General features: G+C 33.6%; 3 protein-coding genes, 1 long non-coding RNA gene and 1 other non-coding gene across 8 annotated transcripts; 2 read left to right on the forward strand and 3 right to left on the reverse strand.

The window, feature by feature from the left end:
* Positions 1-19,500: 19,500 nt before the first annotated feature.
* On the reverse strand, positions 19,501-22,611 carry LOC121174184 (protein MAIN-LIKE 1-like). Its single transcript, XM_041012886.1, has 4 exons — positions 22,564-22,611; positions 20,988-21,088; positions 20,227-20,887; positions 19,501-20,123 (listed from the first exon to the last, which is right to left on the reverse strand). Exons 1-4 carry the CDS (start codon positions 22,609-22,611, stop codon positions 20,121-20,123), a joined length of 813 nt encoding a protein of 270 aa, XP_040868820.1. The 3' UTR covers positions 19,501-20,120.
* A 475-nt stretch (positions 22,612-23,086) lies between these two features.
* LOC100499860 (uncharacterized) lies at positions 23,087-27,656 on the forward strand. 3 transcript variants are annotated; one of them, XM_006574282.4, is made up of 5 exons: positions 23,087-23,219; positions 23,290-23,370; positions 24,510-24,667; positions 26,735-26,823; positions 27,360-27,656. In XM_006574282.4, the coding sequence occupies exons 2-5, from the start codon at positions 23,292-23,294 to the stop codon at positions 27,469-27,471; spliced, it is 438 nt and encodes a 145-aa protein (XP_006574345.1). In that variant the 5' UTR covers positions 23,087-23,219; positions 23,290-23,291; the 3' UTR covers positions 27,472-27,656.
* A 2,233-nt stretch (positions 27,657-29,889) lies between these two features.
* On the reverse strand, positions 29,890-32,903 carry LOC100802183 (uncharacterized). Of its 2 annotated transcripts, XM_041007241.1 has the most exons (4): positions 32,734-32,903; positions 32,220-32,264; positions 31,186-32,124; positions 29,890-30,372 (listed from the first exon to the last, which is right to left on the reverse strand). In XM_041007241.1, exons 1-4 carry the CDS (start codon positions 32,737-32,739, stop codon positions 30,067-30,069), a joined length of 1,296 nt encoding a protein of 431 aa, XP_040863175.1. In that variant the 5' UTR covers positions 32,740-32,903; the 3' UTR covers positions 29,890-30,066. The 2 variants fall into 2 exon arrangements, with proteins under 2 accessions (XP_040863175.1, XP_003519016.1); XM_003518968.5 differs by lacking the exon at positions 32,220-32,264 and having other exon boundaries at positions 32,734-32,902.
* A 7,216-nt stretch (positions 32,904-40,119) lies between these two features.
* LOC113000942 (small nucleolar RNA R71) lies at positions 40,120-40,226 on the reverse strand. Its single transcript, XR_003266244.1, has one exon. It is a non-coding gene; the product is annotated as a small nucleolar RNA R71 (small nucleolar RNA).
* Positions 40,227-55,494: 15,268 nt separating this feature from the next.
* On the forward strand, positions 55,495-58,908 carry LOC102664869 (uncharacterized). Its single transcript, XR_413168.4, has 2 exons — positions 55,495-55,707; positions 55,924-58,908. It is a non-coding gene; the product is annotated as an uncharacterized lncRNA (long non-coding RNA).
* The last annotated feature ends 13,181 nt before the right edge of the window (positions 58,909-72,089 follow it).

Genomic DNA, 72,089 nt, shown 5'->3' on the forward strand with positions numbered 1-72,089 from the left:
ATAGGCATTATGGTGTGCTCTGGAATTGTTGTAAAAGAATTATGTTCCCTATGTACCCTAATTCTGCACAAGACAGGCTTTAAATAGGCTCTGAATCCATGACATTGCGCTTAGCGCCACCCTCATGCTTAGTGCGAGTAAAGGGATTTGAGCTTAGCGTCAGTCATGCTTAGGTTTATGTAAAATTACATGCTTATCACCAAGTTTCAGTGCAGGCCAGATCCAATGCAAAGTTGGCCCCTAATTACTATGGCCCATTTCCAGTAGAAGACAAGATCGGTGTTGTTGCATACAAGCTAAAATTGCCTCTTGGATCAATGGTTCATAATGTCTTCCATGTTTCTCAGTTAAAGAAGTTTAATGGTACTACTACTGCTGGGAACTTTAGTCCTTCACCTTTATTGGATACTTCTCAAAAGGAACCTGCAGCTATCATAGACAAAATGACAGTCAAGAGAGGAAATCGTGTTGTAACCAAAGTTTTGGTTCAATGGAAACATCAACTACCTGAAGATGCAACTTGGGAATTCTTTTATGACTTGAAGCAGAAGTTTCCTCACTTTAATCCTTGAGGACAAGGATTCTTTTGGGTGGGAGGAATTGATGCAGGCTTAGGAAGGTAGTTAGTTAGTTAGACTCGATTCTGTTAACTTTTGTTAGTTGGAAATTAGTTAGGCAGTTAGTGGTTAGAAGCTCTAAGTAGCAATTGGCGGTTATGAAACATTTTGAACAGAATCTGTAATCAACCTCCTTCTTGTAATTTCTTCCTCTAATAATGAAAAGCATGACCACCATGCTCATCGGAATTCATTCGTTTCATTGAGTTCCCTTGTCTGTCCAAGAACTTCGAATCCTATAGCTGATTTCCTAGTTTTGCTGTATCAATCTAGCCTTATCCTTGTTCCTTCAAAATTCATTCCTCAACTCTCTCTATCTGATTCTTCAATAATCATGCATTTCTTATACAGTAGTATTCATCTTCGGGATCATTGATCACTCATTTGCTTAGAAAGCATTTCTACAGCAACCGATTTGATTTCCTGCTGCTAATAACTCTCTAATTATTCTCCAATTGCTGCCACTAATTATTGGTATCTCTCTTATTTGTTTTCTTCAATTTTTGGTTTTAGTGAAATATGTTTATTTATAGATAACGCATGCTGTGAGATTTTGGGTTTTGAGTTTCCTACTTTTTCATACACTTTTGCTCCGATTTGGTTATAATTAGAACAATTTCTGCTAACTGACTTGTATAGATGAGCAATTTGGAAGGAATATTGCTGCTATATGTTGAAATATGTGTTTTTCTTTTATGGAATTTGTTTATTCGGAATTTTGTGTTGCTAGACCTAGGTTTGTGGAACTTCAATTTTTTTGCTGGTTGTGTGTTTTGAGTGCTTTGTTGTAGGGATAAGTGGTAGAAATTCCATAAAGAGCATGTTTGGATCTAAGGCTAGAAGTACTTTTAAGAGTTTATTTACTGAAAAATGGTCTATATTTCTAGTAGAAAAGATGTCAAAAGTACTTATGGCTTGTATCCAAACAGACCCAAAGTGTGTTTCTTTTGATTTGGTGTTTCAGTTTTTGATCTTAGTGGAATTGGAACGAGCATTGGTTCAATATATGTACGGGTGTAGGGGAAAGAGTTGTGGTTTATAAACATTCGTTGTGAATTCTTAAATCTATATCCATTTTTTTAAAATCCTTATAATATTTAAGTGGATATAAATTGAATATGATCACATCTATATCCACTTAAATGGATTGAATCTTAAATTCAAATTGTTTTTTAAAAAATAAGAATATCAATTTAAAATTCAATCTATTTAAGTAAATATGGATTGAATTTGAATTGAATTCTTAAAAACTAAATCCATACCCACCCCAATATAAGAAACAAATGCGTACTTGATTTGTGTAACTGTATATTTCATTTTTTTTAAATTGAAAATATTCATCTCACTTTACACATAGACAAATTCAACTTTCCCACTTTCTTTAAACATTTTCTTTTTCTTTCTTTCTTTAATTGTGCCTTTGATTCATCTCACGAATTCCTCATACCTCCGTTTAATTCCTTTTAATTTCCTCCGTTTTATCTGCACCTTTGCATAATCTCATTCCCTTCATCTTGCCTCTGATTATTGAAGTGGCCTATTAGTTGTATAATTATTTGTAGCCAACTTGATCCTCAATATAATTTGCATACTTAAACATACTATGTCACCTATATGTAAGAAATTATCTTACCCCTTACTGATTTTATATTTTTCAACCTCTCTTTTCTATAACATTTAATGTTGCAGGAATATGAATAGAAAAAAAAGTTTTGTTCATTTTTTAATGTAGCAAGAACCAATTTTGTTTATTTTTTCGAATGATTAACACATTCAATTTTTGTTTTATCAAGGTTCCATGTAGTTTCAGATTCTTAATTTGTTTAGCCTTTAGATGTAAGTTTTGTTTACACTTGTATGGTACAACTTTTTTTATTTGTTTGTGTTTACGTTTTATTTTTTTTCTAATATTTTATGTGCATTTCAGGTTTATCCCAACTTCATAGCTTCAAAAGGATTCTTTAAGCCACTGAATTTGTTAGATCTTGTATTACTTTGATTTTAAGAAATTTATTTATTTATTTTATCTTATTTCTCTCTTCTTCCCTTTTCTCCTTCATCTTAAAACAGTTATTTTCCCGTCAAGAAATATTGGTTTCATTGAGGAGGGTAAACTACCCACCACTTTGGATTGTCACCTAAAGGTAAAACACTAAGTGTTCTATCATATTTTCATTTTTCTTCCCTTTTTAACTTTTTTTTTATTTCCATTTTATATTATTCTCTCAAATCTTATTCTTCCCTTCAATCCACTACAAAACTCCTTATTAACCCTCTTCTATTTATCTTTTTGATTATATTCTCCATTAATTTCTTTTTTTACATTAATTTATGAAAATTGTCTTTCTTTAACTTGTGATATAAAAATATGGATAATTTAAATACTCAACAATCAACAGAATAACCACAAAGAGAAACATGGAAGAAAACTATAAGAAACAGAGGACAAAGAATGACCCTGAAACACAGACAAATGAATTATCTAGAAAATGAACAAATTATAGAGAAAGTAGAAAGTAGAAGCAACACAATTAACATTACAAATAACATATGTACAATGAGATTGACATCTATTTGCCAACTCCTTGGGTCAATAAATTATTAAAAATCTGTTACAGATATCAAAATATTTAAAATTGGAATTTTATATTTTTGTTACTTTTAAGTGTCCATTTCAGGTATGCTGAATGAATTAATGATTAATTATATGCAATTTTCTTTTTTAAATAACACTTCATATTTTTTTCTTTGATTCAAATAGTGAATTTTTATACAATTGTTTTAAAAAATTATTTGATTGATTTACATTTAAATTTAAATAGTTAATTATAATTTTAGTGAAAACGATTTTGTCTCATCTTTACATAGTTTGATCTTATAATTTGTGTTTATTGAAAGTAGAAAATAATCATATCATTGTGGAATGAAAATAATACATGTAATGCAAAATTAAATGAAATAAGATAAAAATTATTTACAATTTCAAAGGTTTGTTTCTTTTAAAAAAAATAATAAAAACACAAAGTTTTGCTCAAAAGATAAAAGTTGATTCAATCATGTAATGTCTTTCTACAAAATTCCTCTTCTAAGATGTCAAAACTGATTATGTTTCACTCCTCACACCTTTTTCTTTATAATAAGTTAATTACTTTCAATTTATAGTTCTCTCTCATATAGAATTCTCTCTCCCTCTCTCCATTTATTAACATATTAACTCTTATTAGTATTGAATTTAAAACGAATTTTAAGTTATCGTAATTGAATTTAATGTGACTATATATTAATAATTTATTAGCATTACTAAACTAAAGTGAATATATCATAAATACCTTACCACAACATTAAATTAAAAAATAAAAAACCTTCAATCAAGAATACATATAATCCCTAAAAAAAATCAACAAAATGACATGTACAAAAATAAAATAAAAAAATTCATTGATTTGTAGGCTTGCTTTTTTATACTTTAAGAAGAAAATAACATATTACATAGTGGTGGGGATGTCTCCTCCACCTCTACGAACCTATAAATTACTCCTAAACCTAAAATCCTCTTGAAAGCTGAGATTTTTGACTTCCTTGCTCTGTTTTGCGTCTTTGTTCTGCTCTCTACGTTCTAATCCATGCTCCCTTTTCTTTCACTTCAAGCTTTAAAAAGGATTTTCTGTCCTCAAAGGCGCGCTTAGTGCAAGTTAGTGAATATCCGCTGAGCGAGCTGGACGCACTTTGCGCAGGAAGAGACAAACGCCTCGTTGAGCGAGCTGATGACGCGCTGAGTGCACAGATGCTTCTCAGATTCTCCCAACTCGCTAAGCGAGCTAAGTGCCTCGCTTAGCGCATGACTCTCGCTAAGCGCACAAGCCTCGCTTAGCGAGATACCAGCTGCTAGCCTTCACAAATTTCATCCTTTTTACCTGAAATTGAAGTTGAAACACATTAAATTCACATTGTTGGGCATTTCTACTGAACAAAATTAAGCTAAACCTAAAAATATGTACAAACCTACAAAAAGAACCATAAATTGGGGAAAAGACAAACATTTTATAACACTTTTCTATACAAAAGTTAGTCATAAATGACGACTAACAGTAATCAATTACAAAGTTAGTTTCTAAAGAGTTGTAACTCTTCATACTTGAAATTTGAATTTTTGTGTCTGGTAATCGATTACACAAATGATGTAATCGATTACAAGTTTTTAAAATTTAAATTCAAATTTCTAAAGGTTGTTACAAACAGTTTAAACTTCTGGTAATCGATTACATACCTTGTGTAATCGATTACAGGCTTTTAAATTCAAAATCGAAATTTGCAAATTGTTTCAAAAATCAATTTAGCCACTGGTAATCGATTACATCATCTGGTAATCGATTACCAGAGAGGAAATATCATATTTTTGAAAAGATAATTGTTCTTAAAAAACTTTTGTAAAATATTTCCTTTAGCCAAACCTGTGCAACATCAATTAAGGAATTCTTTCTAAGATCCTAACTAAGTACATCGTTCTTCTTGCATTTCTGAATTCTTGACTTGAATCGCGCTTATCTTTGGCATCATCAAAACTTCATATCATATATGCTTCTACAATCTCCCCCTTTTTGATGATGACAATAATCTAAAATCAAGATAAATGATATACCATTGATAATGTGTGCTCACAACCCTTACTCCCCCTTAAGATTGGAATTTATGCCTAAGTTCATGATAAATTCTACCCTTAAGTTCTCTCCACCTTTGGCAACATCAAAAAGCCAAAAAACGTCTAGAGAAAGGAACTAAGACACCAGTAAAATCATAGCATAATTTATCCATAAACTGATTCAATCCATAGAATAAACCAAACAAGTCTTAATCATCCAAATCAAAGTTGAAAAGAACCAAACACAAACCAAGACATAATGGTAAACATCCAAGACAACCATAACAAAAGTACTAAGCAATAAAAGCCAAAATACATGGCGAAAGAAATAACAATAAAGCTTAAGGAAATAGAACATAAGAAAGATAACTAAGAGTCGGTCAGGGGATCGAAGCAACGCTTGATGAAGCTCATATCATCTTCAAGCCTAGTGATACGAGTATCCATCGCATCAAAACGCTCACCCACAAATGCTCAAAGATCGTGGAGCTCTATGAGGACTTCAGTCAACAAAGAAGAAGAAGCATACCTTTGTGGTGGAGGAGATAGGATACGTTCATCAGGAATAGGCGATGGCAAGTCTTGTTTGAGAACCCACTGACCATCAACATCCTTTCGGTAACCAAAGGAGGTAACAGCACCGGCACCAATGGAGAAAGACCTTTTAACCTTGACATATGGTTCATCATCCAAAGGAACATTGAAATGATGAAGAAAAAAAGTAACAAGGTGGGGATATGGGAGAGGTGCATTGGCCCGTAATGCCTTATGCATCCGGTACTGAACTAGATGGGCCAAGTCGATCTGATGACCTGTTTGAAGGGCCCAGCAAGTAATCTGTCGGTCATGTCAACCTGGTCATTGCAGACCATTCTGTGAGCATCATGACTTGAATAATCAAATTTCCAATCATCCACAAGAGTGCCCTCAAAAGGAACACCTTGACTGTGCATTTTAGTCAATGAATAAAACAAGGACTGATAAACAACAATGGGAATATTATGCACCTCAGAATAAAAAACACCATCCTGAATTTTCAAATTATTATAGAAAACTTTAACTAATTCAGGAAAGTAGGGAAGTTTGAGAGACATGAAATCAACCAAAGCAGAGTTTTGAAACACTTGGTAACAATCAAATGTTTCTCCATAAAAAATTCAAGGTCAAGGTACTTAGGGTCTAGAATGACTTTATTACAGAATTGAGAGTAGTACCCCTAATGCTGATCATCGGAGGAAGATCCCTTTTATTTCTTTGATGATTCAGCCATTTGAAGTTGTTTTAGCTGATTTTAATTGGTGGATTTTGAAGAGAATTGAAAAAGATGAAGATTGGGCTTCGTTTGAAGCGATTTGGTTAAGAAATGAGAAATATATGAGGATTTAAAGATTTGGGGAGGGTTTGCGCCGTCACACGAAAGTAAGGAATGAGGGTTCTAAAGAAAACGCAGATATTTATAGTCAGGGACGCTTTGTAATCGATTACATACCCTTGTAATCAATTACAAGAGTATCCTATAACTACTTGAGCCTACTAGTAATCGATTACAACCTTGCTATTCTAAGGTAATCGATTACAGGGAATAGTAATTGATTACTAGACCCTTAAACAAGGCTTTTTCAAATAAAACTAACTATTCTTAAGTCATATACATACTTAACTATGATAATCAAGCACAATCAAATACATTCAATCAACAAGCACAATTAAATACATTCAATCAACAATCATCAAGCACAAACAAATCTACTCAATTAACAATCATCAAGCACAAACAAGTCTAATCAATCTAACACTCAATTAGCTACACACAATAAATTATATTACTAATAGAAATTCAAACAAAGGTAATAAAAAACAATTATTAAATGAAAAACAACAATTAATAAGACTATCAATAACACAAACAACTACAATCAAAGACAAACATTTGAACATAAGGAAGATATAACTCAATTTGAGTTACCTATTTGTCTAGATCATTGATATCTAAAAAACCTAATTCTCTCCTAATTGCAAAGAATGTTTCTTTAGGGAGAGGTTTTGTAAAGATATCAGCTAACTGATTCTTTGTATCAACGAATTCTAGTACACAATCTCCCTTTTGAACATGATCTCTCAAGAAATGATGTCTTATCTCTATATGTTTGGTTCTTGAGTGCTGAACAGGATTCTTAGATAGATTTATAGTACTTGTATTATCACATCTTATAGGAATATGATCAAGAAATATTCCATAGTCAAAATGTTTTTATTTCATCCAAAGTATTTGAGCACAACAACTGCCAGCAAAAATATATTCTGCCTCAGCAGTGGATAAAACAACACTATTATGTTTCTTACTATGCCAAGAAACTAGAGCAGATCCAATGAAATGACAAGTTTCACTTGTGCTCTTTCTATCAGTTTTAGAACTGGCAAAATCAGAATCAGAATATCCTATTAAATTGCATGTGGAATTTTTAGGATACCATAATCCTATATTTATAGTGCCTAATAGATATCTTATAATTCTCTTAACTGCACTAAGATGTGATTCTTTGGGATTTGATTAAAATCTAGCACACATACACACACTAAACATTATATCAAGTCTGCTAGCAGATAAATAAAGAAGTGATTCGATCATACCTTGATATTTCTTAATGTCTATTGACTGAACGATTTCATCTTTATCCAAATAGCAAGCAGTACTTATTGGTGTAGCCATATGCTTAGCATTCTCCATCCCAAATCTGTAAATCAAGTCTTTGCAATATTTTGATTGATTGACAAATATTCCATTCTTGGTTTGCTTGATTTGCAACCTAAGAAAGAAATTTAGTTCTCCCATCATTGACATTTCAAATTCACTTTGCATGTCTTGAGAGAATTTTTTGCATAAAGAGTCATTAGTAGATCCAAAGATAATATCATCAACATAGATTTAAACTAATAATATATCATTTAATTTCTTCTTAATAAAGAGAGTAGTATCTACTTTACTTCTAGAAAATTCCTTTTCTAAAAGGAACTTACTCAGACGTTCATATCAAGCCCTAGGGGCTTGTTTTAAGACATATAAAGCCTTTTTCAATTTAAAAACATGACTAGGCTTATCTAAGTTTTCAAAACCAGGGGGTTGATCTACATATACTTCCTCTTGGATAAAGCCATTCAAAAAGGAACTCTTTATATCCATTTGATATAGTTTAAAATCCATTATGGATGCAAAGGCTAATAACATTCTTATGGCTTCTAATCTAGCAACTAGAGCATATGTTTCCTCATAGTTTATCCCCTTTTTCCTGATTGTATCCTTTGGCTACTAATCTAGCCTTATTTCTAATAACTATGCCATTTTCATCTAACTTGTTTCTGAATACCCATTTTGTTCCTATAACTGGGTAATTTTCAGGTTTCTCAACTAATTCCCAAACATTATTTCTTTCAAATTGGTTCAACGCTTCCTGTATAGCTATTATCCAATGGTCATCAACTATGGCTTCTTTCAAATTTTTAGGTTCAATCATAAAAACAAAAGTCATATTATTGCAAATATCGTTAAGAGAATGTCTTGTGGTTACCCCTTTTGATATATCACCAATGATGTTGTCAAAAGGATGATATCTAGAAGCTCTCTATTCTCTTGGAAGATCAGCATTTGCTTTAATTTCATCAATGTGAAAATCTTCATTATTTCCATCTCCTTTGCCTTTGTGATCTTCTCCATAAATATGCATTTCTTCTAATGATTCTATTTTTCCAACTCCAAGAATTCTACCTTTATTGTTGTCGCCATAAGTCACATGTCCGTTTTTCTTGGGAGAAATATGAGTGAATTTCGATGCATCTCCCGTCATGTGTTTAAAGCATCTGCTATCTATGTACCAACTCTTCTTCAAGGAAACCTATATGAACATGTTTATGACATAGGTACCCAAACTTTCATGGGTCCTTGTGTGTTAGTTTTAATAAAAGATCCTTTTGGGACCCATATCATTTTAATATTATTGCTATTTTTCTTAAAATAACATGTAGATGTACCATGTCCTTTCTTTCCACAATAAAAAACATGTTAAGAAAGGATAACTATATTTTTGTGTGGATGCAAAGAAATTTTTATAAAATTTTTGTTGTTTATCAAGTTTATATCCTAATCATGCTTTATCAAAAACACACCTTTGCTTTCCTAATATAATATCTAGATTATTTTTGTCAATAGAAAATTTGGCAAGAGAAATTTTTAAATCTTTGATTTCTTCTATATATTTCTTACAACAATTAGATGAATTAGATACTTCTATATTATCGTGTATAGTAGAAGAATGAATTGTATCATTTGATCTTAAAGTTATAACTTCAGTCTTAAGATTTTCTAATTCTTCATTTAATTTCAAAACTTCTTTTTCTAAATTTGAAATTGTTTTCTTAGAAGATGAAATCAGTTTTTCAAGTTTAACTAATTCTTTATGTAAATCAGTAAATGCTTCTTGTAATTCATCAAATGAGATGGATAAGTTATTATCAAAAGATGTTACCTCTTCATCGCTTTCATAATTTTGGCCATCAGACTCAGGTTTACAACTTCGTTTTCTGAATCTTCAGATGAGTCCATATCATTATCATCCCATGTAATGTAGGCCTTCTTAGCCTTCTTTTCATTAAAGACTTTCTTTTCAGATTTCTCTATTCTTTTCTTGAAAATTGGGCAATCAACCCTCAGATGTCCAGGTTGATTGCATTCATAACATTTTGGAGTAGACGATGAATCTTCTGCCCTTTTCTTTGATTTAAAATTTGATCTTCTCTGATTTCCTTTGACTCGTAGAAATTTGTTGAATCTTTTTACAAATAGACTAAGATCATCATCTTCGTCTATTTCAATCGAATCCTCCTTATCACTTCCTTCTTGGGTTGAAGATGAAGCTTTAAGAGCAATTCCTTTCTTTTTCTTATCATCCTCCTCATGTTGATTCAATCTCATCAATTCCATTTCATGTTCCTGTAACTTTCCAAACAAATTAGCAAGAGACATGTTAGATAGATCTCGTGATTCAGTAATGGTTGTTACCTTGGGTTGTCATTCTCTGCTTAAGCATCTCAAAACTTTATTGATAAGATCTTCATTTGGAAATGTTTTTCCTAAAGATGCAAGATGATTAATTATGTGTGTAAACCTCTTTTGCATGTCTTGTTTGGTTTCATTTGGATTCATTCTAAATAATTCATATTCATGAGTCAAAGTATTTATCCTAGATCTTTTCACATCTGTTGTTCCTTCATGGGTTACCTGTAAGGTATCCCACATATCTTTTGCATTTTTACAATTTGATATCCTAAAGTATTCATCCATTCCTAAAGCATATGTAATTATATTTTTGGCTTTTAAATTGTATTGAACTAATTTTCTTTCCTCCTCACTCCACTGTTCCCTAGGTTTTTCTATGGTTGTATTTCCTGCCACCATAGTGGGAATGTAAGGCCCAATTTCTATGGCTTCCCAGATATTTAGATCTATAGCCTCTATAAAAATTTGCATGCAGGTTTTCCAATAATGGTAACCCACGCCATTAAAAATAGAAGGCATATTTATAGAATTCCCTTCAGGAAATAAATAGTTAGATGAGGCCATATTCATGAAGTTTCTAAACTTTATACAAGAATGAAGCTTTGACCCCACTTGTTGGACAAGTGACCTCAGTATCTTAAGAAGGGGGGTTGAATTAAGATACAAAACTTTCCCTAATTAAAATTTTAACTTTCTTTCGGATTAACAATGCACCCTTAATATGAATTACTCAAAGAACAATTCAAAATAAACTTCTTTAAAGCAAAAGATAAACTGCAATAAATAAAAGAAGTTTAAGAGAAGAGAGAATGCAAACTCAGTTTTTATACTGGTTTGGCCACGCCCTGTGCCTACGTCCAGTCCCCAAGCAACCCGTTTGAGATTTCCATTATCTTGTAAAAATCCTTTTACAAAGTCTGAACCACACAAGGACATCTTTCCCTTATATTTAGAAATCTTTACAACTTAAGAGACCCTCGGTCTCTTAAACAGATCTCTTTGAATAATAAGAAGAAGAATTTTCTCTCTTTAAGAGAATGACATTACAATTGAAGATCGATCAAGATTCCTTATTGAATTTGTAAGTGTTTTGGTCAAGGAATATTTTGAGAGTGATAAGACAATTTGGTTTTGAGAGGATAAGACAATGTTATTCAGAAAAACTCTAAGGAATTTCGTATCCCAAGTCACCTATTTATAGGTCTTTAATGGTCATTCAAAAACTTCTTGAACAGTTGTGACTCTTGAGAGTTATTTTCGAAAATTTCTTACTAGTAATCGATTACATAAATGTGGTAATCGATTACACAGTTAGTTTCTGAAGAGTTGTGACTCTTCAAACTTGAAATTTGAATTTTTGTGTCTAGTAATCGATTACACAAATGATGTAATCGATTACAAGCTTTTAAAATTTAAATTCAAATTTCTAAAAGCTGTTACAAACAGTTTAAACTTCTGGTAATCGATTACGTACCTTGTGTAATCGATTACAGGCTTTTAAATTCAAATTCAAAATTTGCAAATTTGTTTAGAAATCAATTTAACCACTGGTAATCGATTACCAGAGACGAAATATCATATTTTTGAAAATATGATTGTTCTTAAAAAACTTTTGTAAAATATTTCCTTTAGTCCTGTGCAGCATCAATTAAGGAATTTTTTCTAAGATCCTAACTAAGTACATCATTCTTCTTGCATTTCTAAATTCTTGACTTGAATCGTGTTCATCTTTGGCATCATCAAAACTTCATATCATATATATTTCTACACATAATTTCATTAAAAAAAATAAGTGTAATATTTTTTAAAATAAAATAACATAAAACTGATTCACAATTTCACATGTTTATCTTTTTTTAAAATAACAAAAACTTAAGATGGATTTTAAAAGTGAAATAGATTAACTGATAAAAAATATTAAAACTGAGTTAAAAATTATTAATTATAAGAAATTTTTTTGCATGCATCGAGGCAATAAATAGTGGTAACCCAATAGGTGAATACCAATACCAACATATAACATGGGATATTATTATTGCAGTTGCACGTTTATTGTTGAGGGAGAAAAGTTTAACAAATATATATAGGAAACCAAATATTTGAGGGAGAAAATATTAGTGGCTACATACTTAAAAAATAAATTAGTGGGTAGTTTAGTGATAACATTGAGATAGTTTTGGCAATTACTCTGACAAAGTAATATATTTTATCTAATATCTATTGACATATCTGTTAATATATAATTATTAAAATTGAAACTAAATAATTGATAATGTATTAGAAATTTAAAATAATAATAAAATTACTTTTATAAATTATAAAATGTGAATTTAAAACTCACACAAGACATAAGATACAATAACAAAATAATAAAATTAATATACAATTCAATACATAATAGATAAATTACAAAAATATATTAAGTTTAGTATATAAAAATACAACAATGAAATAGAAATGCGAACACATGGACGCGATAATGTCTGTGTTTCCGCTACTGAATTATAATGACAATAAATTGAAATACAATTTTTTTTAAAATTATTTTTAATATATAATATTCATGTTATCTATTAAGGTAAGTCAAACATTTCATAGAAATTTGATTTTATAAAGTGCATGAGATGAGATGCAGGAGATTCAGGAAAGTGGGATGAGACTTCATTTTATATATAATTATAATTAATTATTAATTTTTAAAAAGAAAAATTATAAACAAAAGTTAAATACTAAAACATGTTATGCCTTGAATATACGACTTCACATTGAGATTTTATTTTCTTAATTTTAACTTTTTATTTATATTTTCTTCTTTTTAAAAATTATTAATAATCATAATTATAATTATAGTTTGATTTTAATTTTAAAATTTTGATATGTTGTATCAAACTGAACATATCTTTCTTTTTTGATACCCTGAATATTAATATTACAGAAATATTTATAAATCCTAATTAAAATTGTACTCTAAAAATTAAAATTATAAACCTAACATAAAAAAAGTTGCACAATTGCTAAAAGCCAACATGTTTTTCTTTTTTTTGCATTAATAAATTTATTATTTAAAATTAAATACTCTACAGTTTTACTCCACCAAATTATATTTTCTGAATTCTTATTATAATTATAATATTGTATATATTTCACTTTCAATGCAATTTAGCAAAAATAAATAGGAAGAAGAATATAAAAAAAGAATATAAATTTAATTTTATCTTACATTTTTATTTTTTATTTATTTTATTTTATTAGTTGTAAAATTTTGTTGTCCAAGCTTGTGCCTTGGTAAGAATTTTTGTCCATAAACACCCAAAAAAATATTAATATATGTGCTTAAGACAAGAGTGTTGTTAGGTGCACCCAGCATTTTTGCTGGTGCACCCAACAATTTTTTAAATGGCAAAAATGTCCCTAGCTTCTTTCTTCATTATAAACGTTTTTTTTTTTAGAAATGCAAGGTACGCCATTTGTGTTGCTTCTGTTTCTCTCGTTTTCTGTTTTGGTGCGGCATTGTCTCCGATTCGTCAATTCGTTGTGAACGATTAGGTGCGGTGAAGGTGAAGCTATCGATGTTGAGCGTTGCGGTGGTCGTCGCTAGCATACGAGATATGCAGATGGTGGTGCCTTTGTCGGGGACGTACGGATCAGTTACGGATCAACTTGATCCGTAATAGATTTACGGATCAACTTGATTCGACAGTTGTTATGAGACATGTATGGATCAAGTTGATCCGTAAGTCACCTACGGATCAACTTGATCCGTAAAAGACTTACGAATCAATTTGATGGATTGCTTTGTAGGTGTTTGACGGCCGAGAGGATGTTTTGCGGTGGGCTCAATCCGTTGCTCATGAAAACAGATTTGTGGTGGTGATTGTAAGGTCAGACACAAACACAGGTAGTAGAGGAAGGACTTCATTTGTGTTAATTGGCTGTGAAATGAGTGGCGAGTATAGGTGTAGGAAAAAAGAATTTATCAGAGACACTGGGACTAAGAAATGTGGTTGTCCCTTCAAGCTTCGTTGCAAGCCAGTGGTTGGAGGAGAAGGCTGGATGATGAAGTTGATTTGTGGAGTGCATAATCATGAATTGGCCAACTCATTAGTTGGACATCCATATGTAGGGCGATTGACTGAAGCTGAAAAAACAATTATTACTGATATGACGAAGTCCATGGGGAAACCAAGAAATATTCTGCTAACTCTGAAGGAAAACAATGCTAATAGTTGTACGATCATTAAACAGATATACAATGCAATAAATGCATTTCGTTCTTCCATAAGATGAAGCGATATTGAAATGAAACATTTGATGAAGCTTCTTGAACGTGATCAATATATTCATTGGCACAGAATAAAGGATGAAGATGTGGTTCGTGATATCTTTTGGTGTCACCCTGATGCAGTGAAGTTAGTCAACGCATATAATTTGGTGTTTTTGATAGATAGCACCAACAAAACAAACCGGTACAAACTCCCACTGCTCGATTTTGTTGGGGTGACACCGACTGGGATGACATTCTCTACCGATTTTGCATATGTGGAGCGTGAACGCGTTAATAATGTGGTATGGGCTTTACAACGCTTCTGATGCCTTTTTTTAAAGTGTGATGCCCTCCCTGGAGTTATTGTCACTAACAAAGACCAAGAATTGATGAATTCAGTGAAGGTTGTATTCCCTGATTATACAAATTTGTTGTGCAACTTTCACATAAATAAGAATGTGAAGGCCAAATGTAAATCACTAATTGGGCAAAAAAAATGCTTGGGATTATGTCATGGATTGCTGGGGATGTCTGACTGATTGTCCTTCAGAACAACAGTTTGATGAATGCCTGAAGAAGTTAGAAATGGCTTGCTCACCTTGGCCAATGTTTGTTGACTATGTCAAGGAAACATGAATAATACCACACAAGGAAAAATTTGTTTCTGCCTGGACTAATAAGGTGATGCACTTAGGAAACACAACAACAAACATGTATGAAATTGTTCAACTATTTCTATTAACGTTGATGAATTGATGGAATTGTATTATTGTATATGTTTATTGTTATTTGTGTACTTGAAATGTAGGGTTGAATCTGCTCACTCGTCTTTAAAAAGATTGTTACAAAATAGCCTTGGAGACTTATGCAATGTGTGGGATGCCATGAACAACATTATTACGTTGCAGCACACGGAGATTAAAGCATCATTTGAAACAAGTACACATGTCGTTGGACATGTCTTCAAAAAAACCTTATACATGAGGCTTCTTGGAATGACTTCAAGGTATGCTTTAAATCAGATTGCTGCTGAATTAGAGCGTGTTGACTATGCTGACAAGAATCCTTCAAGATGTGGTTGTGTGGTGAGAACCACGCTTGGTCTTCCTTGTGCTTGAGCTATCCAAATATGTTGGTGGTTGCATCCCACTGGATTCAATCCATATGTTTTGGAGGAGACTAAGTTTTTCAAACCAAGGGTTATCTGAGCCCGAAGTGAGCATCAAGGCAGAAATAGAAACAATATCCAAAAGATTCGAAGAACTTGATGTTTGTGGCAAGTTTACTCTAAAGACTAAACTTTGGGAAATTGCATACCCTGATCAGAATTCGATGTGTCCTCCTCCAGCAAAGGTTAACACAAAGGGGGCACCGAAGAAACCTATGAGCAGGAACCCAAGGTCAAAAAAGCGTGATTCATCTTACTAGGAGTATGTAGATGCCTTTGAATCTACGTAAAATAGCAATTCGTTGGTGAGGCGTATTGCATCATCCTCTGAGCAACCAAATCGAAGAACAATGATGCCCATGTTGGATCAGTTTTAGCCATTTATGCATGACTTCATTGATAAGATTGTTGATGTCAAAGCTGATGGTAATTGTGGATATCAATCGGTTGCCAATTTATTAGGTATGGGTGAAGACTCTTGGTTGGTGGTCAGGTACCATTTCTTAAAGAACTTGGGAAATTCTCAGAAGACTATACCCGGCTCTTTGATGGCACAGAGAGATTTGAGGAATTAAGGATGTCACTACATGTTGATGGGTTAACCAAGGTATGTAAGTTATGTTTTTGCTTTTTAATACTTAACTTTACAATTAAGTTTGACATGTATATTTGTTTCATTTAGGTGACTACGGATAAGTGGATGGATATAATGGACATGGAATATGTCATTGCATCAAGATATAATGTAATCGTTGTATCCTTGTCTAAACAACAAAGCATGACATTATTTCCTCTTAGAAGTCAACCGCTGGCAAATTCTTCATTGCATCGTATAATTTGTATCGGTCATGTGTATGACAATCATTTTGTTGAAATACATTGTAGATATGAAATGTTTTTTTTTATATTTATGTAATGAGTTTTGTAGGATTGAGTTAACACTTTTTTCGCATGTACAACAGGTTTATTTAAAAGAATGTTGTCCTTTACCGCCTGTAGCATTGTTATGGTCTACCAATTGTCATCCTCGGGCGAAGCAGTGACCAACTCCATATATAAGCAAAATGCAGCATTACAAGAGCTTCGTGATGTTCAAGAGAGACTATGTTGACATAAATGATGATTGAACATGTAATTTATAATGACTGATCATTTTGAATTGGATTTTCACATTACATTATGTGTCTTTGTGTATTTGTTACGTCCACAACAAAATTATTACTTAATTCTAAAAAAGCATGTTAGATATATCGTTGTCTGAGATGACAACACATTGTGAAAAAGCATGTATGATAAATTGTTACCTGAGTTAACATAAAGGGTGTGACAGGATCTTGCATAGCATGACTACACATGCAAATCTAATGCAAGATAAAGTGTGTCACGTCATGGGTGTAGTTGACAACACATACAGAAAGCATGTGCACGCGTATTTTTAATTTTTTAAAAATGCAGCACTGATATTAAAACTCATCTATATATATGACACCACCTAACACTATAAAAAACCACAAGTTTCAGTTGTAACCCAACTCTTACAAAAAACTATGGCATTCTTGGGAGAGACAAGCAATCAGAGAATTGTGAACTCCACATTAGGTTTTATTTTTCCAAATGGATCCATTGTTCACAATGACAATGGTGTTTGTTTTCAAGCTTCCACTCCAGTTCCCATTTGAGTACCTAGCAGTTGTAATTTTCAAACGTTAAAAACCAGAATACACAATACCCTTAAGCTAACCGACAATCAATTTTTGGATGAAATTTATTACCGGGAGTCTTTCACATATGTAGGTAATCAATTTTGGTTTCAATGTATGCAACTGAAAAATGATGTTGATTTTAACACAATGTTAATGTGTAATCATCAATTTTCGTTTGTTAGTCCGATTGAGTTATTATGTACCATTGCTAGAACACCAAATGATATTTTAAACTTACTTCAAGTCACTATGACCCCTACTCATGATGCCCTGCTATATTACAATGGGAGGTGGAACATGTCACGCCAAAATGAGTTTGTTGGTTACTCGTTCACAGGAAAAAATCCCAAAAAGTTTGACATTCATTCCAAATGTACAATGGATGAACTGAAAGATTTAATCAAGCAAGTTGTGCCTCATGGGATTCCCCCTTATGGTATTCATGAAACACAAACGGTAAGACGATTGTTTTTTCGGAAACCAAGTCACCATGAGTATTTAGAAAAAGTTATCAAATTCGAAATAATTGAACTCAAAACCAATGATGATGTGATGAAGGTGTTAATTGAGTCTAACTACTAAAAAAAGATTGGGCCAATAGAAAATTTTAGCTGTTTTCAATAAACCTGTAATGAAAATGGAAGACGAGTTGTCCTTGTCACAAAACTAGCATGATTTAGTTGTAGTATTTGATGCAAATTTAATTTCGTTCGACTATGTTGAAGTTAATGTACTATTTGAATTCATGTATTGCAAATCGTTCTTTTTTGTTTTTCTGGAAATGGAAGACGACTTGTCGTTCTCTATTAAATTTTATTTCTACTACTTTTACTTTCTTGTCGGTGTTGCAAATTTATTTTAAATAAAAAAAACAACTACAACAAATGAAAAATAACAATTAATTGTAAAGATTACAATTAGACAAATTATTTAAACTCGAGTAGTTCATTTTTTAAAAGAAACTACTATAAAATTAAAATTTAATTAAAATATATTTTGTCATAAATTAAAAATAATTTAATGATTAAAAATATTTAACAAAGTATATTTAACTCTAATGCAAAATATGGAAATCAAGAAAATAAATAAATTATATGAATCAATTATTAATTTAATATAATATATAATGTTTCACCTATTGAACGTGGTGACTTCAGGTTTCTAGGGTAAAATGAATGTTCTAAGTTTTGATTTAATATATAGAGTTGCTATGTGCAAAGCTATGTTATTTTACATATACTTTAACTGTTGAATAAATTGCTTTTGAAGGATTTAATATACTTATGTCAATGTTTTAGCCTTTTCTTTAACCATAATACACAATCATTGATGTGAATGTGAGGTTAACATATTCGACAATATTAGCGTAATATTCCGTGTTATGTACGGGTGTTGAATTTATAATTTATAAAATTTTTATATTATTAATATATTTTATAATCTATTTTTAAAATTTTATATATGTTAGTATATATATATATATATATATATATATATTTTACATTATAAGTTTGTATTTAATTTTTTTTCTAAAAAAATGAAATATGAAATTATGCCTATAGGTAGGCTTGTATATTTTTATAAAAATAAAAAATAATTACAATTTGCTTAATTATATTTTTAGTCTTTAAAATTTTTTATATTTATTATTTTTGTTCATTAAACTTTGTAAAGATTGACCAACGTCTTTGAACAACAAAAATGGAAATAAACAAAACTAAAATTACTAACGAAATGGGTTCAAGTACAATAAATGTATATACATCGAATTTCAATATAAAATGTGTAAATAAACTATGATTGATCCGTGCGCCATTTGCGTCGAGACCTAACATACACTAGCTGGTCTTGTGTGACACTCCTGACAATCCTAAGGCATTCTTTGATCACCTCATGTGTCAATGTGCCTTATGTGACCACCCCTAGGTTGAGATACCGCTCCAACCTCTCCGCAATCGCATTGCAAGCTTCCTGTTAAATACAAAACAAACAAATTAGACAAATTATTATGAAAAAATTGACGTAAATGACATAAATTATTAGTAACACTTACCACTGCATGTCTCAACTCGTCAACATCAGACCTTACAGATGTTAATGGTACTGCTGGCTCCCGGACCTGAGGGATATCTGTCTCTGGGACCTGAGGGACAACTCTGGGATGCGTAGCATAACCATCTGGCAAAGGATCTGATGGCTGGTCCGATGTCATGAATGGATGCGAAATGCGGAAGAACTAGTCCATGTAGTCGTTGGCACACTGACCTGGCACAACGCACATCTCACCTGCTGCAATCATATGGTCCGAATAGTGCATCCACCTGTTGTGTATATCATCAAACGACACCCATGAATCGATAGGCAGAGCAGGAATGGTTTGGGTGTATCCAAAATGTCGCAAGACCCTCTCTGATCGGTAATACACAGCAACGGGCCCCCAACGCAGCAGACCGGAATAACATGAAATCATATGGAAGTCTTGGACCGGTCAGTGCACCCCATATGGGATCCAACAGACATCCAGAATCCGGAGTCAGTCCAGGCGCTTCCTGTACGTCGGTGTACGCATGCTCTTCACGGTCTTCTTCGTAGCAATCCACCTATAAGCACACGGTGAATCCTCGTCGTAGTCTGGATCAGCAGTGGACTTTGCGATTGAGGGAAAGTGCTCGATATCCATCACTACAGAGGTAACATGAAAATCATAAACATTAATAATGAAAGTCTAAAAAAATTTCAAGTTAAACATTGTTGAACCTCAACGAATAAAAAACATGTTTGTTACCTGCAACAGCATGATGTAACCACCAAGCTGTCGGCTGGTGCTGATAGAAGCATCATTTAGGTGGTCGTACATATGCACCGGCGCAGCTACTCCCCAGGCATACCTCCCAGTCTGACTGAGGTCATGAAGGGCCTCCAGAAACACAACATGAACATGGGTTGCACTCTTGTTAGCAAAAAGAGTGTAACCCAGAAGATGAAGAAGATACGCGCGAGCCGCAGCTGTCCAATGTCTTACCTGGCATCGACGCTCATAGATATCATGTACCCATTGTAGGTGTACATACGGTCCACGACACTGCCCTGTCTTAGCCCTGGCAGCCTCTGCAGAGACCATTAATAACTCCACCAACATCTGTACCACATCATCCACGTGCAAGGGCTGAAAGGCATGCAAGTCGCCAACCACGGGCAGATGCAAAAGAGACGCAATGTCGTCCAGTGTGATCGCCACCTCTCCCACAGGAAGATGGAAACTAGAAGTCTCCCGGTGCCACCATTCGACAAACGACGATAAAAGTCCCCGATCACCAGTGTATATCGAACACGCGATCAGAGGACTTAGTCCTGTCCCAACAACTAGCCCCTCAATGGAAGGGACAGGCCTGCCTAAATTATGCACCTTCCTCCCGTGAGAGGATAACTTCAACTTCAGGACGCTCCTGAATTGAAGTATAAAGGAACACATAATCTTTTAAAGGAAAACAAATTTCAATAATAAAGTATAATTAACACATAACTAAAATTCAATATTATAAATACCTTTCCCGTCTATACGCTGCTGCAACGTGCTCTGCATACTCGGTCAGCACGAATGGGTCAGTCGGACCACTCGAAAATCCCTCAGGCTCATCCTCAGTAGCCTATGCGTCGGTGTCTGCATCATCCTCTGCAGTAGTGTCTGCACCAGTGTCCTGAATGTTAGCTTCTACCATCGGCTCATTTGCATCTAGGCCAGCCTCACTCGAGGCTAAGTCAGGACCAGGTACGTCAGCCTCAGCCACAGGTACGTCACAGGTACTCGTTGCCTACGTGCGGATGCGGTAGCCTTCAGCGCTGGGGAGCATCGTCAGAATCATCACGATCACCTCTCCCCAGACCACTACCGCTAACCCTACCTAAAGCACGGCCTAGGCCTCTAGTCCTAACCATGATTTGCAGATCCTAAATGACGATGCAAATATGCTAAGAGGTATCCACAAAGTGAAAATCATTGGCTTATATGAATCACTGGCTTATATCAATCGAATTGAATCATAGTGTTAAATGAAAGGGAAAGTGCAAGTGCATGAGCTAGTCCTGGTGCATTACCAGCAACTACTACTATCCACTCTTGTTCACTCTCGCTTTAAATGATTAGTTTTGTTCCATTGAAGCTCAATATTCATTCCAAATCATGATTACATGCTCTTTAAATGAATTACTACATAAACTTTTGACCACAAAACATAACCAACTATGACCATGAAAGCACACATCCAATTACATGTTATCTACTCATGCATTATACAATACAAACCACAAAAGGATAAAAAACAATGTTTTAGGTGTGATTGGTTTGAGGGTGAAACCAACCAAAATGTATCAACTGTATGATTTTCTTGAGGTAATAATCAATGATTATTTTGGCTCCATAAACTACTCGTTTTCATTGTGTTCTTATTGGTATTGAAGCTATTAGTTTCAGGTTATGATAAATTGTAGTAGCTGAATGCGATTGTTAGGGAAACAAACCCTTTTAGGTACAATGAACATCAAAGACAGAACACACTAACAACACCACCATAAAATAGAAATATGGGAAGAACACATCAAAGGACAAAAAACACTAACTACAACTCCATAAAATAGAAATAGTAGAACAACACAAATTTAACATTTTGAGTACTTCTTGCTTATGTCCACAGAAATATCTTAATAAATATTCATTATCTCAAATAAGTTGAGAGAAACTTCATCAAATAATGAACGCATGATTTCAAACTTTTTTTCATCACTTAATCGTACTCTACTTCAGTCTAAAAGCCTCACATCTAACCCTAAATCTTAATAAAAATATTTTTCATTATTTATAACCTATTTGGCATTTTTTAAAATTAAAATTCCTTCTTACGGATCAACTTGATCCGTAAGCTTGTTGCGGATCAACTACATCCTTAATCAAACTTACGGATCAACTTGATTCATATGAAGCTTATGAATTAACTTGATCCGTAAGTTTCTTACGGATCAAGTTGATCCGTTCACTAACGTCTCTACTTACGGATCAACATAATACCCAAGCGGATCAACCTAACTCCGGCAACAATGAACTAAAAGACATGGTTACAACGCTTACCTCGACAGTGGATGGTGACGAAGCTCCCTCGACGGTGAATGGTGGCATTACTCTTCACGGAAACCTCCTCAATGCACCTCACGGAAACCTCTTCACGACAAGCTCCTCTTCACAACAACAATGGTGGCTGAAGAAGAAGAAGAACCTCTTCCCGGCAACCTCCTCTTAACGGCAACAATGGTGACAAATGGAAACGCCGGTGAGGTGAGCAAGAAGAAGACGGAAACGGCTGAGGTGAGGAAGAAGAAGAAAAAATCGGGCTGAGGAAGAAGAAGCCGAAATGCGGGCGGCAGAGAGAGAATCTCACATTTTTTTTAAAAAAAAATAAGTCAGGGGTATTACGGGCTTTTCACTTCAAGTGCTGGGTGCACCAGCAAAAATGCTGGGTGCACCTAGCAACACTTAAGACAAAAGGCCCAAACCATTTGTGGGCCAGTAGTGTTGCCCACGGGCCATTCCTGTCTAGGCCCATTTGGAAATTCCCGAACTCCTTATCTGCTCCCTCTATTCCATGTTTTACTTTACTCTCCTCTCAGTTCTCACGCAGAGTACTGCACTGAACGAACCGTAGGTAGGTTCTGTTCTGACGTTTAACTCACTTCTTCTTCTTCTTCTTTTGATCTCTTCGTTCGCATCTTGCGGATAAAAGCAGCGCTGTAATTTTCGTTTCTCTGCTTTGTGCTTTTTTCATACGTTGCGTTTGGGTGTTAAGTTGTTCCGTTTCAGCCATGGTGGAGAACAATCTCTTCGAGGATATATTTAGGGTCGAAAAATTAAACCCCGATGACAAAAAATTATTCGATAAAGGTATTAATTATTATTATTATTATTATTATTATTATTATTATTATTATTATTATTATTATTATTTGCAAGTTTGTTGTTTTTTCATGACTTCAATTGTATCCATATATTATTTGTTTTTGTTTATCTTTCCATGCTTTATTGTTCTATCATGGGGTTATAAGGTTGGCTTAGTGGTGAAGAGAAAAGAGAGGGTGGAGAGGTAGTGAGTTCGAATTCCCCACCAACAAAAACTAACCACTAACGTACGTTTGCTGATAAAAAAAAATATATCATAGTCAAGAGTTAAATGTCTAGGGTTTTGCCATTTGTGCTGTCTATATATTACCACCTTTCAAAAAAAATTTCTCTTTCTAGAATGTTTTTCTCACTGCAGAAAGGAATCTCATTTTTCTTTCTGGTAGTGTTTGTTAATGGGATTTCAAAATTACAAGGAATTTGAAATGCATGACACTGTTGATCAATCAGAAATCATAGTAGCTATAACTTTAAAGCTAGTTAGCGTAGAAGTCAAAACAAATATATGAGAATTACAGTGTAAATACTCTCATTGCATAGAGTAGTTTCTCTTTAATTATTTTCAATTAAATTCTTTTTATTTTTAAAATATTTTGTTTGGATAAAGCAACTTAAATATTGTGTGTGTAAAATTCTTTGTTTAGTACTTGCTGTTTTGATTTCAATATAATTTACAACTACGAAAATATAGTTGAAAAGAAAAGGAAGAAGCAAATATTGATAGCTTCTATTATACATAATGGTGTAAATTGAGAGAAGGGATAGAGAGAAAGAGAGAATGCATCAAAGCTTCAGAATGAGAGTGTTCAGTGAGAACCTGAAAAAGATAAAGAATTTCCAAATTCTTTCATTTTGGTCGAAAAAGAATCCCCTATAAAATTTTGATCATTTTGAAAAATTATTTAGATTTGATGTCCAAACAAGTTATTTGATGTATGGTATTTTAAATTCACTTAAAAATTGAATTTCCTTTCTTAAAATTCCCCATCCAAACTCACCATTAAAGTTTGTCTGCTTTTATTTACATTCCATGTTGTGGTGACATGATTATTTGGTCTTACAAGAGACATTTTTACTTTTGTTTGTGTTTTTCATTCTAATGCTTCGATATTGTGCATCTCAAGTCACTCGCATTGAAGCAAGAAGTGAAAAGTTTGACATGTTTATGCACCTGGACATTAATTCCGAGATATATCCGTTAAAGGTTGGTCAGAAGTTTGCTCTTGTGCTTGTTTCAACACTTAATCCTGATGGAACTCCAGACACTGGATATTATACCCAGGTAATTAATTTATTATCTTTTGCAAGGAACCTTTTTTTACTGTGAAGGATTGTTGTTATGATTGTCAAGTGAGCATGGTAGAAAAAATTAGTTACTGGTATAGAATGTGCATTTAATGGTGTGTGGCTGTGCTTATCCTTGTCAAAGCCTCAGGTGTTTGCCAATCTTTGTTTGTTTAGTTTACCATTTCGTTAAGCTTTTTCTGTGACTGGGAGCTTTTATCCTTCATCATCAGCTTGGAATTCAAATTAGAACTTGGGTTAATGGTGAGCATAGACATGGTTGATGTGACAAGCCTCAAGAGTGGTTTGTTTTCTGCCAAATTTTTTTCTGGGTAGGTGTGATTCAATTCATATGTGGACCAGTGGTTATTTGCAGTGAAGTAAGTTTTAATGCTTGGATCTTGATGATCAGATGACACTAGCTTAATTTAATGCAGTTGGAAGCAAGTTTTCACTACGGTTGTTTAATACAGTTTGCTCTTCTATATTTTTTATTTAGTGCCTTTTTATTGTGCTCTGGAATATTCAGTATCTTTCATTATATTTACTATTTAACCATGTGGCCACTCTGTGTTACTAAAACAAGTTTCAAGTATGTCACCCTCTAAAATACTCCAACATATCAATGTTGTACCTGTATGTGACTCCAATGTGTGCAATACACCTAGATACGTAAATCGAGGGCCGGAATATCTTATATTTTTTTTAGTTTCTTTTTCAATTTTTTTCAAGTGATACATGTGGGTTGGGATATGGCTTAGATACTTTAAATAGGATAAACTACATACAACACTATCGTTTCCTCTGTATCCTTAATGCTATACTAAATAGTAAGCAATTTTATAGCTCGAGAGTGATTAGAAGAGAAAATGATGGGTGAAAGAGATATGAATCCCAGCCCAAAGAGGGTCACTCTTCTGGTTAACCTCCATGAAAAACATTGATTATTTGTAATTAAGCCCTCTGACAACCCTCAAAGGTGCAAATACCTTTATATCCTAATCCTAATTAAAGACAATTCTTAGCCCTTGTAAATCATGATTACTGAGACACAAGTAACATACAAAATAACATTGCTACAGAGCAGATGCCATCAAGTTTGTCAAATCCAAAATTCTACACAAACTCATTGAGCTTCTGTCATCAGAGTATTCCTGATATAAAAATAATATTTAAATAAAACCCAGGATAGCATCATAGCATTCAAACGTAAAGCAGAAACCCATCACTAGTCATAATAGATACACAAGGACATGGGCCTTCATGCCAGTACACGTGATTATTACTCATTTACTCTGGCTCTGAAACTAAGATTAAAAGGATGTCCACAGTGGCAGTGTTATTTAAATGTGACAAACAATATTTGTATTAGGTGTTCCAACATGTGATGTTTCCTAGAAGGATATATTAGTGTTCATCTAGAGAATATTCCATATCAAAGCACAATACCTTAGTCCTTATCCTCTATCCTTCAATAACTTTATGTGTACATTTATGTATTCCTTTCAACAACAAATGAAAGCACACCAGCACCAAAATTGAATGAAAATAACCCAAGTTTGGAATAGAACTTCAACTCTTTCCTTCATGTTTAAGCCCTCTATTCTAGACACCTTTGTCATTTTGGGTTCTTGATGGACCCTGGGTTTGCAGATGTTGTGACAGAAGAGAAATGATAGGTTTATAACAGCGGGTTCAATGATGTCATAAATTAATGCTATGGCACACAGAAAACAAACAAATAATTTGAGAAGGCAAATAGCGATGAGTGTTTGATCAGTTTGTGTGATTGATTTATTTCTCTACCTAGGTCCTAGAATCATAAACTTGTACTAAGTCTGTGTTTGTTGACAATATGCCATAGTACTGTTAACAAACTTTGTGGATATTTTTGTGATCTATAAATAACCCAATTTATAACTAATAGTTCCCTTCGTCCTTCATCATTTTCTTTTTATGGTTTCTATTTCTGTTTGTTTATTTCATTTTTCCCCTATTGCTTGTCACATCAATTAGTGAATTAATTTGGCTTACAGAATTCTGCCATATATTTCTTATTTTCCAGATCAGTCGACAATCACTGGCCAACAATTTTGAATATGTCATGTATGGGAAGCTCTACAGGATAACAGAGGGTTCAGGGCGTGAAAAAGCGTATGTCTATTTCCAGAATTCCAGTTTTGAGTTTCATATTCATATGTAATAATTTACTAAATAACCAAATTAATGTACTAAATTACTAAATTAATGCTTGTAACTTAATTCTGTATAGCCAGCATGTGTTGCGGATTAGCCATTTGAAAGCTAGTCACTAGGAACAATGGATTCTTCCTTCGGAAGTGAATTGTTTTTAATGATCGTTAGCCTGAACTGAATAAGTGAATTGCATATATGTAGTTTGTATAATGCCAATTGACTCATTTTGTTTCTAAGTGAACACTGCTCAACTAAATAAAAATGAAAATTATCTTGACATTGTTTAGTTCTATTGTGCCAATCATTTAGAAATTGTCTTGAGATTATGAGATAACAAGTTATCTTAAGTTCTGAGATTATGTAGTGGATTTTATTCCTAATAGCAGCTCCCTAGTTAGAGATTAATGTGATCATTACATTAATGTTGTGTATTTTATTTTTATTTTTTGTAATTCTTTTTAATAGTCATAATGTTTATTGGCTTTGAATTGTAGGGAGATGAATATTTCATTTGGTGGGCTTCTGATGATGCTGAAGGGAGATACCTCTCATTGCAACAAGTTTGAGCTGGATCAGAGGTTGTATCTTCTGATAAGGAAAGTCTGAAAATTGTATGTAAAAAATAAATATGAAGATGTGAAGCCTTGTTGCAGCAAAAAGACAGCAGCTATTTCTATCTTCATGTTTGAGTACTTAAGCTGTCGATTTTCTTACTAATGCGGGTCTTCAGTAGGACCTGAAGTTTCAAAACCAAATATTTGGTGATTTGATCAAAGACTCTGGTTTTCTCACATCTTTTTCTTTACCCTCCCTTATATTTATTTTCCACTCCCTCTCTATTTACTCATCTCTCTCTCTCTCTCCTACACCTATTTCGCATCCCTCCATGGGGTGTGAAATTATTATTGCTTGATTATACTCATTCCCCTGGTGTGTATCTTTACTATTGTTTGGATAATGTATTCTTTACATTACTTATAAGAAAAGCTCATATATCAAACCATGACTTGCGGATATATGTCTTGTTCAGAATCACTAATTAAGCTTAATAAGTCACCACAAACTAACCTTAACAGATTTTTTTTGAAAGGCCAAAATGATTTAAATTAATATCAGCTCTTTGCACAAGATGTACGAAAGCTGATTTAAAGAGCAAGATGCAAGAATGTAACAAGCTGGCAACAGACACGTGCCTGCAAAAGACAACAAATTGCAGCAAAAAACAATAGAACTCAACACCCTATACTGCAACCTTAATAGAATTAATTAGTGCTGTTGCTACGCACACCCAGCACAATTGATGATACACTCAACAATTGTGTGCGATTCTTGTTTTGTTCTTTTGTAAAACTGATACGGATTGGACAATCTGTAAGTCTTATATGGATTGATCAATCCGTATGAGGTTTATAGATTGTTCAATCCGTATCCATAAGTCTCATAGAGATTGATGAGTCCGTACGAGGTTTACGGATTGTCCAATCTGTATCAGTTTTATGAAGGACAAAATGGGAATTGTACATAATTATTAGGTGTATCAACAATTGTGCTGGATGCATGTCGCAACAGCCATTAATCAGTATGAGAAAACATGTGCAGTCAATGGCTCGGAACAGTGCTGTCTGGATCTGGCAATGACCCATTTCAGTCCAGTCAAAAATAAGAAAGTATTGCTATATAATAATTTTATAAAGGAGTTTTATTTCTCACTGATATCAAAGGGTTGTTTTTTAAAATATTGAAGGGTAAAATTTTAGATATGCCTCGTTCTTTTGTGAATATTTAAAAACTAATATAGGAAATTGTCAATATATTTTGTTATATAAATTAATAAAAGAATTTGATCTTTATCTGTAAATTAAGTGTTAAAAGGCAACCAATTTAGTATTTTTTGGGAATAGTTGATCTTTGATAGTATTTTTTGGGAATAGTTGATCTTTGAACTTTGACAAAATCACCTGGTTCTTCTCGTTTAGTGTGGGTCATTTTATTCAAACAGTATTTTAAGAATTGTTTAGAATGATTGAAAAATCGATTGATAGTACATAATCTGAAACACGTGTTATTATCCTGTCATGTCATATTTTAACAATATAGTTAATACTTTTTGTTATGTTAACATTTAAGTATTACTCTTTCAATAGTGACTACCATTTATTTTATGAATTCTTCTTAACATTTAGTTTTTTTTGACACAGTTTACCAAAAAGAAGACATCGACTTTGTATTTGGTAAATTCTAGTAACTCTTTGTGAAGTTGCAATTTTTTTAAGGTTTTCAAAAGTCACTAGAACAATCCCGTGTGCAAAGCACGTCAGTACACTGTGCAATCCCATGAAGAGAGAAAATAAAGGAAATAGGGTGAAGAAAGGCAAAAGTAAAAGAGAGTGAAGTGAAAAAAAAAACCCTACAACATGTGACGACCTGAACAGTTTTAATGATACTATTTATAACATATGTATAATAGATTAATAGGTTAACAATATAGTAAACCATCTTTGCAATTTTTAAAAGTCGGGGCATGATCTATCCAGTATGAATATGTGGCCTTTTAAAGAAACATTTTATGATTAATTAATCAACAATGTTCGAAACATGATTCCAAGTTAGAAGTGGCTTTTTCTTCAACACTAACTCAAGTCATGTTATTTGTTCCATGTATAACCTTAGTCATTTTTTTCTGTGTTTCATATATATCCTTAGTCATGCTATTTGTTCCATGTACACCCTTAGACTCACTCTCAAGTCATGTTGGTAATCATATATCCAAGATCAATTTTGATTGTTAAGTTTTCAAACAAAGCTACCTGTGAAAATCAATTTTCCAAAATATATTATCAAAACAAAATCACATTACTAAAATTTCCCATTTACTTGAAATCAATTTTATAAAATTACGTTGATTCAAAATCAATTTGTATAATCAATTCTACAAATGCATATCCAACATGCACAAAAACATCTGGTGGTACACAAGCACATCTCTAAAATCTTCAGAAAATTTGCACGGTGAAACGAGGGGGAGGACCAGAAGAGATATTAATGAATTGCGTTGAAACTTGACAAATTAGAAAAATCAATATAATGCTACATCTACAACATGCTTAGTTAACCTTCAGTTACTGAGGAAAGTAAATATTGTATTACCCTTGCTTCTCATCCTTTGTTCAAGACCTTCTGCTCCTCACATTTTTCTGTGCACTACCCTTGCTTTCCATTTTCCTTATGTTCACTATCCACTTTATTGACAGCATTCCCTGCACAAGTCTTTTCCAAGATGGCACTCACTTCAGCTTTATCCAATGAATTCAAAGTTTGTGTGTGCTGCTCCTTGTCTTTTGTTTTGGTTCTATTGTCTTCACTATCTTCATTCTCGGCAACAGTTTCTGCACTAGTTTTCTCTTTGGCAATCACTTCAAGAGGCCCTAGCTTAACTTCAAGGTCCTTGACAATATTTTTATAAGATCTCACATCCCGAGCCTCTGCTAATTTGCTTCTTGATGACGCCTATCATATGAAAATAAAAGTGTGAATATTGATTATACCAAGAAAATTTATGTATCTCTTCCTATAGATAGTTAGGGAAGATAAATGGCTACTAATTATACGAGTTAACAATTTCTAGCCCCATCAAAGGCTGATCTATTGCCAAAATGTAGACCTATTCACTTTAGGATAAAAAACCAAATTTATTCCCTCAAAAACTTGTTAATTAGACTTGTTTACTTAAGTATTTTCTGACCATAAACTAAAATACAGAAGGGAAATCCACCAGAAATTGGGAACTTGATTGAATTAGATGTCGAAAGCAATGAGCTGTGATGCAGCAGAATTCTTACTATAAAGTTCACAAATAACTAAAACGTAACATAATACTCACATAATGAAGCATATAAATAGCCACAGCCCAAATGTTCAATGCTAGAGTTTCATTCATGTTTTAAAACTAGTATTGACAAAATTATCAAATGATTATTATTATACACCTGTTTTTTTTCTCATTGGGTCTACACTTCCTGTCCAATGTATACTTCAGAATACATACCATACCAGTCAACCAAGCAACAGATTTTGATTCATTATAGCTCATGATTAGCTTTAAAAATGAAGTAGTCTAAATTTCAATTACACTTAAGATCATCAGAAATTAAACAAAATAAACACGATAACATTGGAGGCCAAGAGAGCCAATGGGACTTTAGTATGTTAGCAGAGCTATTGAACCAAAAAACATTGGAGGGTAGGTTATTAAAGTAATTTTTTAGTTTGTAGCTACTAAACCAAAAACATCCAATGTACTTATGATTTATGTTGACTAACCTGTAAAATTTGCTCCACACGTCGTTTTAGATCTTCGCCTGATGCCTCCTGGTGGATGCCTTTAAGCATGAGCAACAGGTGAGACTCGATGTCATCTGAACAATGTTTTCTAATCATACTTTGTGCAATAGCAGATCTACAACCCACTGCATAGAAAGGGCAATTCACAAGCTTCATTGGGCAAACAGTTATGCAGTGCCTATCCATCTCGCGTCTCAAAATGCTATCTGTGCACTTCTGTTCACATGGAACTATCTTGAAATCACAAGCTGAATCATGCTCCTTCAAATGACCAGCACTGAATCTGGCGTCGCACCCTTCATTTCGGCAGATCACAGGCCTGAAGTTGCAACCATCGTCAGCATGGTTGGCAAGATCTCGTGCCGATTTAAAACTCATGCTGCAATGAAACGAGCTCTTCACGTCAACATTCTTGATCAAAGTTTTTGCAAGTGTTTCTCTTCTATCCAGCGGCCAAAAACCATTCATTTCCATCTCCTGAACAAAATCGTCTATTTTGTCCTCTCTCTTATCACTCAGCAGCCACCCCGAAACCTGGCTCAACAAATTCCTCTTTGAACTAACAAACTCATCAACAAAATAGCAAATGATATCAAAAGGGTGTTCCAATGCTCCGCCATCAGGACCACCCTCTAAGATAACAGACTCAGCAACAAACGATTCGCTCTTTTGGGTGACAAATTCTATCATTTCCTTTCTCAGATCAACAGCCACTGAACCAGGGGTCTTGAAGGGACCGCCTGTGGTGTTATCAACACAGGCACAGGCTAGTCCTGGCAGGAACATTTGAGCCAGCTTGTGAACTACTTCTGTATCACAAAAATCACAATGGAACAAGGGACCTTCGTTTTTCTCAGGTTCAATCTTCTTAGGCTCAAGGTCCACATCAGTTGTAGGAAGCTCCATGCTTGGTAAAACCTACACGAAAGTTTCAGAAAGAAAACATCATCATACACTCTTTCAATTTCTGCTTTGCTGTCCATAGTGGTCATACTTTGCTCGAACAAGATTACCTCCTGGTCTAGACATAGACCAAAAAAACACTTTCGAATCCTAACCTAAAACAAACAAACAATCAAAACAAAAAACACTTCAAATTTCTAAAATTCTTTGTTTTATTACCCCCTCACCGAGTAATTTCTAGCTCTCCTATAATACCATAATTTTCAGTATCTACTGCACAATATTGACTATATATCATTGCAGTTCAGGTTTTCAGAAATCATCATCACTCGAAAAGAGAGAGAGAGAGAGAGGAAATTATCAACAGTAACAACACATTTGCGCCTAAAACAGTTGATTTTAAGATACCAAGAAATCAAATGTTCAAATCTGTTTTTTCCACCTCTTCTGATTAATTTTCAAGAAACCCGACACTTAATTCCCAAACATCCAGTGGAAGACCATTCTAATAATCTGTCCCACTCGAAAAGCATACAATGTTCAACAATTGAAACCTTATTATAGTGTACGAAACCGTGTAATTAATGACAAAGATGAGGGAATAAGAAAGAAGAAAAAACATACCGACATATGTTGTGGTTATGAGATCTAAAGGATCTTAGATTCCAACATTGTAATTGAAGTACATGATTGATTGATTGATTGGAATTAATGGCGTAGCTAATTTTAGGGGGGGAATCGAAAAGGTGGATGCTCTTCTACTCAGTTACAAGGAATATGCCAAATCTGATGGATGCTTTTTGTTTTTGATTTTAATATATATTCTCAAATTCAATATTTAAAATAAAAATATAATAATTAATTAATATAAATTTAATATTTAATTTTTTACTTATTTTTATAAGCATTATAATTTTTTCTTTTTATATTATATTTTTTGAATTTTTTCTTCTGAAGTTTAGATGGGAGGTTTTAGAAATATAAGTATTTTGTTAATTTGATAGTTTTTAAAGGAAATAATAAATTAGTATAGATTTAGTATCCTGATTTTTGTTTATTTTTGTAAACATTATTATTGTTGGAACCAAGGAGGCCTAATGTCTATAAATCTTTAAAGTTTTGATGATTACATAACTCTAAAGATTATATAAATTTATTAAAAAAATTACAAAGAGTGTAGAAGCACTCAATTATAAAAAATTGGGATAGCCTCAAGTTTCAGACAGAAGTATCACATGAAGATCATCTAAAGCATTGTTTCATGAAAGTTTGTATATAACTCGTTTGAAATCAAATTTGAGACAATTTTGAAGATAGTCATAGTACAATGCTTCAGCTATTTAAAGTTATACCTTTATAAAACAAAAGGACGAAATTAACGTGTGTTCTCAAAAGTATCACATGAAAGTTTGTATATAACTCGTTTGAAATCAAATTTGAGACAATTCTGAAGATAGTCATAGTACAATGCTTAGATGATGATTGGAAAGGTATTGACCATATTGTCCAACAAAAGAGGGGCAAACCACAAAGAAGGTGGAGACTGAAGGGGACGCTTAGATGATGATTGGAAAGGTATTGACCTTAAGTATAGGTGGAGGATTGTGATTGGCTTAAGCAATGCCTAGTTGGGAGGGTTCATGATATGAGCCATGTTATGTCGTCGAAAGAAGCCTTCATCATGCATATATGGTTTCAACTCAATCAGAGTACAATCAGAGTGTGCCACCTGGGTGATTGCTCATTCCTCCTATCTAGAATGGAGGGAATAGTGCTCAAAGATGTAGTAGAAAAGGATAAGGAATGGTTTAATACCATTTTTTAATCTATTACACAATGGATCCTTAAAGAAAGAACAGGATATCAAACAACTTGGGTATTATGTTAAGGGATACCTATTCACTTGTGGAGTCGTGACTGTTTTGAAAAGGTTGTCAACCCTATGGATAACTTGATTGAGGTGGATGAATTTACTAAAAGTTGGGATCAACTGGACAAGGCGAGTCTTCTTGTTAGGACATCGGACCTCATTCTTATCTCAATTGGGAGGAGGGTCCACTGATAAACCAATTTTTGAGTGATATTATGTGAGTTTTTGTGTCATTTTCATGTATTTTTTTTTGGCAAAACTCACGTTTGAACACTAGTTTTGTCTTGCACAAGTATAGTCGCTCAATTGAGTGAAAGAGATGAAAATTACATGTTTTCTGAAGATCTAAAGAACTCTATCACTTGACTACTATCATGGTACATTCATCATAGTCGTGGTAAGCAGTACGACCATGTCAAAATGATGACATCCCTTCTGAACAGTGTCAGCTTCCGACGACGGTCATGGTAATTTGCCACGACCGTAGTCCACACCATGATGACTGTAGTCGTTCCACAATGCTTCAAAGCTTCAATGCCATAAATTTCCGATCACAACTGTGGTGGAGTTCAACACAATTTTAGTGTGCCTTTTTGGATGATATCATTAGGAAGCTATAACTAAAGGTTTTTTTCTATATCTTTTTATCTTTTACCTAATTTACAAATTTGAAAGCACTATGAGGGGTTTTGATTTTTTTGAAGTGTGGGCAACATCATAAGGATGGATCGTGATCATGATTCCTACCTTGTTGGTATGTCTATGCTAATTTCATATAGGTTTTCGATTTGTGCTCTGATCATGAGCAGCTAGTCACCCTAGTCTAGGAGTTATGATGTAGTTGTCCACTTGTACTCCTTTCTCTGTTCTTAATGAAAATTCTCAATGTTTTATGTTAGTTAATTCTCTTCCTTATCTCTATTATTTATTTGGGAACTGATCATTCTTATGCTTAATCAAATATACTATGGTGATCATCTATGTATATTTGGTAAACCTAGGTAAACTGTTTGGGTAATCTCCAATAGATTAATTAATCCTTAATTGATCATCCTTGATTCTGATTATATCATTTGACTTAAATCAATATATCTATGATCATTGGAGTATTGGTTTAAGGTAAAAAAAGCATCATTACACCTTGATCATAGGCTTTTGATTGACTTTGAATCGGTAATTAACTTTGCTAGAAATTTCATAGGAATTGTGATTGGGGGAAAATTGGCACTGGTGAATCATAATCGACAATCACTTTCAATATCGCTTAATTCTTTCTTTTGCGATAGCTTATTTGTTTTTTTTTTAAATCCAAAAACCATAAAATACTTTAATCTTCTTTTTAAATTATCTCAATCGTTTAGTTTAATAATTTTGATTATTTGGAAATACAATTGGTCTTTAGGGTTCAATAACCATACTTTTAATCTACTGTTACTATTGCATAGAGTACACTTGTGCTTGTTCAAACACTATTTTAACGCATCAAGTTTTTGGCATCGTTGTTAGGAGTTGTGAAAATTCCTAAGTAGTTTAATTTTGTTAAACCAAACAATTTTTTGTTCATAGAAATTCTTTCATTATTTATTTAATTTTATGTTATTTGTTTTTACTTTATTCTTTTTGTTTCTCATTGCACTTGATCTTCTCCTCTGCTTTTTAGTGCATGCAAACCAGGTCCCAAAATCCATCACTATAGTACAAACCTGATATTAACAAGCTAATATGAAGACTTAGTGCAAAACTCTATGGAGAGAGAGAAATAGGAATGATAGTCTATCCAACTCAAAACCTTATGGACTACTTCACCCTTTCCTTGGGGGAAACCAATACCATCCTACTCCCCGAGCTACCTGAAGGAGTTACATTTGACTTCAAGCATGGGTTCCTACAAATGTTGGAGAGTAACATGTTTAGTGGTGCTGCCCATGAAGAGCCTATGTATCACTTGAGGAAGTTCATCAAGTTGATCAACACGACAAAACAGAACCATCTGCCGTTAGAATGTATTAGACTTTATGCCTTTCCCTTTTCTCTCAACTGGAAGACATAAAATTGGGTATGTTTACTACTAGAGAATGGTATCACTACATGAAATCAGTCCACAAGTACTTCTTAAGGAGCTATTTCTCTCCCATGAAGACATATCAATGCATTAGGGACATTGGAAACTTTGTATAGATGGAGCAAGAGAGTCTACTTAAAGCTTGGGAAAGATTGCAAGAGATGATCAGAAGCTTTCCACACCAAGGCATTACTCAACAAAGGTTGGTTCATATTTTCTATGGAGTGTCCTCGCATAATAGGACAAGCTTGGATGTTGGTTATAGGGGCTACCTCATGTAAAACCCCATGTTGATGCCATCAAAATCATTGAAGACATGTGTTATGACCCCTACAACAACTCAGGGATATGAGGATTATGAAGAAAGGCGTTAACTAGTTGGGGACAAATGAATCCCAAACTGAATTGGAAAATTCAATGTAAGCTCTACCACTAAAGATTGAGACACTCACGAGAACTCAAGCTCAAGTCCTCATTACTGCACCTTCATTCCCAACCTATGATTAAATGTAGGATTGTGCATGGGCCAAAAGAATGCATTATTGGTGACAAGCTAGTTGCAGCCATGGATGAGATCAACTTTGTTAGGGGAGGAAAATTCTTATAATCAGTACCCCAACAATTTCAATAAAGGACAAGGCTTTAGGCAAAGTCAAGGAATGTTTAGGTCTCAACCCATGCAAAATCAGAGGCCTAGACAAGAGAAGCGACAACCCACTCTTCAAGAAACCATGCTTTAGTATATGGCCCAGAATGATAAGAGAGTGAAGCAGGTGAAGTCCCAATTGACCAATATATAATCTTTCTTGTCACAAAGGCAACCGAACAACCTTCCTTCACAGCTTGAGCCAAATCCTAAGAAGGAGGATGTCGATGATGTGATGACTAGAAGCAAGAGGATTCAAGAGGACTCTGAGGAGAAGGAAGGTTCTTCTTCAAAAGTTGCAGATGACGTCCTTACTAAAGAGGACCAAACACTTGAGAAAATTGAGGATCCTACTAATGGGAACCCAATACCAAAGAAGGAAGGGGAAGAAAAAGGAAGAGATACTAACATCTCCTAAGGTAAGTATACACTTTCCTCAAAGAGTTAAGAATGACTAGTGGGATGTGTAATTTAAAAAATTTCTTGAGGTTATGAGAAAATGCACATCAACCTCCCTTTCATTGAGGCTATTTCATAGATGTCATCTTATGCCAAGCATTTTAAAGAAATTTTATTAAACAAAGGAAAATTGACAAATTTTGACCTATGGATCTTAATGAGGAGTGTTTTGTTGTGGTCCTTAGGAAACTTTCCCCTAAGATGAAAGACCTCGATAAATATACTATTCCTTATTTGATAGGGTAGTCTTACTTTGATAAGCGTCTGTGTGATTTGGGGGCTAGTATAAATTTGATGCTTTATTTCGTCTTTAAGAAATTTGGCATAACACACTTAGAGCCTACTAACATCACTTTTTGCCTTGTTGATCATTCAATTGTCTATCCTAGAAGGAAAATTGAGGATGTGTTGGTTAAGCTAGACAAGTTCCTCTTTCCAATTGACTTTGTAATTTTAGATATGGAGGCAGATGGGGATATTCCTATCATATTAGGACGATCTTTCCTTAGTACTTGTGATTTTCTTGCTGAGGTTAGACTAGTGATGTGTCATCATTTTCTCATATTTCTTAACCTTTTTGTCACCATTTTAATTACTTATTAGCCTTAATTGTCAAATTAATTATGCAGTTTTATCATTTGGGCCTACTGGATTAATTTTGTGTTTTTAATTTAATTTTAGGAGAATTATAAGCAATTGGGTTTGAATCTAGAATTGGACTTGAGCTTGAAGAGAGCAGACTATTTTATTCTACCAAATTTTATCTTATCTAGATATTATTTAGATTTGATCTCATCTAGATATAATCTAGATCTTATCTTATCTTATCTAAATTTTATTTTATTTATGGGCTTGGATTTAAAACAGATTTGTAAGCTTTGGGGCTGAAAACTATATAACAGCACCAAGGTTCTAGTTTAGGCTCTCTTCTCTCTCTCTCTCTCTTTCTTTGGTTTTTAGCTTTTTTTTTTGTTTTGGAGAATAATTCTAGTTTTCTTCGTTTCTACTACAATTTCGTTTTCTATTGATTAATGGAAGGCTAAGTCTCCAGCATTGTTTTCTCTTGAGGATCAAGCACAACTCTCTTTGAGGTTATATTATTACTATTAAATTCTGATCAGGTTTTCCTCTTCGCCAATTACTCTGTATTTGTTGCTATTAATTCATGCATGCTTAGTACTTGATTAATTGTCTCTGCGCTTAATTTACGTTCATGCTTAATGATCGTTCATGATTAATTGGTGTATGTGCTACTTAATCACATAATGAATGCCTTATGTTAAATTTCGCTTAGTAATTTAATTTAGGGTTGGATTAAGTGGTTGAACTGATAAAGGATAAACTCTCGTAACCTAGGATAAGAGACTTGCTTGTGAATCAAGGGGCAGCAACGTGTTTTAATTCTGATATTTTCTAATTCACATCTATTCGCTGTTTAATTTACAAAAGCAAACAACCCCCTCCCCCAATTCGTTACTATTTTTCTACTATCTGTTATGAACGTTTGGTTGACCATTGCTCGTTGGGAGACGACCTAGGATCACTTCCTAGATACTGCATTTTTAATGTTTATTTGATTCAGGTACGACCTCGATCAAATTTGGCGCCGTTGCCGGGGAGCAATGTCCAAAGATTCATAATAGCTAGTGATTCGTGTTTTATGTTTAGTTGTTTTATGCTTTTGTGTTGTGTTAGTGATTGTGTTAGTGTCTTGTTATTTTGTTTAGTGTGGTATTTTGCTTTAGTTTTTCTGTTCAGCGCTTCCCCTATTTCAGTTTTTGTGTTTTGTTGTGAGTAGTGCTTTGCGATGGATTTAGCCACCACTTTTGCTGACCTGGGAAACAGAGTAGTAGTGCAAATCCTTTAGTGACTGCTGCTGACAATTTAATTGGCGATTTTTGTTTTGATAGTTAGGGTTATTATTTTTGGCTGAATTTTGGTGTGGTAGGTTCTTTTGACTCATATTGTGTGAAAAATACCAGGAACACTTGGTGTGGCCAGATTTGAGAGATTAAAAAAAATTTGAGAACTTGTGTTTAGCAAAACTTCAAACGGCCATAACTTTTACTCCGGGTATCAGAATGACTATTATTATATATATATTTGGGGTAAAAAAAAAATTTCCCATACCATGGTAACCCGCCGAAGGCCGACTGAGGTCTCTAGCTAGCCAAAATCACCTGTTTACTAGTTTTTTTTTTTTTCTATTTTTCAAGTTTTATTGTTTTATTTTTCTAAAGTTTCCTTAGGTAGTTTCCATAGTTAGACTTTGAATTTTTCTCTGAAAATTTTTGTGCTATCTTTTCATGATTTTAGGGTGTTGCTTACAAATTTTCAAGTCATTTGGATATCATTTAATGGTAGCTGTAGTTCAAACCTACACTGTTACTTGCATAAGAAGGCAACTAGTTGTGCATGCTAAATGTAGTGTATGACTAGAGGCAATCCATCTGACTTACAACCCTTTGATCCTGAGATAGATTAGTTAGGCATCATTTTATACCTTTTGAGCATCCTGAGCATTCTGTTACTAGTGAGTCTATGCATTCTGTTATTGGTGATTTTGAGCATTCTGATTTTGAACATTCTGAGAACATGGCACAACCTCCACCCCGTGAGAGGACTCTAAGGGAAATGGCTGCACCTGATTTCACCTACGAAAGCTTGTGCATCCAATACCCTGATGAGGATGTCCCATATGTTCTTAAAACTGGACTGATCCATTTGCTTCCAAAGTTTCATGGCCTTGCAGGTGAAGACCCGCACAAACATCTGAAAGAATTCCATATTGTCTGCTCCACCATGAAACCCCCAGATGTCTAGGAGGATCACATATTTCCAAAGGCTTTTCCTCATTCTTTAGAGGGAGTGGCAAAGGACTGGCTATATTACCTTGCTCCAAGGTCCATCACGAGCTAGGATGACCTCAAGAAAGTATTCTTAGAAAAAAGTTTCCCTGCTTCCAGGACCACGACCATCAGAAAGGATATTTCAGGCATTAGGCAACTCAGTGGAGAGAGCCTATATGAATACTGAGAGAGATTTAAAAAACTATGTGCCAGTTGCCCTCACCACCAGATTTCTGAGCAGCTTCTTCTCCAATATTTTTATGAAGGACTCGGTAACATCGAGAAAAGTATGATTGATGCTGCCAGTGGTGGAGCCCTTAGAGACATGACCCCTGCTGAAGCCAGAAATTTAATTAAGAAGATGGCTTCCAACTCTCAACAGTTTAGTGCCAGAAATGATGTTATTGTCATTAGAGGAGTGCATGAAGTAGCCACGAATTCATCTTCATCAGCTGAATCTAAGAAGCTTAAGGGTAAACTAGATACCTTGGTTAACCTGGTAACCCAGTTGGCCTTTAATCAAAAGTCTGTACCTGTCGCAAGACTCTATGGTTTATGCTCCTCTGCCGACCACCACACAGACCTTTGCCCTTCTGTGCAACAATCTGAAGCAATTGAATAACCTGAAACTTATGCTGCAAACATCTACAATAGACCTCCTCAACCTCAGCAACAAAATCAGCCATAACAGAATAATTATGACCTCTCCAGCAATAGGTACAATCCCGGGTGGAGGAATCATCCCAACCTTAGATGGTCGAGTCCTTCACAATAGCAGCAACAACAACAACCTTATTTTCAGAATGTTGCTAGCCCAAGTAGACCATACGTTCCTCCACCAATCTAGCAGCAGCAACAACAACAACAACAACAACAACAATAGCAACAGCCCCAGAAACAACAAACAGTTGAGGCTCCTCCGCAACCTTCCCTTGAAGAACTTATGAGGCAAATGACTATGCAAAACATGCAATTTCAACAAGAGACCAGAGCCTCCATTCAGAGCTTAACTAATCAGATGGGACAATTGGCTACACAGTTAAATCAACAACAGTCCCAGAATTCTGACAGATTACCTTCTCAATCTGTCCAGAATCCCAAAAATGTGAGTGCCATTACATTGAGGTCGGGAAAGCAGTGTCAAGAACCTCAACCAACAACATCTTCCTCATCCGCAAATGAACCTGCCAAACTTCACTCTACTCCAGAAAAAGATGATGACAAAAATTTAAAGAGTAAGTTACCTAACAATTTCTATGCAGGTGAATCTTCCACTGGTAATTTTGATTTACAGAAGCAACATATCTCTCTTCCATTCCCTCCAAGAGAAATTTCCAACAAAAAAATGGAAGAGGCAGAGAAGGAGATCTTGGAAACATTTAGAAAAGTAGAGGTAAACATACCTCTGCTGGATGCAATAAAGCAAATTCTAAGATATGCTAAATTCTTGAAGGAGTTGTGCACTAATAAGCGGAAGCTTAAAGGAAGTGAAAGAATTAGTATGGGCAAAAATGTCTCCGCATTGATTGGTAAATCTATTCCCCAAATCCATAAAAAATGTAAAGATCCAGGTACATTCAGCATACCTTGTATTATAGGGAACAATAAGTTTGACAATGCCATGCTAGATTTAGGAGCTTCTGTTAGTGTTATGCCTCTGTCTATTTTTAATTCTCTATCTCTTGGCCCTTTGCAGTCAACTGATGTGGTGATTCATTTAGCTAATACAAGTGTTGCCCATCCTCCTGGTTTCATAAAGGATGTCTTAGTTAGAGTTGGTGAACTGATTTTTCCTGTTGATTTTTATATTTTGAATATGGAGGAAGGATTTTCTCAAGGATCAGTTCCCATCATTCTAGGCAGACCTTTTATGAAAACTGCTAGAACTAAGATAGATGTTTATGCAGGCACACTATCTATGGAGTTTGGTGATATAACTGTTCATTTTAATATTCTTGATGCTATGAAACACCCATCTGAAGATCTTTCTGTATTTCGTGCTGAAATAATTGACCATATTGTTGATGAATACATGACTTATCTTCATTCTAATCTGCATGTCTGTCACTCTTCATGCATTGAATCTGAATTTGTACTTGATCATATGTCTGAATTTGATGCTGAGAGTGAATCTGAAATTGATATTGATTACATGTCTGGTGATGTTTTACCTCTTGAGATTGATTTTCTAGAGTCAGATAGAACTAACCATGTTTCAGGAAGTGCACATACCTCTGACTTTCTTTATGAGGTACAGGCTGAGAAACCATCTCTTTCTACCATTATCCAGCCGCCCACACCAGAATTGAAGCCTCTGCCATCAAATTTAAAATATGCTTACTTGGATGATAACAAAAGTTTTCCAGTAACTATATCTGCCTCCCTTGCTGATGAGCAAGAGGAGAAGTTGTTATCAGTTCTCAAGAAGCATAAGAAGGCTATAGGCTGGACCATAGCGGATATTCCTGGTATTAGCCCATCCACATGTATGCAACGGATAAATTTAGAGGATGGGGCTAAACCAGTAAGACAGCCACAGAGAAGACTCAACCCGGTGATTCTTGATGTAGTAAAGAATGAGGTAACCAAGCTTTTGCAAGTTGGAATCATTTATCCTATCTCCGACAACCAATGGGTGAGTCCCGTCCAGGTAGTCCCGAAGAAAACCGGCCTCACCGTCATAAAAAATGAGAAGGAGGAGCTGATTCCTACTCGGGTGCATAACAGTTGGAGAGTCTGCATCGACTATATGAGGTTGAACTAGGTTACCAAAAAGGACCATTTTCCCCTGCCATTCATTGACCAGATGCCTGAACGCCTAGTAAGTAAATCTCACTATTGTTTCCTTGATGGTTTTTCTGGTTATATGCAAATCACTATTGCTCCTGAGGATCAAGAAAAGACCACATTCACCTGCCCCTTCGGCACTTTTGCCTATAGGAGGATGGCTTTCGGCCTGTGCAATGCCCCTGGTACCTTCCAACAATGCATGATCAGTATTTTCAGTGATTTTTTAGAAAATTGCATAGAGGTGTTTATGGATGATTTCACTGTATATGGATCCTCTTTTGATATTAGTCTGGAAAAGGTTTTGAATAGATGCATTGAAACTAACATTGTTCTAAATTTTGAAAAATGTCATTTTATGGTTGAGCAAGGTATAGTTTTAGGCCACATTATTTCCAATAAGGGCACTGAAGTAGATCCTGCAAAAATTTATGTTATTTCACAATTTCCTTACCCCTCTTGCGTGCGAGAGGTGCAATCTTTTTTTGGTCATGCAGGATTCTACAGGCGCTTTATAAGAGATTTTAGCAAAGTAGCCCTTCCACTATCCAACTTGTTGCAAAAGGAGGTGGAGTTCGACTTTAATGATAAATGCAAAGAGGCTTTTGATTGCCTCAAAAGAGCACTGACTACCACCAACATCATCTAGGCACCCGACTGGACAACCCCTTTTGAGCTTATGTGTGATGCATCAAATTATGCATTGGGGCTGTCCTTGCTCAGAAAATAGATAAATTGCCCAGGGTGATATATTATTCTTCTAGGACTTTAGATGTTGCCCAAGCGAATTATACTACTACTGAGAAAGAGCTACTAGCCATAGTTTTTGCTCTTGAAAAATTTCATTCTTATTTGCTTGGTACTCGCATTATTGTTTATACTAACCATGCAGCTCTAAAGTACTTGTTGAAGAAGGCTGATTCAAAGCCTAGATTGATCCGATGGATGCTCTGGCTCCAAGAGTTTGACTTGGAGATCCGTGATAGGAGCGGAGCACAAAATTTAGTTGTTGATCATTTAAGTCGGATCGAACGTGTGTCTGATGAGGATTCACCCATTCGGGATGATTTCCCGGATGATCATTTGTATATACTGTATATTATTTCTGATTCTCTTTCTACTCCCTGGTTTGCTAACATTGTCAATTATTTAGTTGCTTCTGTTTTTCCTCCCTTAGCATCTAAAGCTCAAAAAGATAAAATTAAAAGTGATGCTAAGCATTTTATTGGGATGACCCCTACTTGTGGAAATTGTGCAGTGATCAGGTCATTAGACGATGCATTCCAGATCATGAGACTGACTCAGTTCTGCGGTTCTGCCATTCTTCTGCACCGGGAGGTCATCTTGGTGTTCAAAGGACAGCTCTCAAAGTGTTTGACTGTGGCTTTTATTGGCCCACCATCTTTAAACATGCGTGGAAGATCTATAGCACTTGTGAGCAGTGTCAGAGAGCAGGAAGTGCACTTACATGGAGACAACAAATGTCTCAGCAACCCATGCTATTCTGTGAGGTGTTTGATGTCTGGGGCATAGATTTCATGGGCCCTTTTTCCTGTCTCTTTTGGTTATGTTCACATTCTCCTTGCAGTTGATTATGTTTCAAAATGGGTGGAAGCCAAGCCCACTAGAACTAATGATGTTAAGATTGTTGCAAATTTTGTCAGATCTAATCTGTTTTGCAGGTTTGGAGTACCTAAAGCAATCGTTAGTGATCAAGGAACCCATTTTTGCAAAAAATCAATGCATGCCTTGCTTAAAAAGTAGGGGGTTGTACACAGGGTATCCACACCATACCACCCCCAAACCAATGGATAGGCAGAAATTTCTAACAGGGAGATCAAGAGAATTTTTGAGAAGATTGTGCTGCCAAGCAGGAAAGATAGGAGTACCAGGCTTGATGATGCCCTTTGGGCACATCGGACTACCTACAAAGCACCCATAGGAATGTCTCCTTATCGGGTTGTCTTTGGAAAGGCATGTCATCTTCCAGTGGAGATTGAGCACAAAGCATACTGGGCAGTGAAGACCTGCAACTTCTCTATGGATCAAGTTGGTGAGGAAAGAAAGTTGCAACTGAGTGAGTTAGATGAGATCCGCCTAGAAGCGTATGAGAATGCCAAGTTCTACAAAGAAAAGACCAAGAAGTTCCATGATAGCATGATAATTAAGAAGGACTTCATGGTTGGGCAAAAAATGTTATTGTATAATTCTAGGCTTGGACTCATGAGTGGTAAGTTGAGGTCTAAGTGGATTGGTCCTTTTGTTGTTACTAATGTTTTTCCTTATGGTACAATTGAAATCAAAAGCGACTCCACAAACAAGAGCTTCAAGGTCAATGGACACCGACTTAAGTCATTCCTCACAAACCCTTCTTTAGTGGACGTAGTGGTGGAAGAGACTTCCTTACTCCACCCTACTTTTCCTCCACCATGACTTAGGGAGTTTTTCGTTTCCTATCTCCTTCTTTACTTTTATTACATTTGTCTGATTCTATTTGATGGTTTAATTGCTTTTAATCTTTTACTTGTGCTACATTGAGGACAATGTGTTGTTTAAGTATGGGGGGAGTGTTCTTTGGTTTTGCTAGTTTTGTTAGTTTGGTTAGTTGTGTTAAATTTGTTAGTTTTGTTGGGTTTCTAGTTTAATATTTTAGGTCAATTATGTTTGCATGTACAACTTTGCATATTTTTCTTTGAATTATAGGATATGTTCAAGTAATGGGTAATTGTTTTGAAAATAAAAATCGCTTGACATTTTGTGATTTGAAGTCCTTGTTTTTCCTCTACATGTCATGATAGTTTTGAAAGCTCAATTTGGAAGTGATAAGTTTACCTTTGTGAGAATTTGAGCCATCATCATAATCATTTGGTGTGTTTTGCCTCATTGATTGCTTGCACAATAGCCTTGGCTTGATTCTTGTTGATGCTTCCTAATTCACATGCATATTTGGAAATGATTTAGGAAATTTTGTTCTTATAAGCCTCTAGCCAAATGGACTTACCTTGAATTAATCCCTTTGATAGCCCTTTGAGCCTATGTTTCCCTTTCTTTGTTTTGAAGCTCATTACAAGCCTTAAGTGAAAAACCATGATCTCACCTTAACCTTAAGGAATTTTGGAGCTTTGGAATTGTTTTGGGAATAAGTGTGGGGGGTTTTGTTGGATAACATATTTCATTGGCTATACTTCATGATGTATTTTGGTCCATACTTGATGTACATTGCATACTGGTTAAATGTTGGACATGCTGAATGATATGCTATTTCTCAAATGCTACAGTGCAAAAAAAAAAAAATTAGTTGAATCAATTCGAAAAAAAGAAAAAGAAAAGCAATAAAGTTGAGTGAATAAGATCTTAAATGGAAAAAGAATGATGAGACTCTTGGCTCTACTCTTTGCGTTTAAATTTTATCTTTAGGTTTTGTTATTTTTTCTTAATATGCACTTATTCCCATTGCTCCTCTATTCCTTTGGGATTTAGCTACTTATTCCATATTTTTCCCTACCTTGTCCTTGGCCCCATTATAACCTTAAAAGACCTTTTGATCCTCATGTGCTTGTGTTTATGGGTTGATTGTCAATTTTAGAATCTTGCCAAGTTTACGTGGTGTTGGTTTTCATGGGTGCTTTGAGGGTAAATAGTAGCCTAGACACTTGAGAGATAGAGTGTATATCTTGTGAGGCTTTATCACTTTTCATTCTTGAGCTGATTAACTATTTTGCCATGATTGGGTTGTTTGGATGATTTTCACAAATGTCTTGACTCTTTGGATCTCTTCATGTTAGATGTTACCCATTTTTTTCATTCCTTGATATTCATTGAAAAATATGTAATTGTTGTTGTGTCTATTTGTTTCTCTTTAATGTCTCTAAATTTGTCCCTTGCTTTGTTTTTTTTTATTTTCCCAAGAGTGCAAAAGGCTAAGTGTGAGGGGATTTGATGTGTCATCATTTTCTTATATTTCTTAACCCTTTTTGTCACCATTTTAATTACTGATTAGCCTTAATTGTCAAATTAATTATGCAGTTTTATCATTTGGGCTTACTGGATTAATTTTGTGTTTTTAATTTAATTTCAGGAGAATTATAAGCAATTGGGCTTGAATCCAGAATTCGGCTTGGGCTTGAAGAGAACAGACTATTTTATTCTACCAAATTTTATCTTATCTAGATATTATTTAGATTTGATCTCATCTAGATATTATTTCATCTAGATCTTATCTTATCTTATCTTATCTAGATTTTATTTTATTTATGGGCTTGGATTTAAAACAGATTTGTAAGCTTTAGGGCTGAAAACTATATAACAACATCAAGGTTCTAGTTTAGGCTCTCTTCTCTCTCTCTCTCTCTTTGGTTTTTAGCTTTTTTTTTTGTTTTGGAGAATAATTCTAGTTTTCTTCGTTTCTACTACAATTTTGTTTTCTATTGATTAATGGAAAGCTAAGTCTCCAGCGTTGTTTTCTTTTGAGGATCAAGCACATCTCTCTTTGAGGTTCTATTATTACTATTAAATTCTGATAAATTTTTCCTCTTCACCAATTACTCTGTATTTGTTGTTATTAATTCATGCATGCTTAGTGCTTGATTAATTGTCTCTGCGCTTAATTTACGTTCATGCTTAATGATCATTCATGATTAATTGGTGTATGTGTTGCTTAATCACATAATGAATGCCTTATGTTAAATTTTGCTTAGTAATTTAATTTAGGGTTAGATTAAGTGGTTGAACTGATAAAGGATAAACTCTCGTAACCTAGGATAAGAGACTTGCTTGTGAATTAAGGGGAAGCAACGTGTTTTAATTCTAATATTTTCTAATTCACATCTATTCGTTGTTTAATTTACAAAAGCAAACAACCCCCCCCCCCCCCCAATTCGTTACTATTTTCCTACTATCTGTTATGAACATTTGGTTGACCATTGCTCGTTGGGAAACGACCTAGGATCACTTCCTAGATACTACATTTTTAATGTTTATTTGATTCGGGTACGGCCTCAATTAAATTTTAGACTAGATAGACTCACCCTTAGATTAGGGGATGAGAAAGTAATGCTTAATTTGTTTGATACTTTGAAACAACCTTTCTTATTTTCTTCTTATAGTTACATTGAGTTTGTTGATATATATAATGCATTGATGGAGGGGGTGTTCTCAAGTGTGAGGATTTCTGACCCTTTAGAGAGAGTTTTCATTGATGGGGACCTTGACTGGGAATATCTTAGCTCGCAACAATCTTTGCATAAGCAATCCTCTTGGTGGAAAGACATAGGCAAAGTTTTTGGATGGAGAGATCAAGGTGGGTGGTTTGACTCACACATACCATGGAGGGTGGGGGATGGAAAACAGGTTAAGTTTTGCGACGATATTTGGGTTGGTGGTGACAAACTTTCATCAATATATTGTAGAGTGTATCAAAACTCAGTGCATAAGGAAGGGTGAGTGAGTGACTTGGGGATGTGGAGAAGAAAGGTGTGGGAGTTGGATTTGCATGGAGAAGAAGATGGTTTGCATAGGAAGGTGTGATGTTGGATAGTTTTATGAGGATATTGTGACTGTATCTCTAAAGAAACTTGTTGCGGATGTGAGGGTGTGGGATCTTGAAGGGTTTGGGCTTTATTAGGTATCCTGGTCTATGATGTGTTGGTACAATAGAACCATGTGGAGGATAGTAAGTTCCTTAAAATTGTCTGGAAAATCAAAGTTCCATTGTCAACATTACATTTTGTGTGGAGATTGGTACTTCACAGGTTGCCTACTTGAGCTAATCTTAGAAAAAGAAGGATGCAAGTGAGTGATGATTCTTACTTGTGTCCATTTTGTGGTATGGTGGAGTCTAGCTTGCACTTGTGTCTCTCATGTTATATCTCAGATAGGCTGTGAAAGTGGTGCTACTCTTAGATGGGCATTCAAATTGTTATCCCCCTTTCCATTGAGGCCCACTTCTAGAAACATGACTAGATGTTGCTCACGAAAAAATGATTGCATGTGTGGAACATGACTTGAGTGGCTATGCATTGGTCATTTTGGAGGACTAGAAATGATATAATCTTTAACAGAGATAATTTATCTTTTTATGGGATTATGGAAAATGTCTAGTTGAAGTCTTGGGCGTGGATGAAAGTAAGAACTATCTGAAAAAAATGATGGAACTTACAAACCAAGAGGGAGAGGGAGGTTGAATTGGTTCTAAATTAAATCAAACAAAAAAAATAGAGTTTTGAAAAACTTTCTTTTCCAAGGTGTGTTTTGAAAAACTTTCTTTTCCAATGTGTGTTTGATGCATGTTGGTTGTGCGTGTGACCTATCTGTGAGAACATGTTAGTAAATTATTTTGTTTTCTAGGTAATAAATATGGAAGAATGAGAATACAAATGTATTAGAATAATTATTATAAATAATTAAGCTACTTTTTATGAATAAAAAATGTGATTTCAATTTATTTTGTGAATGTAAATGAAAAATTTAAGTAAAGACCCTCCTAGATCTCAATCACGTTTTTATAAAAATAAAGAAGCTAAATTCTATTTCTTTCTTGATAAATATCAAGGTTAATTATAAATAATATAGTTAAATATTTTCAAGTAATTATTTAGTTTAGTTAGTGATTATTTCTCTTAAAAATCATTATTTTATATGAAATGTTTGTTAATCGTTAAAGAGAGGGTCAAAACTCGAAACACGCTGGCGTACGTGTGGAATAGGATCCACCCTGAGTCAAACTGGTTGATCTTTTCGTTGTGGGACCCAGGTACACACTCGTCGGCAAAAGCACCAGTTTGGGGTCTTTTTAGAAACTATTTACCAAAAAGGGGCTGTTTTGAAACTATTTACTGGGGGGTCTGTTTTTATTTGTATTACGCCAAAGGTAGAGGCGCAATTCAACGGGGAGCTGACAAGTGGCATTGATTTGTTGTGTCAAAAACTTTGCGCAATGGGTTGCTACACATGCAGTGGCACAACCACTTTTGGATAGGCTATGACAGTGTTGACTGCTTTGGACAACACGTGACCAGCTGAAAAGGTATTGTGGCATGTCAGTTGGAGCAACCCTTTGCTCAAATTAACTAACTAAAACGTATTGCGCCATTACTACCGACGCAATACATGCTTATATAAACGAGACACACTTTTTGCTACATTTCTGCATCTCTCCAATTTTCTTTCTCTGGTACATTTTCGCATCTCTCTAATTTTCTTTCTCTCTATATTATAACTTTGTTGATATTTCTTCTGTGGGGGTGAAAATCGGTAATATATTTATTAATTTTTTATTAATTTGTATTATTTTTTTATGTTATTATAGCTAATGAAAATTATTGATGGCATATTGATTTATTTTGTAGGTTTTATTATAAAAATGAGTTCTTCGATTATTGTTCTGGTTTATTTGAACGGAAGAATATTTCAAAGTGACGACGACATCAGATTTGAAGGCCCTAAAAAGGCTATTCAAATTAAACGTTGTATAACTTTTGATGGGTTAAAAAAAAGAATTTGTGATAAGGTAAAAATAGATAAAAATGAAAGTATATCTAGTATGACTTGTCGGTTTTTAGTTGCAGGTAAATATATTGCATGTATAATCCAGACTGCAGTAACAGAGGAATAATTTCTGTCAGTGGTTGTTCTATACCCTGATAAGTTGGAATCGCTTGCCTCATTCTTAATTTTCTATCTGCATCCCCGTTCCAAATATGTTGGGACACATGTTGCTTTTGCATCCACAACACATCATTTTCACGTGGTCCACATACCACATCAAAACTGGATGAGGAGGATGATGAACTTGCCATATCAAATACACTGCATATTACAAAAATAATTAAATTTATTTAAAACCTTATTAATAACAACAAATATCACAAACAATTTAAAAATTCCATTTACAATCTCACATATAATAATTAAGTTACATAACAACTTAAAAAAAATCACAATATCATATATTACAAAAAATTGTAAAAAACTAATATTCCAAATAAATTTCTAAACCAGAAAGGTTAATAAACCATTTGGTTACAAACTACACTTATTTATAATTTTTTTCTATTAATTTTTCCGTTATCATAACACGCATCAAATGTCATCTTTATATATAAATCGGAATAGTCATGTTAAACGAGAATAAGGACTTTTTTACAAGAGTGTTTTTACATTTTTTTTTATAAAAACAAGTATTTTTTAGATTTTTTTAACTTTTTATCTCTTTTGATCTATTTTTTATCTTTATTTCTAAATTTAATTTCAATAGTTTTTTTAAATATCAATAGTTATAAATAACCTTATCTTAATATAAATTATTTATCATAAATTTAAAATATTTTACAAGTTTAAAATATTTATTTATTATGAAATTTAATAATAATATAATTTATATATTAAAAAATATTTATTTATTATAAATTTTAATTATATAAAATAAATAATTATTTAATATATTAGACAAACTAAAACATTAATTATCTATCTCTAAATAACTAGCATTTGATGTCAATTAATTCTCCGTCCATATATAATAATGCATCCGCGTGAAGACTCATTTTTCTTTGTATCTATAACAATATGTAATCAGAATAATTTAATTTGGTCTCCACACTTTGCCACAATTATTTTACACCCATTAATTATTCTAAACACTATCCACTACTCCCTTTTTATTACTTTTTTTCTTCTCATTTTCTATTTATCTTTCTCTTTTATTGTATTTTATTATATAAAAAATGTAGAGACACAAACGTAATTTTCCTTAGGCTCTCTAGAAGTGAAATAAAATTAAAAATAAAGTAAAAACGTGTTATGAAGAATCATGCATGTCACAAGGTAAAATTATATTTAACTTTTAATTTTATAATGTTAGTATTATATCTAACAATAAAAAAACAAATTGAAAAAATTGAGGGGGCTAACGTGCCCCTGAACATGTCATACTCATTAAATATTTTAAATATACATATAATATCACCTATTTTAATATATGTAAGTGTCATTAGCAATAATAAAAAATATGAGCTAAAATTATTATGAGAGACATATCAAACTACAAGAGAGAGAGAGCAAGTTGGGATGGAAGGGAGTAAAAAATACTTATCGGGAAGAAGGAAGCTGCTCGAAGAGTGTTTGCTGCAAGTGAAGAAGTGAACGAACGACATGCATTTTCACTTTATAAATGGGGAAGGAGTAATAAGGAGTATTGCTCCAGGAGGTTTGGCGCAACACACCCCTCACATGCGTACTTGCACCCTGTGTAGCACTTGTGCCCTACCCTATGCCTATGCTGACCAAAAGTGGTTGTTACTGTATGTGTAGCAACCCATTGCGCAAAGTTTTTGGCACAACAAATTTATACCACTTGTCAGCCCTGGTTGAATTGCGCCCCTGCCTTTGGCGCAATATAAATAAAAATAGACTCTCCTAGTAAATAGTTTCAAAACAACCCCTTTTAATAAATAGTTTTTAAAAAGACCTCAAACTGATGCTTTTGTCCACACTCGCCACTAGTCATTACGCTGCCGTTTCTTCTTATATTTTCATACTACTTATATTTCACACGTGAGCTTAAATTATGAAGAAGTCATTTGTGGTGTACAGTTTTGATACATTTTTAAATATATTTTTATTATTTGATGAACACCGTATAAAATAATTATTATATTAATCATAAAATATAATTTATTGCACCTCATTCCAAATTTCCAATCCTAACAACACGAATTAGATTTATATTAATATACAACAACACGTGTTAGTTTGTAAAGAAAACAAAATGACAGCAAATATGTCTTAAAATAACTAAACTTACAAAAAAAACTAGAAAAAAGGCTCCTTGCTGGTGTTATTTTTAAATATAATTACTATGAGAATTTTAAACAGGTAATGATAAAAAGTTATAGTAACTCAATTGATTTTTTTTATTATATGAAGTGTAAACACACGGTGTGGTCTTCAACAGAAAAAATGCAATGCCTTCATAAAGAGATGCTGAAGAAATATAAATGCAATGCAAAATGAAGAAGAAACATATTTATATTTTTTAAAATAAAAAAAACTCACACCAAATGAGAAATGTATGGTTTAATAAAGATGTGACGGGGCATCTTATAATCTTATTATATATTTATAACGTGTTAATATATACAAGATCAAGTAACATCATATGTTAAATTTCGTAAAATAGTATTTTCAATATTTTTTTATTAAAAGTAAATTTATCAATAAAATAATTTAAATGTTTGTAAATATGCAATTGAATAAAAACAGCTATATTTTAAATCACATGCAATACTTTAAAACAAAATGAAATGATTACATATCGATTATTTTTTATTTATGTGAAATTTTGTGAACTTAATTTGTTTTATGCAACTTCGAATTCAATAGATTGAGAAAACTTCCTTTTAATAAAAATTTATTGAATGTGTGTGATTTTACTAAGTTTGATACTTAGTATCATTTGATTCTCTCTCCCACGCACACACTTATGCCGAATTTGTTAGTGTATATCCCCTTCTTTTTCTTTATTAACAACTTATACCCGAAGTGTATTTTAAGAAAATTAAAATTAAGACTTATGAACATATTGCTTTTAGAAAGAAAAGATAGAGGAGAGAAAAAAAAAAGTGAGGGAAGAGCAATGGCAAGAAGAGAAAGATGAAGTTACATACTTACATCATTAGACTATTAATTAACATTATTTTAGTCCGCAAATTGGTTACTGATCGAATCAGTTACTTTGGTCCCTAAAAATACAATGGTACAATTACCGAAAATCATTGTGAAAGCTTCCTGAAATCTTCATTTTGATTATTGTGAATATGTCTACCGGTGTTTTTTTTTAAATAAAAAAAAAAAACATGTTTATACTGGGCAACCATGTTGCTGCCAAAGTTGCAGAGCTCAAGACATATCATACAGTTGCTAATGGAAAAAGTGAATTGTTAACGGCAAAAACTAACTTATTAATGAAGTTCAGATTAAAGAATTTGTTGGTCATTTTTTTATATTTTAAAAATTACTAGATAACAGGACAAGCTATAGAAGGGATTGCAAAACAATCAAAGGCGGAAGAAAAAATCTAAGATATTGTGTCACAATTTCAAGGATCAAAATAAACAATAATTTATACAAACAAAAAATCTCTTTTTAGCAAAAATTTAAACCTTAATTCATCATAATATATGGGAGACTAATTCATTTTCTTAAGTTTTATTTTTATATAATTAAAATTTATAATATATATATATATTTAAATAGTAATTAGATATATAATTTGAAAAGTGAGGTTTTCATAGTTTTAAATTTTCACTTGTTTTAATATTTTTTCCTTTTTAGTAAGTATCACATATTATCTCCACAACTAGTCAAATTTATGTTATTTTTTCATTCACCTCAAACTACTCTTTTTTTATTTACATATCTTATTCATAAAACCGTCTTCATTGAAAACTCCTTATTTATAAAATTACTACTACCTTATATATCAAAACGATTCTTGATCAACTTTTGTCGTTTCGCTGTCCTAAAATATATATCAAAACGATTCTTGATCAACTTTTGTGGTTTCGCTGTCCTAAAAAATATTTTTCCTAATAGTGATGCATACTAGTCACCCACCCAATTAGCATGAATTGTCTATTAACTCCCATTCCATTCCAGCCAGTTCTCTTGTGAAGGAAATGATGAGATTACTCTTTCAATTTTTTTTTCTTCTATTCAAAACTTATTTGAACAAATTCTAAAATATAAAATATCTTTTTTGTACTTTTTATATAAATGATTTTGTACAATTTAAACAATTTTTCCTGGAACAATTGTTAATTAATAAGAAACTTTTTATTTAATAGATAATATTTTGTATAACATAATATATCATATTTATAATGATATTAAAATATATATTATAAAATTTAACTTAATTTAAGTTTTATATTTGTTTTGTTCTACAAATTAACTATATATACAATTATGTACAAAAAACCTATATATACAATAAATATTGATATATTATCCTAAAATGTCAAGTTAACCTAGTTATGTTTAATATATTTTGAGTTTCAATAGGATGAGATTCAAGATCAAATAAAAAAATAGAATAATGTATATAAATATTTTATTATTTTCCATATCATATTAACTTCTCTCATTTCTCTTTGTCTTTTTACTTATTACATCATAAATCTTATCGTATTTATAATTTTTTTTATTTTTTTTCTCTCACTAAAAAATAGCCTAATTTAAATTTGATGCCTAAATTAAAAAAATGGAACAAATTATTAAGAACCAAGAAGTCCCAATATTAAGGGTATACTATAGGAAGAGAAAGAACCAACGTAATGTAGTGGGTAGATAATAGGAATTTTCCCTTGGCACGATAATAGGAATTCTCTCTGATTTTCTCTCTCTCCCTCTTTGTCTTTCTTTCAATACCCACTTTGGTTCGACAAGATCTATCAAATTGTTTCCTATACTTTCCAAATTCAAATTATCTTAATTGTTATTAAATTAATCATTACAAATTATAATAGAATAATCTTATAAATTTAAAAATAAAATTATTTTATCATATTTTTTACACATTAAAAAAAATAAAATTTAAATTTTTCTAAAGATTAATTTATCATCACATAATACTTTTAACCGATTTGATTATTTATCCAAAAATATAATAAGAAATTCAGACTGAGTGACTGACTAAAGACAAATGTAAACCGGGTCCAACATTTCCCCTACTCTCTTCAAATTTCAAATCTTTCTCCTACTGTTTTGCTATCCCGAGACACTCACTCGAATATCAAGTGGTAATACTAATCGTCTTTTCCTTTATCTCATTCTTCTTTGCGATCTTTTTTACTCTGATAACAGTCATTTGGGTGAATATATAGTGTTGCAGTGATTCAAAACCAAAACGCTAGAGCGAGAAATTCAGGTGCGCATTCTCTTCCTTGGGGTTCTATAACTTCATTTTCCTCTTCACCAAATTTATGAAAATCACTGTAATAAATCCCTTTTGGTGCTATTATGAAATGTTATGCCAAGTATTTCTAGGTTTTCCCTGGTAGTTTTAGGGGGGTTATCACTTCCCCAAGGTTTTCCATTAGATGCTAATATTTAATCAAAAGAAAATTAACGTTTCTTATGTCAGGTATCAATAAATAGAAGGAAAAGAAATGAAGACGAAGAAGAAGAGGCAGAGGACAGAGAAAAGGAGAGGGACAGGCGACTTGCCTAATTGTGTTCTGCTCCAGATAATGGAATTTATGAACACAAAATATTCTGTTCAAACTTGTGTATTATTGTCTAAACGATGGAAGGACCTTTGAAAATATCTCACTAGTCTCTCTTTCAGCCGTTTCCAAAGAGATAATTTGTGTGGCCGTGGTTACTTTATTACAAATTTGTGTCTTGGGTTCTGTCTAGTCGAGATGGTTCCGTCTCCCTTCTTAATCTTAATCTCTCTGGGCCGATGGTTTGCAGGGGCGCCCAACCTCTTGAATAAGCAAAATACCCAGCGGCTGGCAATCGATGCAGATTACATTCCTGATTGTTTTTTCCCTCTCATCTTTTGCTGCCAGTTTTTGACCTTCCTTAAGCTTTCCATTTATTCCCATTTGCCAAAATCTCTGCAGTTTCCAGCATTAAAAAGCTTGCATCTTGTTAATGTTGGATTTACTGCAATTGACCGTAGCTGTGCTGAGCCCTTTTCAACTTGTAACTCGTTGAATACATTCCTTTCCGCAGGATGCAAAAGTCCTCTGCATATCTATGCCAACCTTCATAGTTTGACCCTTGTTAATGCCACTCGATATTTTGCTCACGGAATTGTGCTTTCTACTCCTAACCTTAGATCTCTCACTGATATGTCATCTTATTTACCAACTCTTTGTATGCAATCTTTCTTTCCTCAAACAAGTAAAAATTGATGTGTAAACCTATTTTCATACTCATTTTGAGAAGCAACATTTAGCCCTTATTAGTTTGCTGTACGTGCTCGCAGATTATGTAAAGACACTGATACTCTCTTTGAGTACCCTTGAGATTTTAAATTAAGTTACTTTATTTTATTCTCTTTATTTTTACTATTGAAGTTTTGAAATTGCTCATAATATCATTACCTTTATGTGAAATTTCTGTCATCTTGCCTTTCAAATTATCCTTCAAACTGTATCTCTAATTAACTCTCATTGAGTAGGATCTCTCATCTTCTGATTTGGTGACAACTCAAATTCCTTGTTATGTTCAATTGAAGTCATTGAAATTGAAAACGAAATCTTCATCAAATATATCTGATGAAGGAGTTAACAGGATAATAGAGTTCTTACTTGAAAAATCTCTGGTGGCCAAAGTTGATGCTATTAATTGCTGAGAGTATGCATACTTGAACTCTTTAGGTGATGAGTGTTACATGTTGTTCAGTTTTTGCGGCATTTTATGTTTGCTTCTCTTCCCTATACCTGCTTAGTCTCTTCTCAGTTCTCAGAATCACAGCAAGTTATAGGTTGCTATATCATGAGCTTCTTGTTGATCCCCTTGTAGTTGTAGCCTTGTGTTTTTGCTATATTTGGCTATGGTGGACGACAATATTTAAGTAACTATTATTGTGGAAACTGGCAAACAATCTATATGATTTATACTATTTCTTGCTCTGTTTTTGTTTGTTGGTGTCATATAATGACCGTTGTCAAGTTTTAATTAATGAAAATGGATCAAAATTCAAATAGGGTTTCTCTGTGATTAAGGATAAGAATGATAAGAATGCTTGATGGACATAATTATGTTCAATTTCACATCTGAATATTTTAGGATTAGTTTCTAGGAAGATCTAAATATCCTTACAGTTTGCTGTAAGGATTTTATTTTGTCTTCTTAAATTGCTGTAATATTAGATTTAAGATAATATAATAAAATCCTTACAATTTCATGTTGGTTATATAGTATAATAAGTTAATAACATGCAGTTAGTTGCATAAGTTTGGTTGCTTGGTTGCTTGTTTCTTGTTTCTTGTTTTCAGTAATACACCTAAGATTCACCTATGACCAGTGGTGGGTGAATTTGATTTTGAACTTTTAAGTGGTGTTTTATTTGTTGCTTGTGTTTTTTGGTTGATATGTCTTCACTAATAATTTCAAAAATACCTCCTTATTTCCTCATTGTTTTCTGTTTCTGGATTTTGGGAAGGAAATGGTGTAATTAACAAGAATTTGTTTTTGCCATTTCCTTTACAAAATTTACCCAGAACTTTTGCCAGAAATATTTTGATTTTTGTATTTGATGGTGTTAAATATGTCCCAGTTTGAACAGAGGATATTGATGCTGAAAAACTGAAGTTTGATGTTTCAAAATTCAAACCATGAAATTGATTAGCTTAGGTCCTGTTCAGGGTTGTTTTTTGTTTTTAATTTTGAAAGTTTTAAAAAATAAAACCAGTTTTTTTGTTGAGTTTTCAGTTTCAATTTATTTTGGTTTTTAATCCTTAAAAAGTTGTTGTAAATTGAAAATACATTCCTTGAGTGTTATCAGATTACTAGTCTACTGAATGAAAGATGAAGAAAAATCATACAAACATTCCAACCTTTGCATTATTTCAAACTACTCATTTGCATCATCCAAATCCCCAACCCGCACATACCCAACTATACAATTTCAACTAAAAGTCCCTCTGCATTTCATCAAACAACTAGCGGGCAGTGAAAAACATGGCGTGAAAAATCCCAGAAATGCAGAAGACCTCCGTAAGAATTCATCATAGTCTCAAATAAGCAACAAACCACATAAGAGTGTTCTCTGAATCTCAGAAAAATAACGCCATATTCATCACAAAATTAAGCAACAGTAAAACCCCTAATCCCAGATCTGAATTAAAAAAAACAAATCACCAGTCACCACGGCATCCACCAATCAACGCAGAAAATCTGAACTACCATGTCCATCGACCGAATCATGCTCACCACAACCTCCCACTTTGGCATCAGTGGTGGCTCCATATCCCTTTCTCGTTCTTGATCAAACAACAACGAGATGCACAAACGAGAGGGAGAGTGGTGGGTAGGGAGCAACAAACGGAGACGAGTGGCAGCGAGCGATGACGAGCGGCGTACAAATGAGAGAGAGGTAGAAGCGAGAGGGAGAGGCACGGGCAGAGGGCAGCGTGAAGGTAAGGGAGTTTGAGTGATAGGGTCAAAAAACATAAACAAGAATCAACAAACCAAATTTTATTGTTTTTCAAATTGGGTAAAAACTGTTGTAAAAAGAAGTAAAAAACATAGTCCAATTTTTATTGAACATGTTTTCATTTCGAAATTACATTTTAAAACAAAAAACCGAAAACTAACAACCATCATGACCGGGGCCTTAGTTTCTCATGCTCAGCTGATTTTAAATTCAAATTTTGACTTTATTGTTCTCTGCATTTTGTCTGTGATTGGCATACCATGTTTTAACAGAAAAATTACTTTGGACATCAGGGTTACCATATGAGGCATGATTATTTAAACTTGTACTATTTTCTGTTACATACATAATGAATTTGGAGTACATGGTATTGTGGATTATATTAAACTGATATGCTGAGCAGAAAAATATGGGCTGAGGGAGGAGAATCTTGCACTATGATTTGTTGAAGAGGAACACATGGTATTGATACTAGGTTACTATCTGATACAAATATTTGCCATCTGCCATGCTTAGTCAGAATGTGCTGCCATAAAACTTGGCAGATGTGGGGAACAAACTATGTAAATCTTGGCTGAGACATGGAATTGTGATTCATGCCATGACCAAAATGTTTGACAACAATTATAGTTTATTTTTCTCTACTTTTCACTGAAAGACTGATCTCATAATCCATATATTTTCCATGTACTTACATGGTTGGAATATTTTTTTTCTTCATTTCAAATTAAAATCTACCAAGCACTTGGACTCATTTTTTTGTTTCTTCTGTTCTTTGTTTTCCTGTGATTCCAGTAAGTGACCATCATAATTGGAGTTGGTTATGGCTGTATCCAGGCTGATGTCTGCTTTTGCTCAAGCTAGCATAGTGCTCTAGGCTTAAGGTTTATCATCCATTGGATCTTGGGATGAAAGGATTTATCATGGATGTTTCTCTTTTTGGATTATAAATAGATTAACCAAAATCCTTTATAAATTGTTGTTCCCTTGTAGTTAATATTTATGGGTTGTGTGGTAGTGGTACTAGCCGTATGAAAATTCTGTATCATGCCCCTATCCATGTTTTGAATGTTATATTATTTATTTTAACATTATACTATTTGTATCATATCCCTGTTTGTATTATTTTGGCATTATATTTTTTAAAATTTAATATAGTATTAGTGATGTTGAAAAAGAATAGAAAGATTGGAAGATAAAATATTATTTATTTTTTTCATACAATAAATATAATCATATAAATATTTTTCTCTTCCCATCTTCCTATTCTTTTTCTACATCACTTATACCATTTTTAAATAATATTACAAAAATTGATTCTATGAAAAATATATCAAATAATAAATTGTATACTTTATTTATAAAAACATTTTATACTTATTTGTGTTATATAAATTTATTATTTTTAATCCAGATGTAATATTGAATAAGTAATTTCATTTCACATAAAGTAATAGTGTATATTTTTTATGAAAATTTTTAAAATCAAAACTAAAACCAACCTTCCAATTATTTTAATCTAATAGTTTGTATTCATGAAAAATAAATCGCACAGCATATAAGATATTTATATTTTCTTTATGCATTAGAAGATTAGAAGCAAAAAGATACAAAAGGGGTGCTAGCTGAGGAGGACATCGTTGCATTTGAACATAAGATTCCAGCGAACTAGAGTTCCATGCTTCGCGAGCCAATCTGCGCAAGAGTTTTTCTCATGCCGAGAATGCTGAAGAGAAATTGACCATTCTAATTGAATGAGTCTCTTTGTATCAAATTTAGAGTCACTCTGGAGTCTGATTCACAAATAACAATCATCTTCCCTCCATTCCAATACTTTAGGAGACCATGCATAGTGGAATGTAAGAAGTTTCGTCTTAAGACATGTAGACACAACACATAAGAAATTTATAATCTTAATTTCAAAATTTATGCATAAAAATAGTAGCAGGCATAATTAAATTAGATTTTAAATTTTCAAAATTAAAAATATAAAAGTATTACAAAAATTATTGTTCGAATAGTTTTTATCAAAATATACTAATTACTTATTTTTCTAAAACTGAAAATTACAATATCTCAATTTTTTATAATATAATTCAATATTAATATTCATTTCAATTTAATTTATTTTTTTATAGAAAAAATAATGTTAAAATTGAAAACTAAATCTAAAAACCCAATTAGTATTTATATACTTTTTAATTGCAAAAAAATAATTTTACTTATCTTTTAAATTGATTTTTTTTAATATGAATAGTTGTAAAAACAAAAATTTACTACTCAATTTATCTCCAAAATATAAATTGAAAATATAATTATTTTTAAATTAAAAAATGCAAAATAGCTATTTTTATATTTTAAAATTAAAAAGATTTTAATTTCGTACTTTAGAATAAATAACCTATCTAGTCTTTAAATTATGTATTTAATGACAATTTAGTCTCTACATTTTTAAATGACTAATTTAATCTACAAATGACTAATTTAGTCCACTATGTAAATATTACAATAAATCTACCACAATCTAATGTGTCAAAATCACCATCTGCCTCAAGGTTTTGGGTTAAAGTGTGGTGTCAAGTTCCCTTATGTGATTGCTCATGGTTCATTGGTGTAAATCTCCGTAGTGTTTACTCCCCTCGAATTTCCCAACAACTGGTATTAGAGCCGATGGTTTGACTTAGTGACAGGCTCAGACGAGTAAGATGGCGGTGATGGATCCTTAGCCTGGGGGGTCCCTTGTATCGAAAGTCCTCCTGACGATGGATCCAGGTGGCGTGTCCCGTGGATGGAGCGACGATGCAAGTACCGCAAATACTTAGAGCATGTGGACTCTAATGGTTATAATCGTGAATGAAAATGACTTCTGCTCGAGGGGGAGACTACCATGTGAAGAGACTCACACTTGAGGAGAAGATTGTTGGGTTACAAGTGTGAGGTAAAGTCCCACATTGGATAAAAATAGAAAAGTTGAGCATCATATAAGTGAGGAGAAGACCCATAAACCTGAGCCTTAAGGTTTTGGATTAAAGTGTGGTGTTAAGTTCCCTTATGTGGTTGCTCATATTTTCATGAACATGTTTAAATGCAAAAGACAAATAAATGTGAATTTTATTTTATGGACGATAATCATAAACTGAGATAAAGTATAGGGAGGCTTTACCATAATGCATCTATATGATGTGTCGTGTACTTTTACATGTAGATCATTAGTAATCATTTTTATATCTGAATTCAATATGAAGAAATTGTGTATTCTGGAAATTGAAAGGCTTCTTATATGCAACGGAAAGTCATTGAAAAACTTTAAAGGTATGCCTTTGCCCCGATGATAATGATGTCAATGAATTTGGAAACATGTTATTGTTTAACAAGTTGAATTATGACATTGTTCAAATGCAAACTTTTCATGATGACTACATCAACAAACTCAATTTTGATAAAAAAAAAATGCGTATAATCATATATGGAAATTTGTATATGATGGCAATGAAGGATTTCTTTTTTATATATGGTTACAGAGGAATTGACAAAAACTTTTTTATGGCAAACATTTTCATATAAACTACATGCTAAAAGAAAAATAATGTTGAATGTTGCATCAAGTGGTATTACATCACTTCCCCTTCCAGGTTGCAAAACGGTTCATTCTCAATTTTCCATTCTATTAAACTTAAATGAAGATTCGTGTTGTGGAGTTAAACAATGTAGTTTAAAAGTTGAATTGTTACACCACACATATTTGATTATATGGGACGAAGCACCCATGGTTAACAGATTTGCATTTGAGGACACTGCGAGACATTATGAGGTTCAAGGTTATCAACAATAGTGAAAAACCATTTGGTGGAAAGGTTTTGGTTCTCAAAAGTGATTTTAGACAAATTTTGCCCGTTATCCCCAACGGGAATAAAGCAAAAATTGTCAACGCTATCATTAATTCATCCAAATTGTGGAAATACCACAAAGTGTTAAGACTCTTTGAGAACATGCATTTAAATGGTTACACTAATGCTATACATGATAAAGAGTGTAAAGATTTTTCAGAGTGGTTATTATCTATTGATGATGGGTGATCATTTGATTCACATGATGCAAAACATAATATTGAGATTCCATATTCTTTGTTAGTACAACCGTCACAGAGTCCCATCAATGACATTATTAATACTATATATTTTGGTTTAGATATAAATTGGCATGACGACGATTATTTCCAAGAAAGGGCTATACTCGAACCTACTTTGGATGTGGTTAACTCTTTAAATGCACACTTGTTAAGCCTATTACCTGGTGACACGAAAGTATATTTAAGCTCTGATTCTATCATCAAAATTGTTGAAGACATTGGTATATGTTATATTGTTGCGATGATATTATTGCAGAAATGATGATATGCAAGCGCACACAACAAGAATGCTAAGAGAGGTGGTAAAGAAAGAGCAAAACAACAAGAATATTATCGTGGTTCAGGGCAATTTGAGGCCCCTACATCCACACTGTAGCCGATTCTTTCTTCATTACTTGATCACAACTGCACAACATATGTCCTTGAATCTAAAGAATATGTCCTTGAAGAATTACATCAGCTGAGACTTATATACACCAATTCTAGTTACAAAAAAGGGTATCACACAGCTAATAGGTTTACAACATATTTCTATTACAAGGCTAGAGCTTAGCTAACTAACTATTGTTGATCCATCTTCATAACAATCTCCACCTTGGATCTTCAATATTAGGACCAGCAAGCTCTCCTTCCTCTAGTCTCTTACAGAGACTTCAAGTGTCACAAGTTCCAATGTTCACTAAGTTTAAACAATGAGTAAACTTTGAACATGGAACTACTTTTGTCAACATGTCTGCAGGATTGTTTGCTCCAGCCACTTTCCTCACTTCAACTTCACCTTGTGCTATGATGACTCAGATGTAATGCATCCTAATGTCAACATGCTTTGTCCTCTCTTGAAAAACTTGGTTTTTAGAGAGATCATTTGCGCTTTGACTATTACACCATACTTCAACAGGAACAGTCTTTCCTTCGAGCTCATGAACAAGACCTTTAAGCCATATGGCTTCCTTTATAGCTTCAGTGAGAGCTATATACTCTGCCTCAGTGGTAGATAGAGCCACAACTGATTGCAAATTAGCCTTCCAACTTATGACACTTCCATACAAAGTGAATAAGTATCCTGTTAAGGACCTTTTTTTGTCAATGTCACCTGCATAATCAGCATCAACATAGCCTGACAGACCATTGATTCTTTCTGAATTTCTTCCATAGACCAGACCAATAGACTTTGAACCCTTTAGATATCTTAAGATCCACTTTACGACACTCCAGTGTTGTTTTCCAGGATTTTCCATGAATCTACTTACAATGCTAGCGGAGTATGCTAAATCTGGTCTTGTACAAACCATAGCATACATAAGTGAACCTGTAGCATTCGAGTAGGGGATTCTACTCATATATTTGATTTCATCTTCTGTTTGTGGAGAATGAGTGATTGACAATTTAAAATGTCCAGCAATAGGTGTTGATACAGGTTTTGAATCAAGCATATTGAACCTTCTCAATAGTTTCTGCACATAGCTTGACTGAGATAGATATAACAGACCTTCATTTCTTTTCCTGATAATATCCATTCCTAGTATTCTCCTTGCAGCCCCTAAATCCTTCATTTCAAACTCGAATTGCAACAGATTCTTCAATTCTTTGATGGCTTCCATATTTGCACTTGCAATCAACATGTCATCTACATAGAGCAATAAGTAGATAAAACAATCAGGCTTTAACCTTCTGAAGTAGACACAACTGTCATAGGAACTTCTGCTGAAACCATTTGACACTACAAAAGAGTCAAATCTTTTGTACCACTGCCTTGGGGACTGTTTCAGTCCATACAGAGATTTCTTCAGCAAACATACCATCTCTTCTTTCCCTTTTACCTCATATCCTTCAGGTTGACTCATATAGATTGTTTCTTCTAGATTCCCATGCAAAAAAGTTGTTTTTACATCCATTTGCTCCAATTCAAGGTTGTGAACTGCAACTAGTGCCAAGATGATTCTAATGCTTGTATGCTTCACAACTGGAGAAAAAATCTCATTATAGTCAATTCCTTCTCTTTGTGTGAAACCCCTAGCCACAAGCCTTGCTTTGTATCTGTAGCTATCCATTCCTGTTTCTTCTGGTTTCCTTTTGAAAATCCATTTACACCCTACAACTTTCTGCTTTGCTGGCTTTTCAACAAGTTTTCAAGTATCATTCTTCATTAAAGAGTCAAACTCATCTTGCATTGCTGATCTCCACTGATCACTGTCGGTTCAGGAAATTGCATCTTTGTAAGAAATTGGTTCTAATCCTTGATCATCAATTTCTATACTCAAAGCATAAGCTATGAGATCAGCATAACCCAATCTTACAGGAGCTTTAATCTACCTTCTTTGTCTGTCTCTGACCAGGTTATATGAAGTATCAACAGGTTTAGGAATTGATGAAATCATAGGTTCATCATGAGATGCTTCATTTCTGTCCTCTACTGGACTTGATGTTTGTGCAAGCTTCTCCACCTCCAACCTAATTCCTTGATCAGAGTGTCTGTTTTGCTCAGCTTGAACACCCTTTTGAACTGAATCAGACTTCTGTTGATAATCTGCTATCATGTCTTCTTCTCTAAACAAGACATCTCTGCTGATAATAGATTTGGGACCTGCAGGATCCAATAACCACACTTTATATCCCTTCACTCCTTCCAGATATCCTAAGAAGATTCCCTTCTTAGCTCTAGGTTCAAGTTTGCCTTCATTAGAATGAACATATACAGTGCATCCAAAAATTCTTAAGTTTTCATAGCTTGGAGCTTTTCCTGTCCATCTTTCCTCTGGTGTTTTGAATTCAATTGCACTTGAAGGACATCTGTTTATTAGATAACATGTTGTATTCACAGCCTCTCCCCAAAAAATCTTTGCCAATTTTGCATTGGACAACATACTTCTCACCCTCTCCAAAATGGTCATGTTCATCCTTTCAGCAAGGTCATTTTGCTGAGGGGTGAATCTAACAGTTTTGTGCCTTCTTATTCCATTGTCTTTGCAAAATTCATTGAATTCCTCACTTAAGTATTCAAGGCCATTATCAGTTCTGAGCAGCTTCACATGCCTACCAGTTTGATTCTCAATAAGCAATTTCCATTGTTTGAAACACTTAAAAGCCTGATTTTTATGTTTCAACAGATAAGTCCAGACTTTCCTAGACCAATCATCAATGAAAGTTATGAAATATTTTGCTCCTTCTAATGAAGGTACCCTGGCTGGCCCCCAAACATTAGAGTGTACAAAATCTAGGATACCCTGAGTTGTGTGAGTTGCATTATGGAAACTAACTCTATTTTGTTTTCCATATACACAATGTTCACAAAAACTTAGCTTTTGATAATTCCCATTACCGATCAATCCTTGTTTATGTAGTTCTTCTAGCCCTTTCTCACTCACATGACCTAATCTATAATGCCAAAGCTTGGAAGCATTTGGTTCAGAGATAGAAACTAGGCCAGCTGAGTTCAAGATAGTGTTACCTTGCAGTTTGTAAAGGCCATTCTGCCTTGTACCCTTCATTATTTGTAATGAACCTTTGAATACCTTTAAAGTTCCACCTTCTCCTTTGAATGAACATCCAGATTGATCTAGCATTCCCAAAGAGAGCAGGTTCCTTTTAAGCTTAGGAACATGCCTCACATCAGGGAGCAGCTTTACAGATCCATCTTGCATCTTCAATTTAATAGTTCCAATGCCAATGACATTACATGCCATATTGTTTCCCATGAGAACCTTCCCTCCATCTATCTCCTTATAGGAGCTGAACCATTCCAGATTGGGTGTCATATTGAATGACCAACCCGAGTCTAGAATCCATTCCTCACTGTGCTTTTTAGTTGAGATGGAGAGCACTTCAGCACTTTCATATCCATCAGCCACCACTGCTATATCAGATTCATCATTGTATTTACCATTGTTCTTCTTCTTCCTTTCAGGGCATTCTTTTCTGAAATGACCCTCTTTCTTGCAGTAGTAGCAGGCCTTCTTGTTCCTGGATTTGGACCTCCTCTTGTTCTTGCTCTTTGAATCCCTCTTTTCTAATCTTCCTCTAGCCATCAATGCCTCGGGATCTCCACCTTCACCTTTATTTTCAGTTATCTTTTTCTTTAATTCTCGAGAATTCAGGGTAGTTTTAACCTCCTCCAAGGTGAGTGTATCTCTCCCAAAAAGCATAGTGTCCACCAAATTTTCAAAGGATGATGGAAGAGAACGTAATAGCATTACTGCTTGATCTTCCTCATCTATCCTCACATCTACACTTTTCAAATCAAGAACTGCCTTTGTGAACAAAGAAACATGTTCTTTGATAGAAGAACCTTCTTCCATCTTCAGCTGATGTAGTCTTTTCTTCAGGTACAACTTGTTAGCTAGGGATTTGGTCATATACAGGCTCTCAAGTTTCAGCCAAATCCCTGCTGCAGATTTCTCCTCAGCTACCTCTCGAAGAACCTCATCACCAAGAGAAAGAATGATTGTGCTGTGAGCTTTATTGAGCAAATCTTTCTTCTCTTTGTCTGACAGTGTAGATGGAAGCTTAGAGGCTCCTTGTAGTGCATCATCAAGCCCTTGATGAACAAGAAGAGCTTGCATCTTGATCCTCCACAGGCTGAAATCATTTTCCCCTGTAAACTTCTCCACATCAAACCTTGTCCCCATCGCAAGATCCCTCCAAGAACCTGGCTCTGATACCAATTGTTATATTGATGCGATGATATTACTGCAGAAATGGTGATATGCAAGCGCACACAGCAAGAATGCTAAGAACAGAGGTGGTAAAGAAAGAGCAAAACAACAAGAATATTATCGTGGTTCAGGGCAATTTGAGACCCCTACATCCACATTGTAGCCGATTCTTTCTTCATTACTTGATCACAACTACACAGCATACAACAGCAAAACTTCTAGGGAAGTTTACAATAGCCTCTCCTAACTTGCACTCAGAGTTTTGTATTTGATCACAATGAATCTAAAGAATAAGTCCTCGAAGAATTACATCAGCTGAGACTTATATACACCAATTCTAGTTACAAAAAAGGGTATCACATAACTAATAGGTTTACAACAGATTTCTGTTACAAGGCTAGAGCTTAGCTAACTAACTATTGTTGATCCATCTTCATAACAGTATACAAACTGATTGGTTGACTATTGAGTTTTTGAATGATATTAAATGTTTCAGACTGCCTGATCATCAAGTTATTCTAAAGAAGGGTGTTCTTGTTATGTTTGTGAGAAATCTAGATATTTCACTTGGTCTTTGCAATGGAACAAGGCTTATTGTCAATGAATTAGGTATCAACGATCATTACTTCTAAAATTTCTAGAGATAAAGTCTATATTAATTCCTAGAATGAATTTGGAACCTTCTTATTCAATTATGAATATCAAATTTCAGAGACACCAATTTCCGGTGGTTGTTTGCTTTACAATGATCATAAACAAAAGTCGGGGTCTAACATTATGTCATGTTGGGGTTTACCTTCCAAGACCAGTTTTTTTTTTCATGGACAATTATATGTTGTACTATCAAGAATGAAAAGCAAGTCAAGTTTAAAAGTGCTTATTTGTGATGATGATAATAAAAGACTTACACACAACGAGAATATAGAATACAAAGAAGTTTTCAATAATATATAAATTGGTATATGTTTTTCATATAACTTCTACTTAGTATCGCTTACACATTTAATTTTAATTATTAAATATTAATACGTAACATAATATATTGTATAATTTTTAAATATTAAAAATTTGCTTTTTCCTATTTTGCAGATTTTGTGGCAATGAATATTTGTGCAATCAAGACAAGTCATCTATTGATGGTAAGTATGTTGTTTATTATGTTATATAGGTTACTTATATTGATTATATGCAATGTTTACTATGATATTTTGTAAAATATTATCCAATTTTACATTTTTAAGGTTCTTTCATGTTTATAGTATAAATTTAAATTAATTTATTACTTCCTTAAATATTATATTTAACATGCTGATTTCATTTTTTTTTACTTTTTTGTCATAACTAAGAAATAAAAATACACCAAATACATGCGTTATTTAGTGAGCACATTCATATTTTTACAATATTGTAATACATGTCTCATGTATTTTGGGTAGTGAAAGTCAAATAACTGTTGTTAAATTCCAAAACAAATCTTGAAACTTTAAACGTAAATTAATTTATGTTATTATGATGTAATATTATTATTTTTTTTGTTCATGGATCCGAAATCACAAGTTTCCCCCAATCCACTAGGTTGCATATTAACCCCACACATGATTTGCGACTACTACTGATCCAAGTGGATTTTGTACGATGTTAATCAAACACAAATTCTCCCTCTAGATAGATTATTTTCTCGTGTACATATAAACCTTACATTGTTTCACCAATCCTTTGGTTTCATTAACATTTAATATAACATTAATATAAATTTAACACTTGATTTTTCCTTAAAATAGAAAATTTTTGCTAATATACATATTGATGTAAACATAAACACTTATACAAGTTAGAATAATACGACAAAACATCTAAATGGGGACAATTTTTTTCTAAATTATCAAATGGGGGTAAATTTTAAATTAATATCCAAAAAGGGAGTGATTAACCCTTTTGAGTCACTTTTACAAACTTTTTTTTATCAAAATGGGTTCTTTTTAAAACAAATTACTGGCACGGGTCTATTTTGACCAAAGTCTAGGGTCAAACTGACAATTTGAGAACCTAGCAGTCCAGTCAGCAAAAAGGATGAAACATCAATTTTAAATAGTTGTTTCACCCTTGATCGTTTTAAAGGAAGTAGCAATTTCAAATTATTATTTTATCACATTAAAATAAAGTGGCAATTTAAAATTATTGGTTTGTCACATAAGCGTTTAGCAATTTCAAATTGTTGATTCATTGATACAGCTACCCGTAGCCGCTGGTTCATTTGCATGCAACTTGATTCTATAATAAAAAAATTGTAGAATATATGAATCAACACTAATCAAGTACATGTGAAAACAATATTATGCTTAGCATCGAAACAACAATTTGTATTACACGGGTCCTTTGTTTCACTAATTATATATATGTTGGTTTCCATTCTTAGTAATTCGAAATTATTGATTTGTCACGTCAGCCTTCAACAAAAGCATAATATTAATTTGTTTATTAATTTACCCGTGAATCTTTAGTTGTAGTTTTGGCTGCTAATTTCAAGATTTGATAGTTATGACTTGCTCTGTGCCAAAAGAAATTTGTTCATTAATTATGAAATCCATTATATAAAAACATCTAATCACATTTAATCCACCAAACCCGGATTTGATATTTGTCATCTCTTGCTTGATGTCAATTAATATTTGTTTATTAATTTACAAAATATTCCATCTTTTGTTCCAAGTTCCGTTCTAAATTCTTGAGCTCTAAAGGTGCAGATCAATCATATAGCTGATTCTACATCAAGAACTTACTCCTCTATATACAATATCTTTACATGTGAGTCTGATCATTGTTACATGGGTCATTTTCAAACCTACTTAAATTCAACTTCGATGTTTAATTTTCTCTTTATTACACAACTGCACATTTGGAATTCCTTTGATGTATAATTTTCTCTTTGTGCATTTCAAAACTTTGTCGTGGTGAATTGATATATCAAACAACTTCATTGATATTAATTGCAAACATGAAAAACAATACACATGCAAATACATCTACCTCAACTAAAGGCAGGATGAATAGGAAAGCTATCCTGCAAAAAAAAAAGAAGACTCAGCCTGACAGACCACATGAGGCAACTATAGATTCCACTCTAAAAGATATCATGGTGAGAAATTATAAATAAGATGTTTTCTTTTAAAAAAAACATTAGTCTGTTCAATTTGACTTAATTTGTCTCTATTCTTAAGTCATGACAGCTGATTCATTAGAGGATATAAATTTTGAATCTACACAAGGTACGATGATAGAAAATCCTTGCTCCATTTTGCTGGATCGAGCCACCTCAGAATAATTAAGAAGGGGGGTTGAATTAATTATTCCTAAACCTTTACTAATTAAAAATTACTCTTCTAAGGCTTTTACTAAATTGTTAAGAGAATGAGGAGTATAAGAGAAACTTAACAGAAAGTAAAAGCGGAAATTAAATGCACATCAGAAAGTAAAAGAGTAGGGAAGAAGGAAACAAACACACAAGAGTTTTTATACTGGTTCGGCAACAACTCGTGCCTACATCCAGTCCCCAAGCGACCTGCGGTCCTTGAGATTTCTTTCAACCTTGTAAAAATCCTTTTACAAGCAAAGATCCATAAGGGATGTACCCTCCCTTGTTCTCTTTGAACCTAGTGGATGTACCCTCCACTAGAACTGATCCACAAGAGATGTACCCTCTCTTGTTCTCAATCAAACCCAAGTAGATGTGCCCTCTACTTGTACCACAAAGGATGTACCCTCCAATGTGTTGAGACAAAGATCTCAGGCTGTTAAACCTTTGATACTTTGTGAATGGGGATACAAAAGAATTCTCAGGCGATTAGTCCTTTGAACACTTTTGTATTAGGGAAAGGGAAGAATCAAAAGAATTCTTAGACTGTGTCGTTTTGAATTCTTTGACAAGGGAGAAGGGAGACACAAAAGAATTCAGGCGGTTAATCCTTTGTTCTTTTGGAAAAGGGAGAAGAGAGACACAAAAAGAATTCAGGCGGTTAATCCTTGGCGAATTATTTTTGGCAAAGGGAGAAGAGAATGAAAAGATGAATAGCACAAGTTTTCAAGGTTTAGAAAACCAAAAAACTTCAGAAAGCTTTTGGTACAAAGAAGAATAAGAAGTTGAAAGAGATTCAAGGCTTGTAAAGGATTGCATGAATAAGTGTTCAAGATTGTTGAAATGCAAAACAAAGCCTTGCTTTTATAGACTCTCCATGTCTGGTCAAGAAGGCCATTTAGAAGTGTTATAACTTTTAGAAAAACTTAAAACCAATTTGAAAAAGTCAAAAACCTTTTGAAGAGTTACATCTTTTGATTTATTCAGAAACAGTCACTAGTAATCG

The sequence above is a fragment of the Glycine max genome, chromosome 2 (assembly GCF_000004515.6).
Source record: "Glycine max cultivar Williams 82 chromosome 2, Glycine_max_v4.0, whole genome shotgun sequence".
Lineage (NCBI taxonomy): Eukaryota > Viridiplantae > Streptophyta > Magnoliopsida > Fabales > Fabaceae > Glycine > Glycine max.

Coding starts and splice junctions, on each gene's coding strand:
- LOC121174184 (XM_041012886.1), bottom strand. CDS start 22,611: ATGCCACCATTCACCGTCGAGGGAGCTTCGTCACCATCCACTGTCGAG. Junction 21,089..22,563: donor CGTCACCATCCACTGTCGAG/GTAAGCGTTGTA, acceptor ACCGACGCATAG/GCTACTGAGGATGAGCCTGA. Junction 20,888..20,987: donor GCAGCGTATAGACGGGAAAG/GTATTTATAATA, acceptor ACTTCAATTCAG/GAGCGTCCTGAAGTTGAAGT.
- LOC100499860 (XM_006574282.4), top strand. CDS start 23,292: ATGGTGGAGAACAATCTCTTCGAGGATATATTTAGGGTCGAAAAATTA. Junction 24,668..26,734: donor ACACTGGATATTATACCCAG/GTAATTAATTTA, acceptor CTTATTTTCCAG/ATCAGTCGACAATCACTGGC. Junction 26,824..27,359: donor GGTTCAGGGCGTGAAAAAGC/GTATGTCTATTT, acceptor TTTGAATTGTAG/GGAGATGAATATTTCATTTG.
- LOC100802183 (XM_041007241.1), bottom strand. Junction 32,125..32,219: donor GTCTATGTCTAGACCAGGAG/GTAATCTTGTTC, acceptor ACTTTCGTGTAG/GTTTTACCAAGCATGGAGCT. Junction 30,373..31,185: donor GTGTGGAGCAAATTTTACAG/GTTAGTCAACAT, acceptor TTCATATGATAG/GCGTCATCAAGAAGCAAATT.